This window comes from Oncorhynchus gorbuscha, linkage group LG06 (assembly GCF_021184085.1).
Source record: "Oncorhynchus gorbuscha isolate QuinsamMale2020 ecotype Even-year linkage group LG06, OgorEven_v1.0, whole genome shotgun sequence".
NCBI classification, from domain to species: domain Eukaryota; kingdom Metazoa; phylum Chordata; class Actinopteri; order Salmoniformes; family Salmonidae; genus Oncorhynchus; species Oncorhynchus gorbuscha.
Window position 1 is genome coordinate 39,891,072 of NC_060178.1, and position 72,089 is coordinate 39,963,160.

Sequence of the window (72,089 nt, forward strand, 5' to 3'; positions counted from 1 at the left end):
AACTGTTAGTTGGGAGCTTCATGAAATGGGTTTCCAGGACCGAGCAGCCTCACCCAAGATCACCCTGTGCAATGCCATGCATCGGATGAAGTGGTGTAAAGCTCGCCGCCATTGGACTCTGGGGCAGTGGAAATGTGTTCTCGAGTGATGAATCACGTATCACCATCTGGAAGTAAGACAGACGAATCTGGGTTTGGCGAGTTCCAGGAGAACGCTACCTGCCCCAATGCATAGTGCCAACAGTAAAGTTTGGTGGAGGAATAATGATGGTCTGGGGACGTTTTTCATGGTTCGGGCATTCCGGTGAATGGAAATCTTAACGCTCAGCATGTAATGGCATTCTAGATTATTCTGTGCTTCCAACTTTATTTGGGGAAGGCTTTTCCTGTTTTAGCATGACAATGCCCCCATGCACAAAGCGAGGTCCATACAGAAATGGTTTGTCAAACACCTTTTGGATGAATTGGAGCGCCGACTGCAAGCCAGTGCCTGACCTCACTAATGCTCGTGGCTGAATGGAAGCAAGTCAGCGCAGCAATGTTCCAACATCTAGTCAAAAGCCTTCCTTGAAGAATGGAGGCTGTTATAGCAACAAAGGGGGACCAACTCCATAATCAATGCCTATGATTTTGGAATAGGATGTTGGACAAGTTGTCCATATACTTTTGATCATGCAGTGTATGTGTCAAGTTTCCACCAATGACAATAGGTTTCTACGGCTCTGACCAGAGCGTCAGCAGTAGAAAATGAACCCATTAATTTTTTTCAGCTCAACATTGGGGGGGGGGGGAAACGCAACGCCAGGAATGTGACTGCTTCCATTTATTACAAGATCAGTTATCCCCCCTCTCAAGCGGCAACGCAACGCTGAGCGCTTGACGCACCAATGTTGCTCCATCTTTACAGTCACGCGTGCTTACGTTTATTGTCTGGTGGGCTCAGTGGGAATCGACCCACACAATACTAGTGTTGCAAGCGCCATGCTCTATCAGGACCAAGATATCTGTTGAAAGCAACCTATCTAATGAATATCCTAATTACGTTTCACTTTTCTATCTTGACCCATTTTCACCTCAATATGCTATGCTTTCTTTCCGTTCTATCCATAACTCCAGAATGTTGATTTTATCTTAGAAACAAAACTATGACCAATCTTTCCTTGTTGGTTAACTTTGTTTGATGTACTTCCCATATTGGTTGCTCTTCCGACATAAATTCCCTCATCCCACGATCAAAAAAACAGTTCCCTTTTTGGGCCCAATGATCTAAACCTTTTATATCTTGTTTTTCCCCCTCCCTTTAAGCCTCTTTTAACCCACCAAATATCAAAGAGTTTTGTCATTTACCACCAAACTTATTGAATCCTCCATGATCGCCCATTCTGAGGAGGCGAGAAAGGCGACCCTCATTGAAGGCTGGTGTGGACAGAGCCAAATCTCTCTCTAGGGGGTTTCCACCCTCTTTTAACCACATGCCCCCCCACCTTCACTTCCCTCTTACTTTGTTCACCCCCTCTCTTCTTTGGAAGCACCCTAGGATTTGTCCCTTCTCCTTGACAACTTGAGGAGTCGGAGGTCAATTTTGATGACCTTGTCTGTTTGGTACGCTAGTCCTCAGACCTTCACATCTTGTTTGCAAGTGGGTTTTAACCCAAAGATCAAAATTGTCCAGTCACTTCTCCTTGCATTGTACAAGAGATCAACAACAGACCAACTCAGACCAAATGGTCTTGTTTCCTAGAACTGCCGTGTCGTGTTGTACACTGTTTTCTAAACACTTCAAGAACAGCTGTAGAATCCAAGTAAACATAAATTAAGCGACTAGAGTTTCATGAAATGTTTCTTGATATTTTCTACAAAAGGTGACCATCTTGAGACTTTGACGTCGTCTTAAGAGCACACTTCCTAGGTAGGTCTATGACACCATTTCTAACTGATCAGTCAGTGTGTCCATGTTTCACTTGCAACTCTTATTCTTTAACCCCTGCCTAGTCTTCTCAGTGAATTTCTCCTGCCTTATTTCTATCATTCCCCCTTTCCTCAGGAGAAAAAAACTAAATGAAAAACAGAAGCCCAACCTCGAGAGGTGAGAGCCTGGGACCAGATTCAGATATTTATTAAAGCATCATATCACACAGTAAAGGGTGGGTGGGAAAGTGGTGTTATAGAGGGGAAGAGGGTGGAGTGGGGGGATAGCAAGGTCATGTGGTTTGTTTGTGCGTGGACAGTGCCTGTGAGCATATAAAGGTTCGCCAGTAAGACTCTTCAACTAGTTCACCAACATAAATAAATCGTCACACGGCTGCCAATGTGTGGAGTGGCAGGTAACCTAGTGGTTAGAGCGTTGGGCCAGTAACCGAAAGGTTGCTAGATCGTAATCCCCGAGCTGACTAGGTAAAAAATCTGTCGTTCTGCCCCTGAACAAGGCAGTTAACCCACTGTTCCTAGCCCGTCATTGTAACTAAGAATGTGTTCTTGACTGACTTGTCTAGTTAAATAAAACAAAACAAAAATGTAAGCAGAGGATTAATCATGATGAAATAACGATAATGACCACAATGCTTTAGCTAAGCAAAACAGGGGTGGATGAGTGCCAGAAACATGTGCTACCTTTGGATTCTGGATCTTTCAAAGTCACTCAAGGCACCTCAGAGATTTCATTTGTGCCATGGCAAAATGAGCATAAAACAAAAAAAGCCTGCTATATGGCATAATACATTTAGTAGATGGGAAGCAAACAAAACATCCTGTGGCGGACTGCAATAGCATCGAATAGTCCCCGCGATATGCAACTGTTCAGGGAAGTCAGGAACCAATACACGCAGTCAGTCAGGGAAGCAAAGGCTAGCTTTTTCAAGCAGAAATTCACATCCTGTAGCTCTAACTCCAAAAAGTTTTGGGACACTGTAAAGTCCATGGAGAACAAGAGCACCTCCTCCCAGCTGCCCACTGCACTGAGGCTAGGTAACACGGTCACCGCTGATAAATCCATGATAATCTAAAATTTCAATAAGCATTTCTCAATGGCTGGCCATGCCTTCCTCCTGGCTACTCCAACCCCGGCCAACACCCAAATACAGACAGCAGATGTTCTGAAAGAACTGCAAAACCTGGACCTGTACAAATCTGTGGTCCTTCTGTAGCTCAGTTGGTAGAGCATGGCGCTTGTAACGCCAGGTTCGATCCCCGGGACCACCCATACGTAGAATGTATGCACACATGACTGTAAGTCGCTTTGGATAAAAGCGTCTGCTAAATGGCATATAAATCAGCTGGGCTAGACAATCTGGACCCTCTCTTTCTAAAACCATCCGCCGCCATAGTTGCAAACCTCTATTACCAGCCTGTTCAACATCTCGTATCGTCGAGATCCCAAAATATTGGAAAGCTGCCGTGGTCATCCCCCTCTTCAAAGGGGGTGTCACCTTTAGACCCAAACTGTTACAGACCTATATCCATCCTGCCCTGCCTATCTAAAGTCTTCGAAAGCCAAGCCAATACACAGATCACTGACCATTTCGAATCCCACTTTACCTTCTCCGCTGTGCAATCCGGCTTCTGAGCCGGTCACGGCTGCACCTCAGCCACACTGAAGGTACTAAACAATATCATAACCGCCGTTATTGACTTGTTAATTGTTTACTCCACGTGTAACTCTGTGTTGTTGTCAGTGTCACACTGCTTTGCTTTATCTTGGCCAGGTCACAGTTGCAAATGAGAACTTGTTCTCAACTAGCCTACCTGGTTAAATAAAGGTGAAATAAAAAGAAAAAAAGAAAAAGTTCAAGGCTACCAGGTCTGATTAGTGAGCATTAGACAAGGGAGTTTGAATAGACACTCACAACAGAGACCTGTAAGGATTTGGTTTCACATAGTCACAACCACTCTAATCTGAATCTCTTGCTTATGGTAAAACTTCAGCAACGTAGCATGTTTAAAAGTTAAGATTGATGACATTTAGCTTTTAAAAGAACCACACAACTGTTACTAGGTCAGTTGCACAGCTAGGTAGTCAATGCTAGGATTCGGCTCATCACAGTTGCTTTGGTGATGCTGTATTTGCACACAAGCAACCACAAACACAAATGTGCACTTTACATAGATTTTTTTCTATAGCCATGGGTTGCGTTAACTTGGTGTGAGTGAGCATGGGCAGTTTTGTCAGTGTGAACATGCACAGCGCTAGTATGACACTTAATTCAGGTCACATAGATAACAGGCAGTGAGGAGAACATGGAGACTGAAGTAATTATTTAATAACCAAATAATTGGGAGAACCTAAGGCTAATGTCTTTATCAGATTCACAAACAACCCCTATAACGATGTTACTTTGTCATGTCTCTAAAGGTTTTAGAACACCTACTCATTCAAGGGTTTTTCTTTATTTTTACTATTTGCTACATTGTAGAATAATAGTGAAGACATCAAAACTGTGAAATAACACATGAAATCATGTAACCAAAAAAAGTGTTAAACAAATCAAAATATATTTTATATTTGAGTTTCTTCAAATAGCCACCCTTTGCCTTGATGACAGCTTTGCACACTCTTGGCATTATGATTTCAATCAATTATTCGCATTAACTAGTAGTCAAGATCTAATTAAAACCAAATATAACTACACTATAATATATACACACACAAAAGTATGTAGACACCCCTTAGAAATAGTGGATTCGGCTATTTCAGCCACATCCATTGCTGACAGGTATAAAAATCGAGCACACAGCAATGCAATCTCCATAGACAAACTTCAGCAATAGAATGGCCTTACTGAAGAGCTCAGTGACTTTCAACGTGGCACCGTCATAGGATGCCACCTTTTCAACAAGTCAGTTTGTCAAATTTCTGCTCAGCTAGAGCTGCCCCGGTCAACTTGTTATTGTGAAGTTGAAACATCTAGGAGCAACAACGGCTCAGCTGCGAAGTGGTAAGCCACATATGCTCACAGAACGGCACCACCGAGGGCTGAAGCGCGTAAAAATAATCTTTGGTTGCAACACTCACTACTGAGTTCCAAACTGCCTCTGGAAGCAACAAATACTAATCAGCAACTATTCGCCAGGAGCTTCATGAAATGGGTTTCCATGGCCGAGCAGCCACACACAAGCCTAAGATCACCATGCGCATTGGACTCTAGAGCAGTAGAAATGCGTTCTCTGGAATAATGAATCATGTTTCACCATCTGGCAGTCCGACGGACGAATCTGTGTTTGGCGGATGCCAGGAGAACGCTAGTGAAGGGAATACTACAATTACATTCTAGACAATTATGTGCTTCCAACTTTGTGGGGAAACAAAGCGAGGTCCATACAGAAATGGTTTGCCGAGATCGGTGTGGAAGAACTTGACTGGCCTGCACAGAGCCCTGACCTCAACCCTATCGAACACCTTTGGGATTAATTGGAACGCAGACTGCGAGCAAAACCTAAATCGCCCAGCATCCATGCCCAACCTTACTAATGCACGTAGCTGAATCGAAGCAAGTTGAGGGGCAAATATTATTGCCCAAGAATTTGAAATGAGATGGTTGATGAGCAGGTGTCCACTGGCCCCCCATCTGAATGTCCACCTGCCATGGCCATTCTCCTTCTCGAGCTGCGCTTCCTCCCACAATGCGATTCCCCAGGGGAGGCTGTCCACATGCTGAAGGGGACAGAACTTTGGTACAAGGAGTAGGTGGGGTAGGTTGGGATTAGGGGTAACATACCTCTCCCTGCTTGCCCCCCTTTTGTCACACACAAACACCAATATTCCCTCAACACAGTTTACACAAATGCTAAGAGGAGCATATCATTTACAAACAGATCAGGGCTGGCTTCACAACACACCAGTTTCAGTCATGGCACATTCTGCATACTTTATTCAACAGTAATAACAAAGCAAAGCCCAGACAGCATTAAGCATAGGGTAACCGGTTTCACCTTACGTTGAGCTTTACCTGTCCTCAAACCTGTGGAAGAGAAGTGAAACTTCCTGATGATCACCTCTGTAGTAAAGGGTTTCTTTACCAAGAGACATTGAAAAAGTAGATCCTTCTTTAATCTTTTTTATGTGGTTTTAGAGTTGAAGGTGAGGGGATATATAGTGGCTCAACCTTGCTATTGCACATTAAATTAATGTGTTACAAAAGGTATTAGCCTAGCGTTTATCACTTTTTTTTATATCAAAATGGGTTCGCAAGAAAAGTTTGGGAACCCCTGTAAAAGCCTACTGTAATAGTCTATCAGCATCAACAAGCTTAAAAGGCAGTGAAAAAGAATAGGCTTACTGGCGGGTGACAAAACAATCAAGAACTGGTTGCCTGCATTCACCATCCCGTTTCAAAATAATTTCATTGTCAGGAAAAAACGTTAAGAAAATAGAATTGAGAAAACGCCTCTTCAAATTCCTAACTCTGTGTCGTTCACATCAAGTCATTGTTCTTCAAAGCGAGCGGAACGGAAGCATTGATCTTTTGCTGGGTGAATGTAGTATCCAGTGTATAAAAGGAAAAATCTGCTGACAAACAACATATTGGGATAACAAAAAATATGTTTTAGCTTCTTATAACTAATGCATTACAGTCATAACCGGCACCAACTGAGAAGAGCTGTTGAAGGAATGCGTTGATACCAACAAACATGAATTATTTCAGAATAACGGAGCACTATCCATGCCTGCTGGTTGAGTCCGTTTCAGGGTGAATCTCAGAAGAATGTGGTTGAACCAGTACAGGAGGCAGGAAAGGAAGGGACAAGGGGGAGCATGTGTAATTTCCTGCATATTCTGAGCCGAGTTAGCCAATCAGAACATGCTGCTCACACTCCTCTTAGCTAAGAGCAGATGTTATCGATAAAACTTGGCCAAAATACAGGCCTAAGGATAACGAAACATGAAATTTAACTAGTCCCCCTATGTCACCTTCACTTTGCTTCTGTGCTAGAGGTTCCTAAATGATGTGCTTTTCCTTTAGGCTGGGAGAGTTGTGTGCAGGCCACACCCGGTTAAAGGGATACTTCGGATAGCGTAATGACTGGTCTATGGGTAATACTGCCTTCAGAAAGTACTCACACCCCTTAACTTTTTTTCCACATTGTTTGTTACAGCCTGAAAAGAAAAGTGATTCATTGAGATTGTGTCCCTGGCCTACATACAATACTCCATAATGTCAAATTAATTTTTAAAAATCTAAAAGTCAATATTTTTAGTCAATATTTCTTCAACCGTGTCTTATGGCAAGCCTAAAGTTAAGGAGTAAACATGGACTCACTGTGTGCAATAAAAGGGGTTAACATTATTTTTCAATGACTACATCATCTCTGTACCCCACACAATGGAGATAATTGTAAGATCCTGCAGTTGAGCAGTGAATTTCAAACACAGATTCAACCACATAGATCAGGGAGGTTTGCCAATGCCTCGTAAAGAAGAGCACCTATTGGTAGATAGGGAAAAAAGCAGTCACATCCCTTTGAGCATGGTGAAGTTATTCATTACACTTTATCAATACACACAGTCACTACAAAAGATACAGGTGTCCTTCCTAACTTAAGTTGCCGGAGAGGAAGGAAACCACTCAGAGATTTCACCATGACTTTAAAACAGTTAGAATTTAATGTCTCTGATATGAGAGCATCTCAACATTGTAGTTACTCCACAATACTAACCTTAAATGACTGAGTGAAAACAAGGAAGCCTGTATGTAATATAAATAATCCAAAACATGCATCTTGTTTGCAATAAGGCACTAAAGTAAAGCTGCAAAAAATGAGGCAAAGAAATTAACTTCATGTTCTGAATACAAAGCGTTGTTTGGGGCAAATCCAACAACACCACCACTTGGTACCACTCTTCATATTTTCAAGGATGGTGGCGGTTGCATCATGTGGTTTGCTTGTCATCAGAGAGGACTACAGAGGTTTTTTTTAGGGATAAAAAGAAACGGAAGAGCTAAGCACAGGCAAAATCCTAGAGGAACACCTAGTGTAGTCTGCTTTCCAATAGACACTGGGAGACAAATTCACCTTTCAGCAAGACAATAACCTAAAACACAAAGCCAAAAATACCCTGGAGATGCTAACCAAGATAACATTGAATGTTCGAGTGGTTTAGTTACAGTTCGACTTAAATCAGCGTGAATATATAGCAAGACTTGAAAATAGCTGTCTAGCAATGATCAACAGCCAACATGACAGAGCTTGAAGAATAAAACATCATAATAAAATGTGCAAATATTGTACGGTCCTGAAACAGTGCAGCTCAGCTGACTAGTAAGTGTTTGCCTGACGACTCAACCGGACTTTAATTCGGATGTTCTATAGATCGCTACATACATTCAGTCAATCTGAAACGGACTTCAAAATGGAGGGGCGGTGTAGAAGATATCCCTCTAGTGGTGTGGGGGCTGTGCTTTGGCAAAGTGGGTGGGGTTATATCCTTCCCGTTTGGCCCTGTCTGGGGGTATCATCGGATGGGGCCACAGTGTCTCCTGACCCCTCCCGTCTCAGCCTCCAGTATTTATGCTGCAGTAGTTTATGTGTTTGGGGGCTAGGGTGAGTTGGGTCATATCTGGAGTACTTCTCCGGTGTCCTGTGTGAATTTAATCTTTCTCAGAACTCCTTGCTGTCCCCAGTCCACCTGGCCGTGCTGCTGCTCCAGTTTCAACTGTTCTGCCTGCGGCTATGGAATCCTGACCTGTTCACTGGACGTGCTACCTGTCCCAAACCTGCTGTTTTCAACTCTCTAGAGACAACAGGATGGTAGAGATACTCTTAATGATCGGCTATGAAAAGCCAACTGACATTTACTCCTGAGGTGCTGACTTGCTGCACCCTCGACAACTACTGTGATTATGATTTGACCATGCTGGTCATTTCTGACCATCTTGGCCATGTTCTGTTATAATCTCCACCCGGCACAGCCAGAAGAGGACTGGCCACCCCTCATAGCCTTGTTCCTCGCTAGGTTTTGGCCTTTCTAGGGGGTTTTCCTAGCCACCGTGCTTCTACACCTCCATTGCTTGCTGTTTGGGGTTTTAGGCGGGGTTTCATATACAGCACTTTGAGATATCAGCTGATGTACGAAGGGCTATATAAATCAATTTGATTTTAACAAAAAAAAATTCATCAGCTATTGTATCGTATAACAAATCTAACCAATAAGAGTATCAAAAGTTGAAAACATCACGTAGGCCAGCTTTGACCAAACCCATCGGTTTCTGGGACAGAATGTGAATCAGAATGCGCTCGCATTCTAGAAATCGTCGTGGAGGCAAATCCAGACTCATCGTAGAGAAGAAGTGTCAGTTGGCCGGAGCGATGTGGATGAGTAGCCAGACAAAGTAAGTCTACCGGTATTCTGGTAGGTTTGCAGGCTTTTGCTCTAACACAACACTCTAGGAGGAGTACACCCCTGCCTTCCCATTCAATTCCTTTAAAACATCTTATTATCACCATGACAATATAGACAAAGTTGTCAAGGCAAGAGCCTTATGGAAATTTGTTGAGAAAATACCTAAAGCCCCCATGTGAAATCTAATACCAACTGCCTTCTCTCACTTCATGTCACATCACTTTACACAATTGAGTAACAACTGTGTGCCAAATAATACCATTGTCATTTTAAAAAGAAATCAATAATAATACTGACCTTTTTTTTATTGCATCGCTGATTGTTATTACCAGTATTTTCAAAGCATATTAGAGTAGTATTCACTCAGTCTTCATAGTAGTTGTTTCAGGTGCCTTTGCACCCCACCAAGGGAAAAATATATCTAGGAGAAACACTGCTAGAGTCAAGTAGAAATTATTAGTACAAATCACAATGTTAAAGGAAAAAAAAGACCACCCAAGTGAATATCACTATTCTTGTTTATTTAAAAAAACAGAAAAAAAGACACTTCACAACAAATAGTTTAAACTGGGGACAAAGAACAAGTGGAGTGAAGAAGCGAATTGGAGAACAAATACCATGCGTGGGTGGGTTGGTTGGGTGGTCTGGCATGATGTCACGAGCACCTTCCCTCACTTCTTGGAAAACTTGGCTTGCTTATGTTTGGGTGGGGCCCACTTCAGACACACAGTGTCAACTGAGGAGATAGAGAATGAGAATGTTGACAATGTTTCTATTACATCCTCAAGAGACAACTGTATACTAGTGCTGAGCGATTACTGCTTTGAGGTCGGTTGGTTTCGGTACTAGTACAACAACAAAAAAATACCTTTTTACATTTTTTTAAACTTTAAATGCATTATGTGGTTGGACAGAATGCTGTAACAGAATAAAACAATTAATAAAAAGTCCCATGATGGTAGTGATGGCCCATTACTGCTTATCACACACATCATTTATTCACATTACTTCACTTCAATAAAATATTTCAGCTGTGTATATTACATTTGTTTTACGACTTCATCATTTGATTCCAAGGCATCATCTTATATCTAAAGAGCTGCTGCCTATGCGGTCTGACAAAAAAAAAAACTATTTTAGCTGTTCTTCAAAGTACAGTGCATTCAGAAAATTCTCAGACCCCTCGACTTTTCCCCCATTTTGTTACGTTACATTCTTCTCTGCAGATCCTCTCAAGCTCTGTCAGGTTGGATGGGGAGTGTTGCTGCACAACTATTTTCAGGTTTCTCCAGAGATGTTAGATCGGGTTCAAGTTCAGGCTCTGGCTGGGCCATTCAACAATCAGAGACTTGCCCCAAAGCCAGTCCTGTGTTGTCTTGGCTGTGTGCTTGGTGTTGTTATCCTGTTGGAAGGTGAACTTTCACCCCCAGTCTAAGGTTCTGAGGTCCTGAGCAGTTTTTCATCAAGTATCTGTCTGTACTTTTCTCCGTTCATCTTTACTTCGATCCTACTAGTCTCCCAGTCCCTGCTGCTCTGAAAATGCTGCCACAACCATGCTTCACCATAGGGATGGTGCAGGCTCCTCCAGGCATGACGCTTGGCATTTAGGCAAGAGTTCAATCTTGGTTCCGTCAGACCAGAGAATCTTGTTTCTCATGGTCAGAGTCTTTAGGTGCATTTTAGCAAACCCCAAGCGGGGTTGTTCCTTTTACTGAGGAGTGGCTTCCGTCTGGCCACTCTACCATAAAGTTCTGATTGTCAGAGTGCTGCAGAGATAGAACCTTCCAGAAGGACAACCATCTCCATTAAGGAACTTTGGAGCTCTGTCAGAGTGACCATTGGGTTCTTTGTCACCTCCCTGACCAAGGTCCTTCTCCCCTGACTGCTCAGTTTGGACGGGCGGCCAGCTCTAGGAGGAGTCTTGGTGGTTCCAAACTTCTTCCATTTCGTCCAAATACTTTTGTAAATAAGGTATCAGTTTTTATTTTGAATACATTTGCAAACATTTATTTTCACTTTATCATTATGGGGTATTGTGTGTAGATTGCTAAGGATTTTTATTTATTTAATTCACTTTCCAATGAGGCTATAACTTAACAGAATGTGGAAAAGGTCCAGGGGTCTGAATACTTTCCGAAGGCATTGTATAACCATAGTCGCATGATTTATGGCCAAGGGATATAGGAGATCAACTTTGTTCAGTCAGTTCGACACCCTTTAAAAACTAGTCAACACTTCCTCTTCAATAGTAAATCAATGCAAAGTCAATGCACCACGATGTTGATTGACTCAACATTACATGGGACGTGCAAATTCACGAGCATCACGCCTTCTCCCTTCTCTGTGTAAAGAAATTTGACTGCAATGACGGATCTGTAAATAATGACGAGATGCTCAAGTCCTCGCCCCCTAACAATGGGAGTCATTGTCCCAAAGGCGGGAAGGCATGCGACAAGCTTAGCTCCAAAATAAGCCCATAGAAACGCATTGAGCATATTTTGGAGAGAGAACTCTCTCGCTTCCCCTCTTCCGCGTTTCCCTGTCATTGCTTGATTTATTCCTGGTCAGGCACCTATCCTATCAACAGATCACTAGAATATGCATATTGTTCATTCTAGCGGGAGAAGGCTCGATGGACTAGCGACTTGAAACTAAATGAAAAGTAGTCTAGCTAATATGAAGTGGAAAATACAGTCTGTCTCTTCCCTTCCTCTCCGTGTCTGCCCCACATAGACCGGACAAGTAGGCGCGCAATGGATCATGGTCATTGTAATTACCACATTTTCTGAGCTCAACTATGTAGAATATTGGCCTGTTGAAAACTATAACCCCCTACTACATCACACAGTTCAGGTTTGATAGACAAACTGCGCATTCAGCACACATACAAAAACCCAACTAAATGGAATTCAAATAATTGAACCGACATCCGTCAATTAGCTCCGCACTACTTCATACACATTAATGCGAACACAGACCCTCCCCCAGCTGTGCCAAGTCAAAGAGAACAGTGAGAAACAGGAGTGTGTGTGACTGGGAGAAAGAAGGAGAGAGATGTGGCTGTGGTGGGACCCCCAAGTCTTCAAAATCTGTTTTGGGGCTCTGGTCAAAAGTAGTGCACTAATACACCACCGTTCAAAAGTTTGGGGTCACTTAGAAATGTCCTTGTTTTTGTAAGAAAAGCAATTTTTTTGTCCATTAAAATAACATCAAATTGATCAGAAATACAGTGTAGACGTTAAAGTCTACACTGTATTTCTGATAAATGTGATGTTATTTTATTGGACACATTTTTTGCTTTTCATTCAGAAACAAGGACATTTCTAAGTGACTGCAAACTAGTGAACAGTAGTGTAGGTGTCATTTGGGATGGAGCCTATGAGACGTCAAAAGGAAACATGTCTACCTGTGATTGGCGGCTTCTTGTACTGGGCACTCTTGAGGTGTTCCTCAACCAGTTTGGGCGTGACACAGATGACGTGCTGGCCTTTCCAGTATTTCACCATGTTGAGGGACTGCAGCGTACTGATGATGTCACCCTGGGTAATACTGGTCATCTGACTGTGGAGTGGGGAGAGCAATGAGAATCTGGGGCTGAGTGTGTGTGAGCTCATATGTGTACAGTTATGATGTAGGAGTACCTGACATATGTACAAGTGAATGCAGGTGTACCTATGTTGTGGATGTGCAAGTAGATGGATTTTCACATACAGTACCAGTCAAAAGTTTGGACACCTACTCATTGAAGTTTAAAAAAAAACATTATTTTTCTACATTGTAGAATAATGGTGAAGACATCAAAACTAATGAAATAACACATGAAATCAGGTAGTAACCAAAAAAAAGAATTAAAGAACTCAAAATATATTTTATACTTGAGCCACCCTTTTCCTTGACGGCTTTACACACTCTCAACCAGCTTCATGAGGTAGTCTCCTGGAATGCTTTTCCAACAGTCTTAAAGAATTCCCACAGAAATGTCCTTTAAAAGTTGCACAGCACAGCATGTTATTTAAGTGCCAACCACGGGTACTTTACCAAAGTCTTTGACAGCATTTGATTGCCTTCAGTAGTGGCTGCAGCATAAGAACATAGCATTAGCAGCATCTAACGTCAAACTAGCATTAATGGTACCAGTGGTTGGCACTTAAATAACAGGACTGATTTTAATAAATGTTGCTTAATATTATGGTGTTTTTATTCCAAGAAAAACCCTCTGGGTTTCCATTTGGATGGAACGGAAAATATGGCGATGTACAACGTGACGGTCGGGAGTAGAGACTACAGTAATTGGCTATTTGGCTTCCGTGTCATGCGGGCACGCGGAAGACTGGGATTCAATTCCCCGACGGGGAGGAAGGAATAGGCTGTCCTTTTAAATAAGAATTTGTTCTTAACTGACTTGCCTAGTTAAATAAAGGTTACACTAAGAGCATAACATTTCTACACCATAATTGTAGTCTAACCAATACCCAAATAGAGATGCAGTCAAAATAAAAATCGCATTGATTTATCAAGACCTGTCCCCATGCTTGTCTCAGAGCAGCGTGAAACAAGCTAAAACAGTTGTAGGCTATTGCTTCAAATCCTATTGCTTCTAACTTCAATATGCTCTTTAAATAAATAAGACCTACACCACTTTTAACAGTACTTTACTCAACACTAGTGAGACTCATATCGCCTACGGTAGGCCGACAATATATCGAAAAATATGACCGGACTCTAATATGGCCAAAATAATATTTGTAAAGGCCAAAATATTTATTTCTGTTTTAAGAGGGAGAGAAACACAGAGCCAATTGTGAGCCATGACCAATATATATTGTCCTACTAATAACAGGGTTAATAATATATCTGTGAGAATATCCAAGGGGCTTTAAAATAATTATAAAATATATTTCGGAGATGATTTAGTTTTCAAATACTGTAAAATGAGCGAGAAAAAGGCCATTCTTGATCATGGGATAAGACAATGTTACTAATTTGGAAATAAAGTTAATTATTAGCCATTTTGTTAGCCAGTTTGTTATTTATAATTATTTATTTCTGTTTTTAAAGGGAGAGAAACCAAAAACCTAGAGTCATTTCACGGGTCTCCCAGTCGAGGCCGGCACGGGCATTGAACCAACATCTGTAGCAACACAGCTTGACCTACTATGCAGTGTCTTAGTCCGTTGCGCCACTCAGACGCTGTACAACATGACCGGTCAGGAGTGGGCTACACTACTACAGTAAGAGCAAAATAATCCTAACAAAATAAAACCCTTAGTGTGAAGTCGAGCACAATTAACAGTTTCTATTTAGGTTTATGTCACCCATTCACTGTCAGAGACACAGTGCTCTAACTCCCCCTTGCGCTGGTCTGGAGCAATGAAGTGATGATGTAGGGTACTGTACTAAACCACAAATGACAGCATAATCGCAAAACGTTTAGTGGAGCAACCACTGTATGCTGAGCACTTGTTGGCTGCTTTTCCTTCACTATGTGGTCCTACTCATCCCAAACCATCTCAATTGAGTTGAGGTCGAGTGATTGTGGAGGCCAGGTCATCTGATGCAGCACTCCATCCCTCTCCTTCTTGGTCAAATAGCCCTTACCCAGCCTGGAGGTGTGATTTCGGTCATTGTCCTGTTGAAAAACAAATGATAGCGGAACTAAGTGCAAACCAGGTGGGATGGCGTATCACTGCAGAATGCGGTTGTAGCCATGCTGGTTCAGTGTGCCTTAAATTCAAAATAAATCACTGACAGTGTCACCAGCAAAGCACCCCCACACATCCTCCAAGCTTCACGGTTGGAACCACATGCTGAGATCATCGGTTCACCTACTCTGCGTCTCACAAAGAAACGGTGGATAGAACCAAAAATCTCAAATTTGGACTCATCAGACCAAAGGATAGATTTATACCGGTCTAATGTCCATTGCTCGTGTTTATTGGCCCAAGCAAGTCTCTTCTTTCTATTGGTCTCCTTTAGTAGTGGTTTCTTTGCAAAAATTTGACCATGAAGGCCAGATTCACACAGTCTCCTTTGAACAGTTAATGTTGAGATGTGTCTGTTACTTGATCTCTGTGAAGCATTTATTTGGGCTGCAATTTATGAGGCTGATAACTCTCATGAACTTATCCTCTGCAGCAGAGGTAACTCTGGATCTTCCTTTCCTGTGACAGTCCTCGTGAGAGCCAATTTCATCAAAGCGCTTGATGGCTTTTTAGACTGACCGTCATGTCTTAAAGTAATGATGGACTGTCATTTCTCTTTGCTTATTTTAGTATACCATCTCTACCTTGTCACAACACAAGTGATTGGCTCAAACGCATAAAGAATGAAAATAATTCCACAAAATAACTTAACAAGGCACATGATTCATTATGTGTTATTTCATAGTTTTGATGTCTTCACTGCTATTCTACAATTTAGAAAGTAGTAAAAACAAAAAACACTGGAATGAGTAGGTGTGTCCAAACTTTTGACTGGTACTGTACATGAGAATGTATTTATGGTGAGGTGAAAATAGTTGCTTGTTTGTGTGTACCTGAGGTCCTTGATGGAGAGCGTGCCCCTGAAGTCCCTGAGAATCTCCAGCAGCACCCAGGACCAGTAGCTCCTGTAGCTCAGCTTGCCCAGGTCTGACAGGGGCTTCTCCGGAGAACCCACCGTACTCTCCAATTTAGACAGTTCATAACCTGGGGGGGAGAGAAAGAGAGAGAGCACGTGTGATAGTGTGTGTTAGAGCTGGGACGATAAACCAAAAATGATCATCACCAACCAAACCGGACATTTATAAACAACATTTTACTGATATTGACAATAATGATCAGTAGCCTTTACTAGAAATGTGAAGTTTGAAATGGAATAGGCCTAAGCCGGAAGCCCTTCATGAGCTATACTTACAGGAAAATTGTTAACATTTAACGTAGTAGGTTAAGGGGTATAATAAAATAAATGGTGCTTAATAATTATATTAACTTAACGCACAATTTATTGTTAACCTGATAACTGTCAATTTATCATAATATTTTGTCCATATTGCCCAGCTCTAGTGTGTGTGTGTGTGTGTGTGTGTGTGTGTGTGTGTGTGTGTGTGTGTGTGTGTGTGTGTGTGTGTGTGTGTGTGTATCCCACTCACTGAAGGCTATGAGGAACTTTCCGTATCCTCTGCGCTGGTAGGGTGGGAGGGTGAGGATACACGCCACGTTATTCCCATCTGGAGACTCTTTCTCCTGTGGAACACACAACAAGCTCAGCTTTTATAGGCCTACTCTATACCAGTTATCCGTTCATATTAAACAATGAACAATTTCCTTCGGATTTGGGACTTTCCTCAAGACATGAGACATCTTTAGGTCCAAAAGGATTCTTAACAGCTTCTACCCTCAAGCCATAAGACTTCTGAACAGATAACCAAATGCCTACCTGGACTATTTGAATTACATGTACACATTACCTCAATTACCTCGACTAAACTGTGCCCCAGCACATTGATTCTGTACCGGTACCCCCTGTATATAGTTTTGTTACTGTTATTTTATTGTTGCTTTTAAATTGTTATTTTCAAATGATTTTTCAAAATTGTTTACTTAATAAATATTTTCTTTACATGCATTTTTTTCTTAAAACTGCATTGTTTTAAGGGCTTGTAAGTAAGCATTTCACTGTAAGGTCTACACCGGTTGTATTCGGTGCATGTGACAAATAACATTCGATTTGAATTACAACCATTTATGAAATCTGTTTCTAACCCCCCCATTTTTTTTTTTTTACAGCTACATTACAGATAAACTCAGCAAGAAAAGAAACGTCCTCTCACTGTAAATAAACTGTGTTAATTTTCAGCAAACTTAACAGGTGTAAATATTTGTATGAACATAACAAGATTCAACAACTGAGACAAACTGAACAAGTTCCACAGACATGTGACTAACAGAAATGGAATAATTTGTCCCTGAACAAAGAGGGGTCAAAATCAAAAGTAACAGTCAGTATCTGGTGTGGCCACCAGCTGCATTAAGTAGTGCAGTGTATCTCCACCTCATGGACTGCACCAGATTTGCCAGTTACCCCACTCTTCCACCAAGGCACCTGCAAGTTCCCGGACATTTGTGGGGAATGGCCCTAGCCCTCACCCTCCGATCCAACAAGTCCCAGACGTGCTCAATAGAATTGAGATCCGGGCTCTTCGCTGGCCATGGCAGATAACTGATATTCCTGTCTTGCACGAAATCACACACAGTATGGCTGGTGGCATTATCATGCTGGAGGGTCATGTCAGGATGAGCCTGCAGGAAGGGTACCACGAGGGAGGGGGATGTCTTCCCTGTAACGCACAGTGTTGAGATGGCAACAAGCTCAGTCCGTTGATGCAGTGACACACTGCCCCAGACCATGACGGACCCTCCACCTCGATCCCGCTCCAGAGTACAGGCCCCGGTGTAACGCTCATTCCTTCGACGATAAACGCGAATCAGTCCATTACCGCTGGTGAGACAAAACCGCAATTCGTCAGTGGAGAGCACTTTTTGCCAGTCCTGTCTTGTCCAGCAACGGTGGGTTTGTGCCCGTTGTTGCCAGTGATGTCTGGTGAGGACCTGCCTTACAACAGGCCTACAAACCCTCAGTCCAGCCTATTGCAGACAGCCTGAGCACTGATGGAGGGATTGTGCATTCCTGGTGTTGTTGCCATCCTGTACCTGTCCCGCAGGTGTGATGTTCGGATGTACCGATCCTGTGCAGGTGTTTTACAATTGGTCTGCCACTGCTGTCCGTCCTGTCTCCCTGTAGCGCTGTCTTAGGCGTCTCACAGTACAGACATTGCAATGTATTGCCCTGGCCACATCTGCAGTCCTCATGCCTCCTTGCAGCATGCCTAAGGCACGTTCACGTGGATGAACAGGGACCCTGAGCATCTTTCTTTTGGTGTTATTCAGAGCCAGTAGAAATGCCTCTTTAGTGTTCTAAGTTTTCATAACTGTGACCTTAATTGTCTAATGTCTGTAAGCTGCTAGTGTCTTAACGACGATTCCACAGGTGCATGTTCATTAATTGTTTATGTTTCATTGAACAAGCATGGTAAACAGTGTTTAAACTCTTTACAATAAAGATTGTGAAGTTATTTGGATTTTTACAAATTATCTTTGAAAGACAGAGTCCTGAAAAAGGGACGTTTATTTTTTTGCTGAGTTTATACATTTTTACTTTGGACAAGCAGCCACAGATATCCCCATCCCTGTACTAGGACCAGTACTTACTTTGGAGAAGTATCCCACTATGTGTGCTCCCTGCCTGTTGACTTCAGTCAGAATGTAAAAGACAAAAGGCTCCACGTCAAAGTACAGTGTCTTGTGGTCCAGGAAGAGCTTGGCCAGTAGACACAGGTTCTGGCAGTAGATCTACAGAAAGAGACAAGGGTCAGTATTACCGTCAGTGGGTTTGTTCATTTTAATACACCTTGCTCAATGAAGAGGAGTCAGTTATGTTAGTGCTGGAACAAACATATGCAAATTAGGGGTACCGCCAAGACTTAAGTTGAAAGGTCTAGGTTGTACTTGTTCCCATTTAACTAAGACCTGTTTAAATTGCTTTCAGGGCAGTTTGAGGTAATTCTCTGTAGTTTTTGTCCTGCCTCCTGTGTTCTTACCTTATGGTCGCGTCCGTCCACTTCGTACACAGAGATGTTGCTCCGCCTGTAGATTTCTTTCCCAAGAGGCTGCCTCCACTGACATTGGGACTGGAGGAACAGATAGTGAGGAGGAAAGGAAAGGTAGAGAGGAAATAGAGGTGGAGAAGGATGAAACATAAGTATATGGTTCAAAGCTTTTCAACTGTATATTGGTAAAATAGAAGTGCTAGTCACCAATGGTAGATGGTAATGAAAGACAACAGCAATGCTGAAGCGAACAGTGCTTTTAAAATGTTGAAGCTGACAGTCACTGACCAGGTGGTATCTGAAGGTCTTCTCGTACTTCATGTACTTGAGGCAGTACTCGCAGATCCACAGCTTGGGCTGCTTGCCGTAGTCCTCTGGGAATGGGGAGAAGTACCAGGCGTCAATCTCAAAGTTTCCAATCTGGATCTTGTCCACGTACTTCACTTTAGTGATCTAGAAGAGAGAGGCAAGGACACATTTTTACTTTCACCCCCCTTCTCTAGGAATTATATTGTCTTACAACTCCATACAGTACGAGTCAAAAGGCACACCTACTTATTCAAGGGTTTTTCTTTATTTGTACTATTTCCTACATTGTAGAATAATAGTGAAGACATTACTATTATTTTCAATTATCCTGTTGAAAAACAAATGATGTCCCACTAAAAACAAACCAGATGGGATGGCATATTGACTGACCAGATTGACTGACCTTCATGCCTTAAGGTAATGATGGACTGTTTGATTCTGTTTGCTTATTTTAGCTGTTCTTGACATAATATGGACTTGGTCTTTTACCAAATAGGGCTAGATTCTGTATACCACCCCTACCTTGTTACAACACAACTGATTGGCTCAAACGCATTAAGGAGGAAAGGAATTACACAAAATGAACTTTTAACAAGGCACAACTGTTCATTGAAATGGATTCTAGGTGACTACCTCATGAAGATGGTTGAGAGAATGCCAAGAGGGAGCAAAACGGTCATCAAGGCATAGGGTGGCTACTTCTCAAATACATTTTCATTTGTTTAAAACGCTTTTTTGGTTACTACATGATTCCATGAGTGTCATTTAGTTTTGATGTCTTCACTATTATTGCATAATGTAGAAAATAATACAAATAAAGAAAAACCCTGGAATGAATGTGTGAATATGTGAATATGTGCTGTATATCAAAAAGTGTAAAACAGAATAGCTACACACGCTTACCGCCTCATGCTCCTTCTCCAGGGCAGCTGTGGTGGGGTCCATCTCTGCGTACGTCTGGCGGGAAAGAGGAGTTCCATTAGAAAACAGAACAGAGGGAGCCCATTTAATATCGGAATCTAACAAATCTGACTGACAGAAGAACAGTTTAGAAATTGACAATGGGGATCTGATCCACCACTGTTGGGGTATGTAGTCTAGAACCTCCGGCACTAGCCTACCTTCTGCACGTGGTTGATCTCATCATGTTTGCGTTTCTGGTTGCGGGTGATCTTCCTCTCGGGCTGCTCCCCCAGCTCGCCCCCTCCACCACCCTCTGCGATTTTTGTAACTGCGTCCTTCGCCGTCTTGGTCAGCGCCAGGCGAGCCTTGCCCACCCACTCATCCAGACGTCTGTTAACTACAGGCCCAGGGGAGAGTTAAAGAGAGGGTTGGCGGCGAAGGAAGAAATGATAAAGGGAGGTGGAGGAAAGTAGAAGGAGAGGTGCATGAAAAGATAGAGGAGAATGGAAGTGCTGTGTGTGTGTCCCACCCACATCCAACATAGTGTACGTAGAACTCCTCTCTGCCCTCCTGTTCGTTGAGCCTGGACTGGATAACCTCAGCAGAATCTGAAAGAAGAAGAAGAAAAAAAATCAAGTTCAGTTTTACTGATTTAACTGTAGCCATCTCTGTAAAAAGCACATCTAGCTAGCTATAGTAGGGCAGGACACATTACATTTTTAACAACGCTTTTCTTCTGATAAAAACAAGTACAGTGCATCTGCCGCAGAGCCCAGTTTCATAATATGACCATATGTCCCAGCTGTAGTTTTGAAGTAATCACAAAAAAAGAGGCCTTATTTTAGGGTATTTTTCACCATGCCAGCGCCTATTAGTTCTATTGAGCACCGTGACACCAACTCGCTTTCCGAACGTTCTACTCCCAGCTTATTGTGCTTTGCTATTGTTGGCAATGAGACCTGCCCACGTTGCTGGTAGTTAAAATGTAAACAATTAAGAAATGAATAACCTCAACCAAATTCCAAAGACTGGTGACATCCAGTGGAAGCGATAGGAACTGAAAACAGGTTCCTAAGAAATATAATTTGCCAATGAGAACTCGGTGAACAGAGACCAAAAAAATAAACAATTCTGAACAGTTAATCCTCGGGGTTTTGCCTGCTACATAAATTATGTTATACTCACAGACATGATTCAAACAGTTTTAGAAACTTCAGAGTGTTTTCTATCCAAATCTACTAATAATATGCATATCTTATATTCCTGGCATGAGTAGCAGGAAGTTGAAATTGGGCACGCTATTTATCCAAAAGTGAAAATGCTGCCCCCTATACCTTAAGAAGTTAACAGGAAAACTCATGCGTGCACGTTCTGTCCCTTTCCACACTGCTAACGCAAGAGGAAGGGCTAAAAAGGCATTTAACAGATTGCTGTGAAGAAATATAATGAGGATTCATGTTTATTATTACTTATGTGCTCATGTTTTGAAATTATACTTCATTACCATAACAATTATCAATAAGCCTGAACATTAATTCAATCACCTTTGGTCGACAAAAACATATTTTCCTAGTACATTCATTGTCAAATTCGTCAAACATCATAGACCCGCTCTGCCTTCTCGTAAAAGTAGCCAACTCAACAAGCTCCTCCAAAAACGTGTGCTGCAAGCGTGAGGATTTTGGAAGTAAGTTTGCTAATCGGGAGGGTGCATGATGTAATTTGTTGGTGGGTTGGAAGAAGCACTCATCTTTTCTATTCGAGGCTGTGTACTCATAATATGATACGTTAACAGAGATGATTTATTATGCATGTCTACTAGGGTTGAGGTTAGCGCACCTGACTAGTGATTATTTGGCCGGGGTTCAATACCTGCTATAGTCACTATTTTTTTGCTCTCCCAAAAGCAACACAGGCCTAATACGAGATAAATAGTTACCTGTAAATGAGTCATGAGTGACCATTTTAGAAAATCATGGGACATATAGTCTTTGGTTGCATGCTATTTTATGTCAAGCTTATTACTGCAATAGCCTATAATTGATGCTTTGTGGTTTTATGCTGCTATAAAGTGTATTTTTCTTATTAATTCCTGAGATCAGTCTCAAACCTGCCCCACCTATCCCATCCAATTGTTGGACTTTCATATATAGGTCACACACAGTTCAAACCACATTTGAAAAATAAAATGTGGCTTGTTTATCAAGTGTTATAATAATAAATATCATAAAAGAACAAAAAAAACAGCTAAATACTTGCATAGGTTTTGATTTTTTTCTTAAGAACAATCAACATGCTATTTAGTACTATAATGGTATTTACTAACAATATTATAACACAAATAGTTTTTAAAACTATTCTAGGGTACCCTACCCAAGGTATAGGCTTAAGAGCTAAAATAGGTTATACCTAGGGTTAGAGTTTAAGGCAAAACAGTATGGGTTCATAGCTCTCTTGTTCCTCCATGTGGCCTTCTGTGGGTACTAAATAACTCATTCGTGACACTTGCTCGGCTCATAATCTGAGGTAGTAGATCTACATTCGCAATGGTTATTTCTTAATTAAAAAATGTCCTCTGGCTGTTTAAATCGGCCACATCTTCAAAAAGATGACAGACACGTGCGTTTTTTTTAGGTTTACATCCTCCATGAGCAGAAAATGTTTAACGTTTGATGGCTATGCGCCAGCCATAGTTAGCTCTGCGTGTCACAACAACGTGTGCCCAGGCGAACAGCGAGTTTGCTCACTAAGTAGCCCCAACCTTGTTAATTATAATAAATTACTCGGGTAAGCTTACGAATGTAATATGGGCAGGTCTCATTGCCAACAATAGCCTGGCAGGAATTGTGACCTAGAATAGAACGTAAAGGAAGCGAATTGGTGCCACTGTGCTCAATAGAACTAATAGGAGTTGGTAGGGTGAAAAATGCTCTAAAAAGAATTCGCGATTAATTCAACACTACGCCAAGCAGTTTGGACAGATGGTAATATTAAGAAACTGGGCTCCACCGCGGATGCAATGAACTAGTCTTAGTTTTGAAAAAAAGCGTTGTTATAAATGTCACGTGTCCAGCCTACTATCAGTCTGAAGATATATGCAGAACCAGTCGGGACGCACTGATGATAAAATAGTGTTCTGCCTCACAGCCTTTCAAACGTAGCTAACCATTATTGGCTTATAAACAAATACTTACGCCATGTCTTGTCGGCTCGCTGACATAAATACGTCTCTCCGATTTCGACTGACACCTCTTGCTCCCTGCCCAACAACACTCCTTCCCCGTTGCGCTGAGGAATCGAGCCCCCGGCTTCTCTTTCCCGATCAATGGACTCCGACTCATCCTCCTCCCCGCCACTGCCGTTAGATGAACAAGTGGCTTGTATTCCAGTGTCCAAGTCTTCCCGGTCCGTTACGTTGTGTCCTGTGTCAAGTTCAACGTCCATTCGGTCCTCTGGAAGATTGTTGTTGTAGTTATTGTCTCGAATATGACGCTCGTTCGTCGTTAGCGCTGTTCCGGCAGACATCTTGTGTTATTTCAAAACACTGCCTGCCCCCGGACAATGTGAGTTTGCGCAGTGCAGAGGGCGGCGTTCTCGACTCTTCGAAACAAGTTGTTCTTCTAACAGATCTATGATCAGATTATATACCCCCTGGGTTGGGTAGGTTACTTTTGTTATCCGTTACAGTTACTAGTTACCTGTCCGAAATTGTAACTCTGGGACTACCCAAACTCAGTAACGTAATCAGATTACATTCCGTTACTAATGCCTCTTACTTTCCCCATAAGAGGCATTAGAAGACAAACATGTATGTTACCAATTGAAGGACATCTATTGCAGGATAAATCAATGTTAAAGTTTACACAGCTGGCCATTTATGGATGTTCAATTTTACTTTGAGTTGGTTATGTAGGCTTCTTCCAACCCATCGCTTTCTACTGCATATAATACGATTTAATTATATCTTTACCTTAAAAAACAAAGTCTATCAGAATTCCAGTCATTTAATTCAAAGTTATACCCCTTGATCTTCAAGAATAGGACTTGGAAATATGGAAGTATTGATTTGCCATATTGTTTTACCTGAGCATGACCCCAAAACTAAGGACTTAATTAGCCACCCCTCCTTGTCATTTATGCTTTTGTTGTCATAGAGGACTGATTGGGCTCATTGATTCCAGTTGAAAAATAAATGCTGTGCTCATGGAATGCAATTCTTTGAGCACTACTGAAAAGTGTTATTTACATGTGGGGAAAAAATAATTCCATATGCTGCATTTGCTATAGGCCTATTGTTTACCTTTTTGTTGGTGGCACTTTGATAATATGCAGCTTTTTAAAGGGCAAATCCACAGATGAAACAATGACAAAACGGACGCCCCACCTCTGTTTTGTTAAAAAGCTGAGGGATGGGCCTTGAGAAATTTAACCACCAACCGCAACCATTAATATGGAGTTGATCCATGTTGGAACATTGCTGCTTTCATTCAGCCATGTGCATTAGTGAGGTCAGGCACTGATGACATTGACTGTGTGATGAAAATGTTCTTGTGTGTATGAACGTATGTTTAGCACAATGGTGCTTTTCTAATAACCAACTTGGTTGGGTTCATGCGAGTGACTGATTGATTGTACAAAGTAGGAATCCACACAATCACTGAATCAATTTGGCACTATGCCCAGAACATTGCTCTGGGAACCAGGAGTGATGATACAATAGCTCAGTTACAAGGTAAGAAGCCTGGCGTGGTATCAGTCAGGCTCATGCAGGAACCAACCATGCTTTAATGGCTTGTTTGTGTAGCAGTATGAAGTTTCATCAGGCTTGTATTGAGTTTGTAAACCTCTCTGGCCGTGATAATAAAAATAGCTTCATTTGCTTTGTATTTCAGTCCTAAGTGGTGAATATCCACGACAACTGTATGGCCTAAGGAATTTGTTTCACTTAATTCTAAGTAGTAACTATACATTGAATTTTATACAGTCTAACTGAAATTTATTGGCATGTGTTTGACATTTTGAATGCTCATGCCAGCCTGTAGTTGTCACAAACGCTTCATACTTGATTTCTTAAATGGCAACATATAGAAATAATAATGAATTTCCTTCTGACTTGCTCCTGAACGATGGTGTTTAATAGACTGTTGAAATGATCACCACAATCACACAATAGTGTACTTCCCAAGCAAAATAAAAAAAGTATCCTCGGCTATAGAAGTTTGTAGCAAAGCCTCTGAACATCATGGACACAAACCAAAGCTATCCTGTATGTAGAGTCACGTCTTTCCCCTGCATTGTACAGCTTGTTTCTAGCATAAAGCATTGTGGACTAAAGCGTTGTTAAAGAATCCGGTCCATTTGAATTAAAAACATCTTAACCTAACAAGGAGTAGGGCCTACAATTTTACCCATTTATCCTCAAATAAACCGAGCCCTGGTTTCGACTTAACTCACCGAGCCCTTCACTGACACTGAGCTATTTAAGGAGTGTATGGTAAGTGAAGGAATTGGCTGACAAAATCTATAGATGGTAGACTATAATTTAATCTGTCAAACAGGTAGGCATACCTCTTTCTTGAATAGAAAGAAATTGGCTCCAACACAAATCCCCCTTCCTGCTAGTAGCCAAGGCAAATTAAAATGAAGACTGCTTAAAATAATTAGGCCTACTTTCAGCACTGACAGGCTGTCCATCTCCATGCCTGCTGCTTCATAGTTATGTAAATTACTTGAATATGACTTATTGTGAGGTTAATAACTCTGACAAATAGCTTCATTATGGGCAATGAAATATTATTTGTATTAATAAATAGAGCAGTAGCAAGCATACCTCCGGTCCTCATCTTCGCGCTCTTTCTCTATTGAATTTTTGGGACAAATAGTTTTTTTGCCGAAGAAGCCTTTCACTTGCTTCCTGAAGTGCCACCGTATTCAGCACAGCCATTGGTTAGGCAGAACAAAAGGATTTACATCAGCAAGAGCAGGGCAGGCCAGAGCTCATGATTGTGGTAGCCTAGTTTTATATACACACTCCCAGTGCGGCCGTGTAGCCATGAGAGAGTCCCCCTCCTCTCACCTCCATCAGGCCCTCCTCTAACACAGAGCTCACTGGGTGGATGAACATAAGTTGTGGTATTACCGTAGTATAAGTTAATATGTTCTGGGCATAGTGCCAAATTGATTCAGTGATTGTGTGGATTCCTACTTTGTACAATCAATCAGTCACTCGCATGAACCCAACCAAGTTGGTTATTAGAAAAGCACCATTGTGCTAAACATACGTTCATACACACAAGAACATTTTCATCACACAGTCAATGTCATCAGTGCCTGACCTCACTAATGCACATGGCTGAATGAAAGCAGCAATGTTCCAACATGGACCAACTCCATATTAATGCCCATGATTTTGGAATGAGATGTTCGACAAGCAGGTGTCCACATACTTTTGGTCATGTAGTGTATATTTCACAGGGGTTTAGACAGTATTCATTCTCTACATTGCTTGTTTCGTTACTGAAATCAGGTGACTATTAGCATTTTTGCAACCAGGAAACCGCGGAGTGATTTCTGCATAATGCACCTTTTTATTTATTATTTGGGGTATAAGGGAGGGTCACTTTTTTTCAAGCGTTCAGGGAGGGTCAGGTAAAAATATATTTTACTGAAGGGAGGGCCATACATTTTTATTTCAGAGGTCCGATTTTCTCCAGGTATCCCTCATAAATAATGTGCAGTGCCTAAGCTTATCCTTTCATACTCCTGTCCCACTCTCAGGTGGAGCTGTTTTCCTAAAACCCTGAAGTACAGAAACATCTCCAGGCCAGTGCAACGCTTCCCCGGGTTGTCAGTGTCCCCACTGGGCCACATTTGCAGCGGCCAGACTTCCAGCAGGAGGGCTCTTGTCCGGCCTACAACTACTACTACTGGGCTGGGGGTGAGGCTGGACGCCCAGGGGGAGGGGTTGGTATGCAGAAATAAGGGGTGGAGCGAAAGCAGGAGGGGCAAAAAGGAAGAGGGTGGGGGAAAATAAGTTGAAGTGTGTGATGTTCAAGGCAGGTCAATTTCAGCTGATTTCTGTCAATAATAAATATGCTGTATGTTCCCTCAGACAAATGTGGCCCGTCGTTTCTTTATCTTATGCAGTAAAAAGAATGCTTCAGCATAAACTAAACTGCCCACGGACAACAATTCAAACAGCAATAGGAAAGAAGGCAGGACACACTGGTGAATCTAGGTACCAGAGTGCAAAGCTTTATTTTAGGTGTGTCGAGAATGTAAATTGAGGTACAGACATAGTTGTTCTTAGTTCCATTTTTGTCCCTTTGTCATAGAGCATCTCTCCCCACATCTCCCCCTACCACACTCTGATGGAAGCCCCTCCCACCAGCCATGTGAGCTCTGCCTTCTCTGCTACGGGATGCTCCCCTGCGTCGCAGACCGCGCCCATCCCAGTAGCAATGTTACCCGCTCCCCCGAGCATCCCATTGGTCTGTTCCTCTGAATTGCCTCTCTTGCCATTGATCAGGCTGTTGCACTGAACCGTGAGGGCCCCTCCTCCTTCCGCTCTCCCTATGGCCTCGGCCAGGCTCCATTTCCATGCCGTTGCTGGATGGGATGTCTATTTTAGAAGTGTCCAGGCTTGATTTGCTTATTGGCTGACCGTCTTTAGGAGCATCTTGTAGGCCTAGCTCTGTGCGTCCCTCCCCTTCTTCAATTGGCTTAACTGTGCTTGTCCCAGGTCTGGGTGGCTAGAGTTCTCCTGAAGTCTGGCCTTGATTGGTGCGTTGCGAAAGTTGGCAGGAGGAGCACTGTAGAGGTTGTCATGTTTCTCTGAGGACAGAGAGAGTTTGTCCAGATGGTCGGTGGGGGGGACCGGTGTCCCTGGGTGGGTGTGTGGCCTGCCTCTCCCCTGCCTCTCCCTCCCGGGACCCCTGAAGTGGCCCTACGGCACTTGGTGACGGTACTGATGACCTAGCCCTCCCCTGCGACGTGAGTGGCCAGCGTGCTGCAGCTTTGGTGCTGTGATCTGATTGGTGGAGGCAGGGGGAAGGGAGAGCAGTGATCGGCTGGGAGAGGCATTCCCATCAGCGCTGACATTGTCTGAGTCAGGAGGCGGCTATGAAAAACAAGTCTCAACGTTGTTTAATTAAGATACATTATCAGGAAAGTACGTGCTCACACACAGACACTTCAGCAAATATTTTTCCTAAGCCCCTCCTTGCTTCCTTACCTCATTAATATGTATGAGGAAGCAGTTAGACTCTGCCTCTGTGTCGATAATCCCGCCTTTAGCTTTCTAATGCTCCAAAAGGTTCTGGAGCTCAGCCCACTTCTGACAAAACTCCACCCCCATCACCTCTCCCTCCAGCTGAGTGAAGTACAGGTCAGCACAAATGCATGGATGTATTTGCAATAGTAGCCACTATAATTTAAGGGGTTGTGTGTCACTCAAGGGGTTTAGTTAAAATTGCAAGCCCTTAATTTTTTAAAATATATATTACAGTGCTGTAGAGAAAAAAGAACATCCCCTCTCCCCAAAAAATTCAGTTTCACTTCAGGAACTCCCAGGCGCTCCCCCTCAATTCCACCGCTGCATATGGACACTTGATCTCACCTCATCGGTCCTCTCCCGTGTCTTGTCCTGCTCCAGCTCCTTACCCCTCTCCTGGAGCTCAGTCTCAGAGTGGGTGATGTAGTGGCCTAGGCAGTGGGAGTTGAAATAATGGTTGCATCTGGTCTTGGTGAACGCCTCCCCATCCTGGGACATACCAGAAAGACACAGGGGAGGACAAGGTTGTGTCCCATTTTGTGTCCACTTGCTCACTCCCTCTCATAGATTTCAAAAGCATTGGATTGGTGTAAACATCGTCTAGAGTTTCAAACAGGAAGACTAGTTTAAACTTACATCTTGTGTGGACTAATGGAAATACAAATTAAACAGCTCACCTTAAACCCGTAAAGGCAGATGACGCAGTTCCCATGGGGAATATTGCTCTCTGTCAGAATGTCTTTGGCTTTCTGAGAGAGACTGAAAAGAGGGACTGAGTCAGGTACTTGATATTCATCTCTATTTATACATTTCTAAATAAAATAAAATCAGGTCAAAGGGCATCCTCGAGCCACAGTTCTAATTTTAATATCACAAATACAGTACTTAAATTACTGCGGCCTCCAACTAAGAACAGAGGGAGTGAGAGAAAGAGAAAATGAGGGAAACGGAGCGAGAGAGGGGGAAATAAAGCGAGAGAAAGAGAACTGGCCTCAATGAGCTGGTACAACACAGCAGAACCCAGGCAGGACACCGCTTCTTTCTGCAGACATTTCTGCACACTTGGAGAGAGAGAGAAATCTGGGAGCAATACAAGCAGCAGAGGAAACCATTTTTTTTAACAACCCTTCATCAGAGCAGTGGATAAGACTACAATGAACTTAAGATGGAGGACAACAGATTTCCTCTAGTTACCTGCACAGCTTGTCATCAGAAAGACCCCGAGGGTTGTGGATGGAAATGGAGGGAGGAGAGGAGGGATACTTAGGAAGAGAGAGAGATCAGTGTATAACATTGGAAGTGGCATGTCCTGAGAACGAAAGGGACAGGGTAGGATTCTGAAATTCTGAAACATTCATATGATTCAGAAACAATATTACAGGAAGTGTTGTTGCTACATGGAGGGTTGTCTCAAAACTCACATAGGGAACCCTCAACTCCGGTGCTACTGGGTAAGCAGACTTCTGTTACATACCTGCACCAATACACAAAAGTGTACACACCCTGTAGGTAGCTCTCCAGTAGCAGGGAAGGCCAGTATATTCCGGTGGGTACACAAATTATTTATTTTATTTTTTACACAAGTAACCTAAATACATGCCCTAAACCAGGGGATGGGGAATATATTTGGAGGATTGCAAAGGACAAGGAAGAAGGGAATATGAGCATACCTGCAAGTCGAGAGTCAAAGTCAGGGTGAGTCGCACAAACTGAGAGAGGGAATCTTCACCCGTGGAGGGATATAGAACCAGACTCACCTCCCATACCCTATAAGAGAGAGCAACAGAGAATTTCAATTAAACACACACACACACTTCAAAGCCTGAAGTCTATTCATCTAGTCTTATCTATTGTCCGGGGGAGGCTAATCAGTCATGTGCTATAGTAAAACACCCAGGGATAGAAAAGAGAGCAGAAAGAGATGTCTGTTTAAGTGTGAAGGCTGATAGTCCTCTTCAAAGAGCAGTTGGCAGGACAGGATGTTGAATACAGAGGGAACGCAACAATCAGCTGAGTATGATGCAACAGACCTGCAATATTCCTCTATTTGGCCCATCCTCGTGATGCAACATAACACATAGCTAACTAGCATACTGCACCTCTGATACAATGGTGTGTGTGTGTGTGTATGGTGTTTGTGTGCCTATAGTATTATAGTCTGGTCACAGATCTGTATGTGCTTAAGGTGAAACAAGTTGTTTTGTCATTTGTTGCTATGCCACACCAGCACAAACAGATCTGCAATCAGGCTACAGCTGGTATTTATATAGATTAATGAGTCAGCAAAATCCTGCTACCATCGAAGTGAGGTCTTAGCCCAAGGCCCCAGAACACCACTATCATCAAATAGAGTGGCTCGCCCATCATCTCTTCTGTTAATCTGCAGCTCATCCAGATAGATGGACTGGAGAACCTCAATCTCGGACAGCACACCATAGAGAGGAGATGTAGCCAATGTCAATGAATGATTCACCAATCTGGATGTTACAGCAGAAATGGCTTAAACTGTAACTTATTAACTTACTGCAGAGCAGGATCATTAGCTAGCTAAACCAGATGTAAAATGTAGAGCTTACATAGCTCAGTTAATCATGTGTGGCAAATTATCAAGCCAGCTATGACAGCGGGGTCGTTCAACCTCAAAAAGCAAGAGAAAGGATTGACACCCACCATCTTAGATTATTCTTAATCTCTTTGAAACTAAACTAATTGATTGCACCCATATTGTCTATTTTCATTTATAGGATTCATATAATATTCAATAAATATAGTACCGAGCACCTGATTTGGACCCAACTTTTTTTCCAACAATGAGTTGGAGGAATACAAAGAAGTGGTCAAAAGCCCCCCCCTTATTTGCATTTTCATGCTTCATGTCCAAGTCATCCTTAAGTATCTAAAAATATATTACTCAATGATGTTTACTTATAGATGATTTGGATATGAAGTGCGACAATGACGATATAGATACAGTGCCTATAGAAAGTCTACACCCCTTGAACTTTTTTCACATTTGGTTGCCTTAAAGTGGGATTGAAATAGTTACAATAAATCTTTGTCATTGCTCTACTCCATAAAGTCAAAGTGAAAAGACAATTCTACAAATTAATAAAAAGGTAATAACTCAAATAGTTGTTGCATAAGTATTCACCCAATTTGTTCATACAAGCCAAAATGAGTTCAGAAGTAATATTTTGCTTAACAAATCACATAAGTTATATGGACTCACTGTGTGTGAAATAATAGGGGTTGACATAATCAAAAATCAACTACCCCTTTCTCTGTCCCCCATACATACATACATACATACATACATACATACATACATACATACATACATACATACATACATACATACATACATACATACATACATACATACATACATACATACATACATACATACATACATACATACATACATACATACATACATACATACATACATACATACATACATACATACATACATACATACATACATACATACATACATACATACATACATACATACATACATACATACATACATACATACATACATACATACATACATACATACATACATACATACATACATACATACATACATACATACATACATACATACATACATACATACATACATACATACATACATACATACATACATACATACATACATACATACATACATACATACATACATACATACATACATACATACATACATACATACATACATACATACATACATACATACATACATACATACATACATACATACATACATACATACATACATACATACATACATACATACATACATACATACATACATACATACATACATACATACATACATACATACATACATACATACATACATACATACATACATACATACATACATACATACATTAGGGCCGATTTCAAGTTGTTTTCATAACAATCGGAAATTGTAATTTTGGACGCCGATTTTGCAGATTTTAAATTTATTTAACTAGGCAAGTCAGTTAAGAACACATTCTTATTTTCAATGACGGCCTAGGAACGGTGGGTTAACTGCCTTGTTCAGGGGCAGAACGACAGATTTTTACCTTGTCAACTCAGGGATTCAATCTTGCAACCTCACGCTTAACTAGTCCAACGCTCTAACCACCTGCCTCACGAGGAGCCAGCCTGTTACGCGAATGCCGTAAGAAGCCAAAGTAAGTTGCTAGCTAGCATTAAACTTAATCAATCATAATCACTAGTTATAACTACACATGGTTGATGATATTACTAGTGTATCTAGCGTGTCCTGCGTTGCATATAATCAATGCAGTGTGCATTCGCGAAAAAGGACTGTCGTTGCTCCAACGTGTACCTAACCATAAACACCAATGCCTTTCTTAAAATCAATACACAGAAGTATATATTTTTAAACCTGCATGTTTAGCTAAAAGAAATCCAGGTTAGCAGGCAATATTAAATTGTCACTTCTCTTGTGTTCATTGCACGCAGAGTCAGGGGTATATGCAACAGTTTGTGCCGCCTGGCTCATTGCGAACTATTTTGCCAGAATTTTACGTAATTATGACATAACATTGAAGGTTGTGCAATGTAACAGGAATATTTAGACTGATCGATGCCACCCGTTAGATAAAATACAGAACGGTTCTGTATTTCACTGAAAGAAAAAATGTCTTGTTTTCGAGATGATCATTTTCGGATTCGACCATATTAATGACCTACGGCTTACATTTCTGTGTGTTATTATGTTATAATTAATAATTTTGTGCATTTTGCCAGCAGCTCTGCTGTTTATGACTTCAAGCCTATCAACTCCCAAGATTAGGATGGTGTAACGATGTGATGTGAAATGGCTAGCTAGTTAGCGGGGTGCGCGCAAATAGCGTTTCAAACGTCACTCACTCAGAGACATGGAGTAGTTGTTCCCCTTGCTCTCCATGGGTAACGCTGCTTCGAGGGTGGCTGTTGTCGTTGTGTTCCTGGTTTGAGCCCAGGTAGGAGCGAGGAGAGGTACGGAAGTTATACTGTTACACTGGCAATACTAAAGTGCCTATAAGAACATCCAATAGGTATATGAAATACAAATGGTATAGAGAGAAATAGTCATATAATTCCTATAATAACTACAATCTAAAACTTCTTACCTGGGAATATTGAAGACTCATGTTAAAAGGAACCACCAGCTTTCATATGTTCTCATGTTCTGAGCAAGGAACTTAAACGTTAGCTTTCTTACATGGCACATATTGCACTTTTACTTTCTTCTGCATTATTGAAACATTATTGAAACCAAATTGAACATGTTTCATTATTTATTTGAGGCTAAATTGATTTTATTGATGTATTATATTAAGTTAAAATAAGTGTTCATTCAGTATTGTTGTAATTGTCATTATTACAAATAAATTGTTGTGGATGATGTATTAAACCACCCAGATACAAAGATGCAGTCGTACTTCTGAACTGAGCTGCAGGTCAGGAAGGAAACTGCTTAGGGATGTCATCATGAAGCCATTGGGGATTTTAAAACAGCTAACAGAGTTCAATGGTCGTGATGGGCGAAAACTGAAAATGGATCAACAACATTGTAGTGACTCCACTAGGGCTGTCCCCGACAAAAACAAATATTGGTCGATCAAGAGTCACCTGTTCTTTCGACCAATTGATTGGTCAAAATGTTTAAAATGTGTATTTTTTCCATATATAGACACATCCTATGTGTTTTAGTCAAATCAACTATATTCACTGAGCTTGTCTGATGCTTTAAGCGAACCTTTTGATTAAATAATTAAGACACACAAATGACTAGAGGGAGTCCGACCGCAATTGATTTGATTGTGCCGCCAGGCTCAGACTTGCGTGTGTTAAAAAGAAAGACAGCGAGTGACTGTGCCTAGCACCTGTTATCAAATCAAATCAAATCAAATTTTATTTGTCACATACACATGGTTAGCAGATGTTAATGCGAGTGTAGCGAAATGCTTGTGCTTCTAGTTCCGACAATGCAGTGATAACCAACAAGTAATCTAACTAACAATTCCAAAACTACTGTCTTATACACAGTGTAAGGGGATAAGGAACATGTACATAAGGATATATGAATGAGTGATGGTACAGAGCAGCATACAGTAGATGGTATCGAGTACAGTATATACATATGAGATGAGTGTGTAGACAAAGTAAACAAAGTGGCATAGTTAAAGTGGCTAGTGATACATGTGTTACATAAGGATGCAGTCGATGATGTAGAGTACAGTATATACATATGCATATGAGATGAATAATGTAGGGTAAGTAACATTATATAAGGTAGCATTGTTTAAAGTGGCTAGTGATATATTTACATCATTTCCCATCAATTCCCATTATTAAAATGGCTGGAGTTGGGTCAGTGTCAATGACAGTGTGTTGGCAGCAGCCACTCAATGTTAGTGGTGGCTATTTAACAGTCTGATGGCCTTGAGATAGAAGCTGTTTTTCAGTCTCTCGGTCCCAGCTTTGATGCACCTGTACTGACCTCGCCTTCTGGATGATAGCGGGGTGAACAGGCAGTGGTTCGGGTGGTTGATGTCCTTGATGATCTTTATGGCCTTCCTGTAACAACGGGTGGTGTAGGTGTCCTGGAGGGCAGGTAGTTTGCCCCCGGTGATGCGTTGTGCAGTCCTCACTACCCTCTGGAGAGCCTTACGGTTGAGGGCGGAGCAGTTGCCGTACCAGGCGGTGATACAGCCCGCCAGGATGCTCTCGATTGTGCATCTGTAGAAGTTTGTGAGTGCTTTTGGTGACAAGCCGAATTTCTTCAGCCTCCTGAGGTTGAATAGGCGCTGCTGCGCCTTCTTCACGACGCTGTCAGTGTGAGTGGACCAATTCAGTTTGTCTGTGATGTGTATGCCGAGGAACTTAAAACTAGCTACCCTCTCCACTACTGTTCCATCGATGTGGATAGGGGGTGTTCCCTCTGCTGTTTCCTGAAGTCCACAATCATCTCCTTAGTTTTGTTGACGTTGAGTGTGAGGTTATTTTCCTGACACCACACTCCAAGGGCCCTCACCTCCTCCCTGTAGGCCGTCTCGTCGTTGTTGGTAATCAAGCCTACCACTGTTGTGTCGTCCGCAAACTTGATGATTGAGTTGGAGGCGTGCGTGGCCACGCAGTCGTGGGTGAACAGGGAGTACAGGAGAGGGCTCAGAACGCACCCTTGTGGGGCCCCGTGTTGAGGATCAGCGGGGAGGAGATGTTGTTGCCTACCCTCACCACCTGGGGGCGGCCCGTCAGGAAGTCCAGTACCCAGTTGCACAGGGCGGGGTCGAGACCCAGGGTCTCGAGCTTGATGACGAGCTTGGAGGGTACTATGGTGTTGAATGCCGAGCTGTAGTCGATGAACAGCATTCTCACATAGGTATTCCTCTTGTCCAGGTGGGTTAGGGCAGTGTGCAGTGTGGTTGAGATTGCATCGTCTGTGGACCTATTTGGGCGGTAAGCAAATTGGAGTGGGTCTAGGGTGTCAGGTAGGGTGGAGGTGATATGGTCCTTGACTAGTCTCTCAAAGCACTTCATGATGACGGAAGTGAGTGCTACGGGGCGGTAGTCGTTTAGCTCAGTTACCTTAGCTTTCTTGGGAACAGGAACAATGGTGGCCCTCTTGAAGCATGTGGGAACAGCAGACTGGTATAGGGATTGATTGAATATCTCCCCCCTCCTCCCTGCTGCAGCGACCACCACACTGTCCGTGTTGCCAAAGCTGCAACATAATTACAGCCATTTCTGACTGAAAAGTTGTTACCAAAATCCCTCATCTGTTTAGGAAAAACATTCCATATTCCCTCAAACCTTGCTCTCTTTACGTGACAATAGTGTCGCATTGATAGAGGAATTCTAAATTCCTTTATGTTTTATTGCCAAAACCAATTCAATTCGCACTCATTTCTAATTCATGATAAGTTGTAAGTTTATCATTTGCATGAATTAGCAAGAGACCAGTCTTAAAAACAAGTTCAGCATTTATTCTTGATGAGTACTGACCCAAAATACAAAGAACATTACATTTTAAAGAAAGGGAACATAAAATGACGTCATCAGTTTCACACCCTCTCCCATCCTTACAATAGCGTAGTATTCAGTCCTAGAGATGTTTTACTCCCCTCATAAAACTACATTCCAACCTGTCTAAAAGATATACTTCTCTCCACTAATGGAATCCAACCAAAACATTCTTATCCTTATGAAAAGCCATAGCATCGCTCCCCCTTTAACACCCCCCCAAGAGACACAGACAATTAATTTGTTCTGCTTATATTTTCAGTAACAGCTTAACCAATAACTTTTACTTTTCATACCATAACATAATAGTATTAGAATAAATGGTTCTAATCAATAATGTATACATAATTAATCATCTCAACTATAATTTCCTCTAACACGCATACAGGTGACAATAGGGCCTGATCTATAGCATATCATAATCACATCAATAAATTGGTTATAACAAACTCTGAACACCGTAACACGTGACAGCAAAATTGGTGGAAAGAGCGCATGACAAATAAACTCAAAATGGTGGAATGTTTATGATTGGTTGCACAGGAGGTAAAGAGGAAGTCAGATGTGAGGAATAAATTTGACTAGTCATGGAAAATACTGGAGATGAAGATAAATAATGTATGGAGCAAGCACTGCGTGCATTTTAGACCTACAGTTGAAGTCGGAAGTATACATACACCTTAGCCAAATGCATTTAAACTCGGTTTTTCACAATTCCTGACATTTAATCCTTGCAAAAATTCCGTTTTAGGTCAGTTAGGATCACCACTTTACTGTAAGAATGTGAAATGTCAGAATAATAGTATAGAGAATGATTTATTTCAGCTTTTATTTCTTTCATCACATTCCCAGTGGGTCAGAAGTTTAAGGACTTTTTAAATACACTCAATTAGTATTTGGTAGCATTGCCTTTTAAATTGTTTACCTTGGGTCAAATGTTTCGGGTAGCCTTCCACAAGCTTCCAACAGTAAGTTAAGTTAATTTTGGCCCATTCATCCTGACAGAACTGGTGTAACTGAGTCAGGTTTGTAGGCCTCCTTGCTCGTACACGGTTTTTCAATTCTGCCCACAAATGTTCTATAGGATTGAGGTCAGGGCTTTGTGATGGCCACTCCAATAACCTGACTCTGTTGTCCTTTTTGCCACAACTTTGGAAGTATGCTCGGGGTCAATGTCCATTTGGAAGACCCATTGCAACCCAGCTTTAACTTGCTGACTGATGTCTTGAGATGTTGCTTCAATATATCCACATAATTTTCATTCCTCATGAAGCCATCTATTTTGTGAAGTGCACAAGTACCTTCTGCAGCAAAGCACCGCCACAACATGATGCTACCACCCACGTGCTTCACTGGTGTGATGGTGTTCTTCGGCTTGCAAGCCTCCCCCTTTTTCCTCCAAACATAACGATGGTCATTATGGCCAAACAGTTCTATTTTTGTTTTATCAGACCAGAGGACATTTCTCCAAAAAGTACAATCTTTGTCCCCATGTGCAGTTGCAAACTGTAGTCTGGCTTTTTTTATGGCGGTTTTGGTGCAGTGGCTTTTTCCTTGCAGAGTGGCCTTTCAGGTTATGTCGATATAGGACTCGTTTTACTAAATACTTTTGTATCTGTTTCCTCCAGCATACTCACAATGTCCTTTGCTGTTGTTCTGGGATTGATTTGCACTTTTCGCACTTAAGTACGTTCATCTCTGGGAGACAGAACTCGTCTCCTTCCTGAGTGGTATAACGGCTATGTGGTCTCATGGTGTTTATACTTGTGTGCTATTGTTTGTACAGATGAATGTGGTACCTTCAGGCATTTGGAAATTGCTCCAAAGGATGAACCAGACTTGTGGAGGTCTACAAATTTTATCTGAGGTCTTGGCTGATTTCTTTTGATTTTCCCATGATGTCAAGCAAAGAGGCACTGAGTTTGAAGGTAGTCCTTGAAGTACATCCACAGATACACCTCTAATCGACTCAAATGATGTCAATTAGCATATCAGAAGCTTCTAAAGTCATGACATAATTTTCTGGAATTTTCCAAGCTTTTTAAAGGCACAGTCAACTTAATGTATGTAAAACTTCTGACCCACTGGAATTGTGATATAGTGAATTATAAGTTAAATAATCTCTCTGTAAACAATTGTTGGAAAAATGACTTGTGTCATGCACAAAGTAGATGTCCTAAACGACTTGCCAAAACTATAGTTAGTTAACAAGAAATTTGTGGAGTGGTTGAAAAACGAGTTTTAATGACTCCAGCCTAAGTGTATGTAAACTTCCGACCAAACTGGTGCTGTTAGACTACAATATACATTTTTCTGACCGTTTGGAACAATGTAAACACCAAATAAATTATAAGCGTACCAGAGAGTCTGTTGTAATGCCTTTATTACAGTAAAGACTAAAAACTAGGGATGCACAATATATAGGTGAACATATCGGAAAAAGACGATGTTAGCTAAAAATGCCAACATCTGTATCGGCCCGATGTCTAGTTTAACGGCGATGTTAAAAAACTATGTCAAAGCTATCATGCAATCCAATAAAACGTAGGTACATGACGTAAGGACGCCACGTAAAATGTTGCACTACACATGCAACACAGCATTCCCAACCCACACAATGTCTGCTGTGTGGATTGAGCAGTTAACAATTCTAGCAGTCATTTGAGAGAGTAAGAACATTTTAGCAAGAAAACTCAAAGATAATGCCAAGATATTGGAATTCATTGCCCTTGACAATCAACCGTTCTCTGTCGTGGGTGATGTTGGCTTTCGCTGACTGGTCGAGCACCGGTCCCCACTACCAAGTGGCCTATTTTTCAGATGTTGCCCTACTGGAGTTACACAGTAATAGTGTCACTGCTACTAGCTTCATGACATTACTATGGAACGCCATTTGGGTCTTTGCGTGTCCAAAAAATACAGTAACACTGTCAAAGCCCTACAAAGTAAATGTGCAAACAAGCAATAACTGGCCACAAATTATGTGTTAACAATACCGTGTTGGTAATAAAGCATCATTTGTTCGACGGCAAATTCTAGGGTAGCTATTTTTAACTTGGTACCTAGCTAGCACCAATAAAATCAACCTGAAAACAATGACCAGTAAAAAGTGCTGTCATTTTCATTATTCCTAGCAATGATTCAAGAATCCTTGTGAGTAAGTATTAGCTAGGTAGCCACTTGTTGTTCGCATATTGAAATTGATCTTCAGTTCATGAAAATAAATAGCTAGCCAGCTATTTAAACTTGTTGCCCAAAGCTAACGTTATAAGCAGCCAGCTAGCTTCATCTGCCTAGTGAGGTTAAACCGGACCGGGTTATGAAGTTAGCCACAATAAGGATTAGGCACAATAGTGGAATTTGCGGTTTGCCTTCAAAATAAAAGTACGTTATTGACACAAATAGTAGAATTATGCCATACTTTTATTCTGAAGGCTAACCGCAAAGTCCACTATTGTGGCTAATCCTTATTGTGCCTAGCTTCACATAGATGGGTCTGACCACCATTAATCAACTAAGAACTGTCTTAAAAAATGAAGATTATTTTACATGACACCTAGCTAACTATAGCTACTGAAACAGATTGCAGTGTTATTTGACATGTATCTTTTTTGACGCACAAAGACCCAAACGGCGTTCCATAGAAATCCTGGTTGAGAATGAGACGACTGAACAAATTAACAATGAAACAGAACAGCAAGTCAGTGAAATAAATAGGTTTTGATGATGTTTTACTGGTAATAGGGACATAGGTAAATGCTAACAAAATAACTTTTTGGTCAGTGTGTGTGTTTATTTAACTAGGCAAGTCAGTTAAGAACAAATTCTTATTTACAATTAAGGCCTACCCAGGACGACGCTGGGCCAATTGTGCGCCGCCCTATGGAACTCCTAATCACAGCCGGATGTGATACAGCCTGGATTCGAACCAGGGACTGTAGTGACGCCTCTTGCACTGAGATGCAGTGCCTTAGATCGCTGCTTCTGTGTGTGTGTTAACTATTTAACTGTACTAGAATGCTTAAAAGGCCGCAAAAATGTTAAATATCAGTTATCGGTATCTGGGTTTTTTTGGCAAGGAAAATATCAGATATCGAAGCATCACTACTAAAAGCTGTCACATTCGTAAAAGCAATTTCCGAAATAAAACAGTTTAGGCCTATTTAATGCTTACGCTAACTATTCAATGGTCGCTTTTTTATTTTTAAACTAAAATGCTGGATTGCATTTCACATTGTGAATTTATTAATGAATTAATTACATTTATTTCACCTTTATTTAACCAGGTAGGCTAGTTGAGAACAAGTTCTCATTTGCAACTGTGACCTGGCCAAGATAAAGAGTAGCAACAACAACACAGAGTTACACATAGAATAAACAAAACATACATATTGGGGTGCAAAGGAGCAAAGTAAATAAATAAATACCAGTATTGGGTTGAGGTAGGTAGATAGATGGGATGTTTACATATAGGCTAAGTACAGGTGCAGTGATCTGTAAACTGCTCTGACAGCTGGTGCTTAAAGCTAGTGAGGGAGATGTGAGTCTCCAGCTTCAGAGATTTTTGCAATTCGTTCCAGTCATGGGCAGCAGAGAACTGGAAGGAAAGACGACCAAAGGAGGAATTGACTTTGGGGGTGACCAGAATGACCATGAATGACTCGTATGTTGTCTGATGGCATGAACGAATAAATGACTGATTGATACAGTAGCCTAGATAAGTATTGAAATATAGGCCTAAGTAAGTTATGGTATGAAGACTAAACAGGATGCGCTTTTAGGCCTACAGCTCGATGGTGGTAATACAAGGCTATACTAAGCCTACTCATGATAATGACATTCATTATTATGATGATAATAACAATAAGGAAATTAAGGAAAAAGGAGGGTTATTATTCTAAATAATTTCTGACAATTTAGAACAGTGTAAACACTAAATAAATTACAAATAATACCAGAGGCTGGTCTAATGAAAAAAAAGGTGTAAAGCCTTTATTACAGCGTAGCAAAAAATTAAAACAGCCACATTTGTGAAATTGTTGAGTGAGACTTGGTGCTCATGGAATCAGTAGGCTATCAACCAAACAGGCAACAGATGTAATATGTCATATTTCTGTAGATATATGATTGATTTATAAAGCCAGGCACATTTAATAGTTAGGCTATTGATTATTGGGCTCCCGAGTGGCGCAGCGATCTAAGGCACTGCATGTCAGTGCTACAGGCGTCACTAGACGCTACGACGCACAATTGGCCCAGCATCATCCGGGTTTGGCCGGTGTAGGCCATCATTGTAAATAAACATTTGTTCTTCCCTGACCTGCCTTGTAAAAAAATAAAGACAAAATACCTAGTTAGGTTGTGGTTTCCTTTCCCCTAACCTTTTTTAGACAATTGAGGCAAGGTCTGTTTTCTAATCTCCCAACTCTGTTGCCTCCGCCACATTGTTCTCAACACCAATATACTGGTTAACATTGCTAGCGCTCACCTAATGAAATATTGGTTGACGAACAGCCTATCAACCAAACAATCAACCAGTTGATTAAATGAGGTCAGCCCTAGACTACACAATAATAAACTAAATGACTGTGAAAATAATAAAAATACAAAGAATATTCCAAAACATGCATTGTATGCAATAAAGTAATAGTGCAAAATAATATTTTTGCCTAAATGCAAAGCCTTATGTTTGGGGCAAATCCAACACAACATCACTGAGTAACTGCCTCCTTATTTTCAAGCATGGTGGTGGCTGCATCATGGTAAGGGTATGCTTAACATCAGCAGAGACTGGTGAGTTTTTCAGGATGAAAAGAAATGGAGCTAAGCAAGGGCAAAATTATAGAGGTAAACATGATTCAGTCTGCTTTGACGCCAGACACTAGGACAGGAATTCACCTTTCAGCGGGACAACACCCTACACACAAAGCCAAATGAATGTTCCTGAATGGACAAGTTACAGTTTTGAGTTATTCAGTAATTGCTTGAAAATCTATGGCAATACTTGAAAATTGTGGTCAAGCCATGATCCAACACCTTGACAGAGCATGAACAATTTTGAAAAGAATAACAGGCAAATATTGCACAATAGAGGTGTGCAAAGCTCTTATGAGACTAAACAAGGAAGACTCACAGCTGTAACTGCTGCCGAAGTTGCATTGACTCATGGTGGTGAATACCTATCTAATCAAGGTGAAGAAAAAAAAACATTTAAAAAATGTAACTCTTATTTAACTAGGCAAGTAAGTTAAGAACAAATTCTTATTTACAATGACGGCCTACCGGGGAACAGTGTGTAGAACAACAGATTTTTACCTTGTCAGCTCAGGGATTCAATACAGCAACTTTTCGGTGACTGGCCCAACGCTCTAACCACTAGGCTACCTGCCGCAAGTTTTATTTTTCATTCATCTTTAAAAAATATATTATTATTTTTCTTCCGCTTTGACAGAGTATGACAATTAAACCATTTTAATTCTACTTTGTAACAAAATAAAATATGAAGAAATCAAAGGGGGTGTAGACCTTCTATTAGGCACTGTACCATTGACTTGCATTGGATTTGTGTCACAAATGCTAAAACGTTAGCATTTGAAACAGTGGCCAGGTAAACAAATCCAAAGCATGGGATACTGGCATATCTTGTCCATAAACCACTTACAGGGTAAGGAAACAAATTGTGATTTTGGTTAACTATCCCTGTAGTATTGAGGGGCTGTTCTTTTTTGATCACCTTCTAGCAGGAACAACACCGTCTAATGGTCAGAACCTTGTAATTTCAGAATGTAGGATAGGATTTAAACCTAACAACTTCAATGACTAATTTCTCTGAACAGAATCCATTATGTAAGACAAAGAAACAATAATCAGAGCTGCCGCTCCATACTACTTGTCACACTCCTTGTTGTGGTGGGTTTGGTGCTGAGGGTTCCATGGCTGGCATTTGACCATTTCCTTGTATTCTTCATGCCTTACTCGATGTTAGAAAAAAAGTTTGGTCAAAATCGGAAGTTAGTGTAACCGATGTGAAATGGCTAGCTGGTTAGCGGTGGTGCGCGCTAATAGCGTTTCAATCGGTGACATCACTCGCTTTGAGCCCTTGAAGTAGTGGTTCCCATTGCACTGCGAGAGCTGCGGCTTTTGTGTAGCGATGGGTAACGCTGCTTCATGGGTGTCAGTTGTTGATGTGTGCCGAGGGTCCCTGGTTCGGGCCGGACTAAAGTTATACTGTTACATTAGGTACTACATTTATTGGGTATTATGAATTCTATAAATTTACATGGCCAATTTGGGTGTAATCAGTTAGCTTATTAATTTATCAGAGATCAAATTACATTTAAATCAAAATAATGTGTCAAGAATGCTAATGTTATAGGTTTCTAACTACGGAAATTATTTCAGAAAAGTCTGAGATGGTTGGTGTCATGACTTGCTGAAATGACATGACCAAGCACTGAACCATAATCTGGTTTTACAGGAGACGTTGTACATGGAAATTATCCTGTCACGTTCAACGTCGCGGATTTTAGGTACGGGCGACATGGGCAGCGGCACCGGGCGCCATCGGATGCGGGCGCTATACAAGCTAGAACCGCCACATACACTTGAAACAAATACCCAAACCGAAAACTGAGTGAAGAGCAGAAATCTCAACTGGCAAGCAAGTCGCAGCAATGAAGAACGCGAAGGGAAGGAGAATTCTAGCAGGGGGGAGATTTTCAGCACAACTCCTGTTCTACTTCGTCTATGGTATATTGGCGATCGCACAATTTAATGTGCATCCCGCCAATTACTATGCGGGATGGAAAAAGGATGACCAAAAATGTAACTAAATACCCCTGCAAAAAAACTGCAAAATGACCAATAAATAAATGAAATAAAATAAATCAAACAACTTTTCAGTTAAAAATCAATAAAACACATCTCATCACTACACAGGCTCAAGGGGAACCTGGGAGGGCGGGTCTTCCGGCGCAAAAACGTTTTTGCTGCAGCCACAAAAATGTCCAGTTTCTTAGACTTCTTTGAGACTCGTGCCGTACAGTTTATAACTGTGGCAATGAACGCCACAAAATCCACTTTTTCAACACAAGGGGGGAGGCTTTTGACTGGCAGCAAACATTTACTACATTTACATTACCATGCATCCATGACCTTATCTTCACTAGCATCACTTGTTTTCTCAATTATTTTAATCCAGTCACATAGGAGATTCGATTGACTGCTCTAACTTTTGCCACCTCAATCTCCTTCACCCTTACAGGGCACTCCAGGAACTCGGATCCTGATTCCCACCACAATTGCAACACCATCGTCCTTCTACACACCGTTCAAATATACTCTGTCCATCTGCGCACACTTGAAACATGGCTAAATACTTTAAAATTCTTACACTGCAGTGGTTTGGGGACGAAAGCTCTTACAGTATACCTTTTATATCCAAGCTTCACATGCGTAGGTATTTGCTCTTTGTCAAAAAAACAGAAGGACCTACAGACTCTTCTTTTTCCACAATTACCTAACGGGTCAGACGCCGGGCACCAACCACACCAGGAATTCTCTTCAGGTATTCAACCTGAACATCAGTCAGTCATCACCCCTGAGATGACTCCTTTGATGGGAGGGACTACTTTCTACTATTAACGAACAATGTAAAGTATTGGCCCCATGTTTCATGAGCTGAAATAAAACAATGTTCCATACGCACAAAAAGCTTATTCCTCTAGAATTTTGGGCACAAATTTGTTTACATCTTTGTTAGTGAGCATTGCTCCTTTGCCAAGATACAGGTACACCTTGTGCTGGGGACAATGAAAGGTCACTTTAAAATGTGCAGTCTTTTACAGAATTTGGCAGTACGTCCAACTGGCCTCACAACTAAAGACCATGTGTAACTGCACCAGCCCAGGACCTCCACATCCGACTTCCTCACGTGCGGGATCGTTTGAGACCAGCGATCCAGACAGCTGATGAAACTGGGTTTGCACAACCAAAGATACAAACTTTTAGGAAACCGTTCAAGGGAAGCCCATCTGTGTGCTCATCGTGTGCTCATCGTCCTCACCAGGGTCTTGACCTGACTGGAGTTCCGCGTCGTAACGGACTACTTGTGGGCAAATGCTCACCTTTGATGGCCACTAGCACGCTGGAGAAGTGTGCTCTTCACCGATTAATTCCAGTTTCAACTGTACCGGGCAGATTCATGACATTGTGTGGGCAAGCCGTTTGCTGATGTCAACTTTGTGAACAGAGTGCCCCATTGTGGCAGTGGGGCTATGGTATGGGCAGGCATAAGCTACGGACAACAAACACAAATGCATTTTATCGATGGTAATTTGAATGCACAGAGATACCATGACGCCATCACCTCATGTTTCAGCATGAAAATGAACAGCCCCATTGAGCACGTTTGGGATGCTCTGGATCAACGTGTTACAGAGGCACAAAATGCATAGTTGTGTAAAAAAAGAAACCAATTACCATAGTCTTGCATTACAATAGATCTGTCTATTTTGTATCACCCATGGCTTTGCAAATAAACTACTGGTAAGGTAGCCCAAAGGCCTGCAGATGGTGATATTGAGTCGTTTCATCTTACCGTCCATAGGGAATGTATTCAGGCTGCAAAAGTGTCAACTACCCTCCATAACTCAATTTAATGGTGATAAGTCGGGGGAAAAAAACAGGGAAAATATGCTTACTTTCTTCATGAAACAGAATTTTCCACCTCCATTCAAGGGTGGCTAATGCTACTTCCTGACATTGTGTACAGCATTCAGACCAAGAGTAAATAACAGACTGCTGCAACTTGATTGGCGGAACGTGATACGCAACATCCGGGACTAGCATTTAACCACTCTAATATGGTGGTGGGAAACGGTGTTTCATAAAGTATGCATATTTCCTGTGTTGCCATTAAATTGAGTTAAGGAAGAAATCAACGCTTTTGCAGCCTGAAATGCAGAATGTTTTATATATGAACCGATTCACGGGGGAGACAAGTGTAGAGCCGGCTGCATACATACCCTTTGGACAGTGAGATGAAACGACTCAATATCTCCATCTGCCGGCCTGGTATAGTGAATGTTGATGTCTTAAATACATTAAGTTTGGAGGTACCAAAGTAATAATACATGTATCTTTCTGGAGCTAAGCCTCTCCCATGGAATTTTCAATATATGGGCCTTTTAAAAACAAATTCAAAGTGTTGTGATATTGGACATAACCCAAGTTTGTCTTCACATGGTTTTATGCCTTTTACTTTTTTCCCGTAAGTAGGCAAGTGCCCTAATTGTCAACATTGAAGCACTGGCACAAACTGACTTTAAGGGATGGATATACTAGACAATGTGTATCATACACACTTGGGAATCTTGTGTTAATTTACCAGACAAAAAAAAAAAAGGTAAACAAGAGTGTAATGGGGTTCAGCATTGAAATACTGAATAGGTTTTAGGAATGGTATATTGCATATAAAAAGCACACAGATTGACTTTATTGCTCACTGTTTATTTAGACGTTATATTTATCACATGACAGTCTTTTTCATTACAAATAAGACAGATGCATCACTCTAGTCACTTGAAGTCATTAGTGTATTTCCTAAATTAGGGGTTTTAATAACAGTTTGACACTTTGGGGATCCAGTTTCCTTTTTAATGATAAAATGACATTAATATACATTCATAAAAAATAACTGCTAGGGTAAAAATTCGGCACGTAACAGTGGTTCTCTGTCCTTAACCTCTTGTAATCTTGACTCAGTGCAATGTCAACATGTAATGTCCTGGCTCTTTCCACATGAGCGCAGACAGACTTTGGATGCTCAACTCTCCATTGGTCTGTCCTGTTCTTAGAAAATCTCCTCCCTTTCTCCCTCAGCAACACTTCTTCCCCCTCTTCCTCCGCTCTCTGTGTCTGTGAGAGTTGATGTCAACCGTTTCCTTCTCTCGTTCCCGCTCTCTCTCTGCACGACTCTGACTCTGCTTCTTTGTCCGAAGGACCATGTGAGTGAAAGCCATAAACATCTGAGAGAGGGAAGGAGAGGGGGAGAAAGAGGGGAGGAGCAGGAGAGGTAGAAGGCAAAGGAGCAAAACAGAGCAATGACTGTAAAATACATACACACTATGATACATACAGTTGGAGTCTTTAAAACTAGTTTTTGAACCACTCCAAATGTCTTGTTAACAAACTAGTTTTTGCAAGATGGTTAGGACGTCTACTTTGTGCATGACAAGTAATTTTCCCAACAATTGTTTACAGACAGATTATTTCACTTATAATTCACTGTATCACAATTCCAGTGGGTCAGAAGTTTACATACTGTTTAAAGGCAGAATCAACTTAGTGTATGAAAAAGTCCAGAAAATGATGTCATGGCTTCTGATAGCAGTGTACTTTTTTTTCCATAAAAAAAAGTTAAATAAACTGATAATTCCCTGTGAAAGACATCAGGTCTCAAGCTCAGCTTTCCCAAAGACATCCTGGATATTTGAGGCTTAGTTTTATTTTGACGGAGCTGACTAATTTTATTTTATTATTATTACTAGGAGGAAGTGAATGTGGTACACCCTGGGTTTGGAACATGGCTGCCTGGCTCACCTCTTCAACGTTGATATTTTCTTTGGCACTCGTCTCAAATACCCGGACGCCCACCGACTCCCCGAAATGCATTGCATCCTGAGAGTCCACCTGCTTCTTGGAGGGGTCGTCATTCTTGTTCCCCACTGAGAGAGGGCGAGAGAGAGAAGTGGGGATGAATGAAAGATGTTGTTTTGGACAGCACAGTACACTACATGACCAAAAGTATGTGGACACTTGCACGTCAAACATCTCATTACAAAATCATGCCAAATCTGCTATAACAGCCTCCACTCTTCTGGGAAGTCTTTCCACTAGATGATGGAACATTGTTGCGGGGACTTGCTTCCATTCAGCCACAATAGCATTAGTGAGGTCGGGCACTGATGTTGGGCAATTAGGCCTGGCTCGCAGTTGGTGTTCCAATTCATCCCAAAGGTGTTCTATGGGGTCGAGGTCAGGGCTCTGTGCAGGCCAATCAAGTTCTTCCACACCAATCTCGACAAACCATTTCTGTATGTACCTCGCTTTGTGCACGGGGTAATTGTCATGATGAAACAGGAAAGGGCCTACCCCAAACTGTTGCCACAAAGTTGGAAGCATAGAATCGTCTAGAATGTCATTGTATGAGGTAGCATTAAGATTTCATTTCACTGGAGCTAAGGGGCCTAGCCCAAACCATGAGAAACAGTCACAGACCATTATTCCTCCTCCACCTAACTTTACAGTTGGCACTATGTATTGGGGCAGGTAGCGTTATCCTGACATCCCCCAAACCCAGATTTGTCTGTCGGACTGCCAGATGTTGAAGCGGGATTCAGAACTCCAGAGAACGAGTTTCAACTGCTCCAGAGTCCAATGGTGGCGAGCTTTACACCACTTGGCATTGCGCATTGTGTGTGGCTGCTCGGCCATGGAAACCCATTTCATGAAGCTCCCGACAAACAGTTACTCTGCTGACGTTGTTTCCAAAGGCAATTTGGAACTCGGTAGTGAGTGTTGCAACCGAGGACAGATTATTTTTACAGGGTCCAGAACTAGGCGGTCCCATTCTGTGAGCTTGTGTGGCCTACCACTTCGCGGCTGAGCCATTGTTGCTCCTAGACGTTTCCACTTCACAATAACAGCACTTTGAGTTGACTGGGGAAGCTCTAGCAGGGCAGAAATTTGACGAACTGACTTGTTGGATAGGTGGCATCCTATGACGGTGCCACATTGAAAGTCACAGAGCACTTCAGTAAGGCCATTCTACTGGAGATTGCATGACTGTGTGCTCGATTTTATACACCTGTCAGCAACGGTGTGGCTGAAATAGCCGAATCCACTCATTTGAAAGGGTGTCCATATACTTTTGGGATATATGATGTGTGTCTATCAGTTCACAAATCAGCCATAACATTAACACATTGGACTGGAAGTCAAAAGTCATTTTTAGTGAATATCCATTCATCCAATCTACTCTATCTTGCCCATCTACTTTAATCTTCCTCCATCACATCACCTCAGCACACCAAACTCACCTAGGATCTTACAGACGTTGTCACAGTTCTGAGTGATCTCATTAAGCCACCTCTTCACGTTCACAAACGACTCTGGGTTGGTGACATCATAAACAATAATCACACCGTGGGTATTTCTGTAATACCTGGTAGGGGAACAGGGAGAAAGACTACTGTATAAAAGAGGAAATCATTACATTGTTTTCAGGGGATAGTTATTGTTGGCTGGCACTCTGCCCAGGCTGGTATCAATTAGAGGTCGACCGAATATGATTTTTCAACGACGATACCGATTATTGGAGGACCAAAAAAAGCCGATAACAATTAAATCATCAGTTTTTAAAATATATATATATTTGTAATAATGACAATTACAACAATACTGAACGAACAATGAACACGTATTTTAACTTAATACATCAAATCTATTTAATCTCAAATATAATGAAACATGCTCAATTTGGTATAAATAATGCAAAAACAGTGTTGGAGAAGAAAGTAAAAGTGCAGTATGTGCCATGTTAAAAAGCTAACGTTTGAGTTCCTTACTCAGAACATGAAAATATATGAAAGTTGGTGGTTCCTTTTAACATGAGACTTTAATATTCCAAGGTAAGAGGTTTTAGGTTGTAGTTAATATAGTATTTATAGGACTATTTCTCTATATACCATTTGTATTTCATGTACCTCTGACTATTGGATGTTCTTATAGGCACTATAGTATTGCCAAAGTAACAGTATATAGTTCTTTCAGTGAAATACGGAACCGTCCTGTATTTTATCTAACGGGTGGCATCCCTAAGTCTAAATATTCTTGTTGCATTGCACAACCTTCAATGTTATTTCATAATTACGTACAATTATGGTAAATTAGTTCGCAATGAGCCTGGCTGCCCAAACTGTTGCATATACCTTGACTCTGCGTACAATGAACGCAAAAAAAGTGACACAATTTCACCTGGTTTATATTGCCTGCTAACCTGGATTTATTTTAGCTAAATATGCAGGTTTAAAAATATATACTTCTGTGTATTGATATTAAGAAAGACATTGATGTTTATGGTTAGGTACAGTCGTCCAAAGATTGTGCCTTTTTTGCAAAAAAGGCACATTGTTAAATCATCCCCCAGCGTTGCAGAGATTATATGCAAAGCAGGACACGCTAGATAAACTAGTAATATCATTAACCATGTGTTGATAACTAGTGATTATTATTGATTGATTGTTTATTATAAGGTAAGTTTAATGCTAGCTAGCAACTTACCTCGGCTTCTACTGCATCTGCGTAACAGGCAGTCTCCTTGTGGAGTGCAACGAGAGGCAGGTGGTTATAGCGTTGGACTAGTTTACTGTAAGGTTGCAAGATTGGATCCCAAGGTGAAAAGGTGAATATCTGTCGTTCTACCCCTGAACAAGGCAGTTAACCCACCGTTCCTAGGCCGTCATTGAAAATAAGAATGTGTTCTTAACTGACTTGCCTAGTTAAATAAAAGGTATAAATATCTATTTTTTAAATCTGCAAATTCGGCGCCCCAAAAATACAGATTTCCGATTGTTATGAAAACTTGAAATCGGCCCTAATTAACCGGCCATTCCGATTAGTCGGTCGACCTCTAATCTGCACGCACAGTGAGGAGAAGACTTGGAGGATGGCCTGGTGTCAAGAAGGGCAGCAAAGAAGCCACTTCTCTCCAGGAAAAACGTCAGGGACAGACTGATATTCTGCCAAATTACAGGGATAGGACTGCGGAGGACTGGGGTAAAGTCATTTTCTGTGATGAATCCCCTTTCCGATTGTTTGGGGCATCCGGAAAAAAGCTTGTACGGAGAAGACCTAGTGAGCGCTACCATCAGTCCTGTGTCATGCCAACAATAAAGCATCCGGAGACCATTCATGTGTGGGGTTGCTTCTCGGCCAAGGGAGTGGGCTCACTCACAATTTTGCCTAAGAACACAGCCATGAATAAAGAATGGTACCAACACATCCTTCGAGAGCAACTTCTCCCAGCCATCCAGGAACAGTTTGGTGACGAACAATGCCTTTTCCAGCATGATGGAGCACCTTTCCAGAATGCAAAAGTGATAACTAAGTGGCTCAGGGAACAAAACGTCGATATTTTGGGTCCATGGCCAGGAAACTCCCCAGACCTTAATCCCATTGAGAACTTGTGGTCAATCCTCAAGAGGCAGGTGGACAAACAAAACCCCACAAATTCTGACAAACTCCAAGCAGCGATTATGCAAGAATGGGCTGCTATCAGTCAGGATGTGGCCCAGAAGTTAATTGACAGCATACCAGGGCAGATTGCAGAAGTCTTGAAAAAGAAGGGTCAACACTGCAAATATTGACTCTTTGCATCAACTTCATGCAATTGTCAATAAAAGCTTTTGACACTTACAAAATGCTTGTAATTATACTTCAGTACTCCATAGTAAACATTGACAAAAATAGACAACGAAGCAGCAAACTTTGTGGAAATTGATATTTGTGTCATTCTCAAAACTTTTGCCCACGACTGTATAGCTTCTATATGTGTAGATAGATCATTGATATAGATGATAGATTACGTTGAAGTGATGGTCCTGAAGCGTTCCTGGCCCGCCGTGTCCCAGATCTGCAGTTTGACTCGCTCCCCGTCTATGTCTACCGTACGGATCTTAAAGTCCACACCAATTGTAGTGATGTAGCTGCCTGCAGGCCAAAGCAGAGAGGTTAGAGAAACACACACCACATGCTATGCACACAGTCACAATCTTGAAGAAAATATAGAAAACACAGTTCCTAACCACTCACACATTCACATTGTTTAATAGTATATACACTGACCAGATAGAGAACAGCAACTCACCAGAGAAGGAGTTATCCGCAAATCGTAGTAGTAGACTGCTTTTCCCTACATCTTGAGCAGAGAGGTTAGACCGGTATGAGAGGTTAGGTGATTAGGCCTTTCTTCATTCACTTCTGAGTACACAGTATCAGGCTACTTATTGTCCTATTACAAGTAGCCAACATACAGCAAGCCATATCACTACATCATGGGTAAATGTTTTAAAATCTATCATATTGTCTGAAGAGTTGGCGACAAATAAGTCTACTTCGTCAATCATCAGAGCTGTAAGCTTGGTGAGTAAGTGAGGCATGTTCATCATAATCACCCAATGATTAAGCAGACTGACTGATATTTTCTGTGTTACTAAGGAGATTAAACAGTAACCTAATCATTAAATCACAACTCACAAAATATGACCTGCCCGCTAAACATCCGTGTCACAGCACAGCTACACTTGAATTACACTACTATTTTAACACAGACAGAGTAAGCACTAAGGGACCACATGAACTTTGTATGAAGATGGAAGTTAAGATGCACTGACTGGAGTCTCCAATGATGAGCAGTTTGAAGAGATGGTTGTAGTCCTTTCCCGGGCCCGCCATTTCTGCAGACAGTGCTGTTGGTTTCAGTAATCCTCTCCCAATAAATGCCGTTCCACAGGAACAGTTTCCAGTCTTCCCAAATGCTACCAGTTCAGAATGGAAGATGTACAGCAAACATCCTCAAAACACTTCCATTGCAATTTCATTTCCTGCTGATTTCCCAGATCAGTTCCAATATTACAAACTAGTTCTGTTACCTCCAAAGTGCAATAATTACCAGTTAAATCAAGCGCATTTCCAGTTTAGTACATGGCATTCCGTTGTCGTGCTAAGGCCTCGGTTAGTTCTGGGTTTCACCTCAGTTCCAGTTCCTCCCACTAACTCCAGTAGGGGATTCCTAGTTCATTGCAGCACCATATTCCGACTCGCAGGTTCACCTATGTTTTCTTTCTACCAGTCCAGTGCAGAAATGTGTTTTTCCCCCTTAGTTGGGCTGTAGTGACAGATGTTGAAGGACTTCTGACACTTTAAACTCTACACAAGGGCAAAGAGACTATCCTCGTCAAATTGCGGTCTGGCAGAGTCAGTCACTTCCTCCATGAGCGTCTGAAAGTGCTCATAGTTGTTAGTCTGTGTCCAAGGTAGATGGATTGTTGTTGCTTGATTAGCTAATACTTAGATATTCCAGTGGGTAGCATACGGATGTAAGAATTCACGTCACTGCTCTTCTCAGTTACCACTCTTGCTTATTCCACAGTCTTGCTGTCATCTCTGTGTCAAGTTATCACACACCTCTTACAAGAAACAAAATAACAGGCAGAGGGGCCTGAAGGGCTGGACAAGCAGAGACTGAAAGCAAAAATCTGAGAGGGTGAAGTACTTCCTCTTTCAATCTACAGTCCATGCAACATTTTCATCCATTGAACTGCTTCGGTCTCAATCCCTTGGTTACACTTCCTCTCTGAGCTATGGGAAAATAAATGTTGGGCACATTCACAGTATTTGGTTTGTTTCAGGCTTTCCTCAGCTCCCTTGTTTGGCCCATACCCTGAAAAAGAACATCTGTATGGCAAATTTATCAATGACAATATACAGGGACAGAGTGATGAGACAACCTGTAGTCTGTCAATTCCCTGTAACCACATGCCAACCCAGTCCCTGTATGCACCCTCCCTTCCCTGTTCACTAACACAGCTGTGTCTCTAACTAACGTTTCCAACCGTTTTCCCTCTCTCCACACATTAAAAATAGACCTATATGAACCACACCTATATGAAACAGCCTGCATATATGGTTGAAGGCGTAATGGATTGGGAAGAGGTTAAAACAAAATGTTTGGGGAAAGGTTATACGGTTAATAAATAGTAGAAAGTGTGTATCATAGAAACATACTTTTTCTTTGATATTCACTAAGTGACCAAAGTATTTTTAGGGACAGCAAAAGAATCCCTCATGTCTGTCCGCGTCGCCGATTTTAGGGCGAAAGAATGGCAAGAACTGAGGACAGTTTTCCCCATAATAAACACATTTTTTTTAAAGAGTACATGGGGCGAAAGTTAGTTCTTGAAAATAAATCCTGACACATTCGTACAAAGTTTTCTATTTTCTATGGCTTCTTCATCGTGATTATCAATGAAAACATTACTGAAAACTCTGGGAAAGTGTCCCTCCCTAGTCCCCTACCCAAACCCACAATCGTCTGCTGTCTGAGGAAAAACAAGCTGGCTAGGTCGCAACAATAACACACTTCGTAAATTAGCTACAATCGCAAACTACTCAACAACAGTTGATGACAAACCACAATGTTTGATTTAATTTAAACCATCGACATGTGGGTTTAACACACTTACCTACCATGTAACCAGAGGACATTATCAACCGCTAGGATCAGCAGTGACTGCCTGAGCTGAGGCTAGATTCGTTTGTATCCGGGATCTTTGGGAATTGCTATTTGCTAGCCGCTCACCCACAGACGAAGTTAAACATTACTTTGTCATAAAAATGTAATGAGCGCAAAACACAACTCGGCTAGATAACGGTATAGGAATAATTGTTCGAGAGTAGCTAAGTTTCTATGCGCATTACAAACGCGTCGTGCTACAAAATGATCAATAGCGATGACTTGTGCAGATCAGTCGGAAGGAGAAATACGAGGATCTGTTGACCGTTCCGGGGGGGATGACTCAGGAAAGGTCGGAGCCTTAGACTAGTCAACGGCCCGACGTCTTCAGGCCACACATGAGTGTTGTTGAGTCACTCACATCCAAATCATGCGCTTCTCCCTCCTCTCTGTTCATCCCATCTTGCTCAGTGTGCTTTATCTTGTCTCATCAATACATACAAAAAATAGGTCTGTTTGTACTATACTTGTTTAATGTGGTTATAGTAGCAGGCTGGGTTACTTACACGATCTCTACAAATATGAAATATAAACACTGGGGAGGGAAACCAATATTCTAGAAATCTAAATGGAATAATCCAAGGCTTTATGTAGACAAGATATAGAGATTTTTCAAACAATGTATTCCTTCAGAGCATAAGGCCGAGGTTAATTTTTCATCAAGACTGATGCACAGATATGGAAAAGTGATCAAAATGTTTTATCATAAAACACATCGGGAGGAATCCTGGAATGGAAGTCCTTTGGACAAGAGAGGCATGAGTTATGAACACAATAGTATAGTACAATTAATCAAGGAATAGCACATTATGAGCTCAAATCGGGTTATGTGTGTGGCCTCAGAAAGACAGCTAGAAGGTTCTGTGTGACAGGTTGGTGAATATGTCCATCTGGTGACTGCTTCCACCTACTGTCAGCACCTGGAAAAGCAAAGACATCACAACCACTTCCTTCATACACCAAAAACCACCACAGTCCCTGCTCAACAAAACTAAACCATATCAACACTGAGACCATAACAAAACTGAAACCATATCTAAACTGAATATCAATAATATCATAAAGGCTGTATCACATCCGGCCGGGATTAGGAGTCCCATAGGGCGGCGATTGGCCCAGCGTCGTCCGGGTTTGGCCAGGGTAGGGTGTCATTGTAAATAAGAATTTGTTCTTAACTGACTTGACTAATTAAATAAAGGTTTAATACAACAACAAAAATATATACTGAAGCTTTGATGTGGACAAAAATGTAATCATTAGTAATGCTCTTATCCACAGCGACTTACAGTAGTGAGTGCATAATTACTTAACTTTTTTTTCCGTACTGGTACCCCATGAGAATCGAACCTACAACCATGGCGTTGCAAGCGACATGCTCTACCAACTGAGGCACACAAGACTTATGAACAAGAACAGGAAGAAAACAAGCGGGACGAGCGAAGAAGGAAATTTAACCTGAGGGGTTGGATGAGTAATGTGTTGAGTGTTCAGATGGTCTGTCTAATGACAGTGCTGTTGAGGTTCAGTGCCAGCGTGTTGAGGGGGTGGGGGGTGCAGGGGATCTGAGCCTTTACCTCTCCCCCGAGGAGACAATGGGACACACACTGGCCCTCACCCACCGACAAGATCAACAGACGGGGGAGAGGTCACACACACAGTTAGAGAAAGACAAACACAAACTTTATTTCTCCCTTCCCACACACAGTCTGACCCACACACACGTCTCACCATGTCCTGGTAAAAGTTGGCTTCTTGCTGGCATCCTTAGAGAGAGAAGATGGAGGTGGGTGACATGGAGCTAACTGCATTGCAAAAAACATTTCAGGCATCTCGACTTTTCATCCTGAAGGACTAAAAGATAACCTTTGCGACTGTTCTAATGTATCGCCATGGCAACCACACTGATAACAACATAAGTGCCGCATTTCAGACTGAGATACTGAACAAGTCAGGACAATTTCTAGAAAGACAGGGCTCATCCTATGGGGGAAGGGACCGTTGACTTATGGGAAAAAACTAAATTGCAAGGGCTACCCTTCCTCACCATCCAATCAGAGTCGGTCATCAGGCAGCTGATCCACTTGCCATATTGAGGGCGGGCACATTCCTAGAAAGAGAGGGAGTGAGAGAAGAGAGAAAGAGTAGAAGCATTATGATTGTTTGAATTATGATGTGTATTTTGTTACGAAATCTGCAGAAAGTAGGGGCGGACTATGTATTTTCATAAATAACAGCTGGTGCACAACATCTAAGGAGGTCTCGAGCTATTGCTCGCCCGAGGTAGAGTATCTAATGATAAACTGTAGACCACACTACCTACCTAGAGAGTTTTCATATGTATTATTCATAGCTGTTTACATACCACCACAGTCAGAGGCTGGCACTAAGATAGCATTGAATGAGCTGTATTCCGCCATAAGCAAACAGGAAAACGCTCACCCAGAGGCGGCGCTCCTAGTAGCCGGGGAATTTTACTCAGGGCAACTTAAATCCGTTTTACCAAATTTCTATCAGCATGTTAAATGTGTAACCAGAGGAAAGAAAACTCTGGACCACGTTTACTCCATACACAGAGATGCATACAAAGCTCTCCCTCGCCCTCCATTTGTCAAATCTGACCATAATTCGATCCTCCTAATTCCTGCTTACAAGCAAAAATAAAAGCAGGAAGCACAAGTGACTAGATCAATAAGAAAGTGGTCCGATGAAGCAGATGCTAAGCTACAGGACTGTTTTACTAGCACAGACTGGAATATGTTCCAAGATTCCTCCGATGGCATTGAGGAAAACACCACATCATCCATTGGCTTCATCAATAAGTGCATCGATGACGTCGTCCCCGCAGTGACTGAATGTACATACCCCAACCAGAAGCCATTGATTATAGGCAACATCCCCACTGAGCTAAAGGCTAGAGCTGCCATCTTCAAGGAGCGGGACTCTAACCCGGAAGCTTATAGGAAATCCCGCTATGCACTCCAACAAACCGGCTATGCTCCCCCTTACAAAGGGAAGCATAGCCGAGAGCTGCCCAGTGACACGAGCCTACCAGACGACCTAAACTACTTCTATGCTCGCTTCGAGGCAAATAACATTGAAACATGCATGAGAGCACCAGCTGTTCTGGAAGACTGATCACGCTCTCTGCAGCTGATGTGAGTAAGACCTTTAAATAGGTCAACATTCACAAGGCTGCAGGGCCAGATGGATTACCAGGACGTGTACTGCGAGCATGCGCTGACCAACTGGCAAGTGTCTTCACTGACATTTTCAACCTCTCCCTGTCCAAGTCTGTAATACCAACATGTTTAAGCAGACCACGAAAGTGCCTGTGCCCAAGAACACTAAGGTAACCTGCCTAAACAACTACCGTAGCACTAACATCTGTAGCCATAAAGTGCTTTGAAAGGCTGGTCATGGATCACATCAACACCGTTAGCCCAGAAACCCTAGACCCAATCCAATTTGCATACCACCCCAACAGATCCACAGATGATGCAATCTCTATTGCACGCAACACTGCCCTTTCCCACCTAAAGGAACACCTATGTGAGAATGCTATTAATTGACTACAGCTCAGCGTTCAACACCATAGTGCCCTCAAAGCTCATCAATAAGCTCATCAATAAGCTACCCTGGGACTAAACACCTCCCTCTGCAACTGGATCCTGGACTTCCTGACGGGCCGCCCCCAGGTGGTAAGGGTAGGTAATAACACATCCACCACGCTGATCCTCAACACAGGGGCCCCTCAGGGGTGCGTGCTTAGTCCCCTCCTGCACTCCCTGTTCACTCATCACTGCACGGCCAGGCACGGCTCCGACACCATCATTAAGTTCGCCGATGACACCGATGGTCACCAACAACGAGACAGCCTATAGGGAGGAGGTCAGAGACCTGGCTGTGTGGTGCCAGGACAACAACCTCTCCCTCAACATGATCAAGACAAACGAGAGGATTGTGGACTACAGGAAAAAGAGGACAGAGCAGGCCTCCATTCTCATCGACGAGGCTGCAGTGGAGCAGGTTCAGAGCTTCAAGTTCCTTAGTGTCCACATCAACAACAAACTATCATGGTCCAAACATACTAAGTTGTGAAGAGGGCACAACAAAGCCTATTCGGGGAATAGGAGACTGAAAAGATTTGGCATGGGTCCTCAGATTCTCAAAAGGTTCTACAGCTGCACCATTGAGTGCATCCTGACTGGTTGCATCACTGCATGGTATGGCAATTGCTCGGCCTCCGACTGCAAGGCACTACAGAGAGTAGTGCGAACGGTCCAGTACATCACCGGGGCCAAGCTTCCTGCCATCCACGACCTCTATAGCAGGCGGTGTCAGAGAAAGGCCCTAAAAATTGTCAAAGACTCCTGAACATCTAATCAAATGGCTACCCAGACTATTTGCATTGTCCCCCCCCTCTTTTACACAGCTGCTACTCTCTGTTGTTATCATCTATGCATAGTCACTTAAATAACTTAAATAACTCTACCTACATGTACATATTACCTCAACTAACCCATGCCTCCTGCACATTGACTCTGCACCGGTACCCACCCTGTACATAGGTCTCGCTATTGTTATTTTACTGCTGCTCTTTAAATACTTGTTACTTTTATTTCTTATTCTTATCTGTATTTTGTTTTAAACTCAATTGTTGGTTAGGGGCTCGTAAGTAAGCATTTCACGGTATGGTCTACACATTTTGTATTTGGCGCATGTGACTAATACAATTTGATTTGACAGGGATGTCAAACATTCAGCCCGCTGCACAGGCCCTATGCACAGGCCCTATGCAGGTTCTAGTGTAGACCGCCTTTCAGGTTAAATTATGTTAAGGAGTGTTTTGTCAACACAAAATGATTAAACTAGTGAGAAATCTGTGATAGTTGAAAAAAATACTTTTGGTTGCTTGATTTACTATCATCCTAAATTAAGATAATTATTTTGCCATATCTAATTAAAATGTATATTACCCAACTATACAAGCTAATGTTTTGACCACATCGAATTGGGGGGATTACATATTGTTTTACCTCAGGTTGGTGACGTTAGTATAAAAGTTTATAGTCAATTAAGTAACTTAATAAGTAACTTAATACTCAACACTAGAAATAGCAGAATTATAAAGCTGTTTGATCAACACTGACAAGTACAAAACTGCTTTGTCAAAGTCAGAATTTCTTATTTCAAGCATCTTATCCTTTTCATCTCTTGACATATTAAGAACAGATAATGACCAAATGGAACTGTTTTATTGTCAATCTTACACACAGCAATCGTGTAGACAAAATACAGTACTGGGGAACACACTATGAGGCATTTGAACTGTTGTACAATTCTATTACATCGCCAAGATGGTATTTGACTTGTACATACGTTTGGCTCTTGTTGCTAACTGTGTAATAAGACGTAAAAATCAACCAGATTTTCAGCATCCACTAACTCAGTGGCCTGTGCACAGTGTGGGACCTCAACTTGATAAGCCATGACGTTTCTATCAAAGCATATAGTTTGAAATGGTTGATATTCCAAACAATAAAGCCTAGAATCAAGAAGAAATATATGTTTTTGACCAGTCCAAATTCTGGCATATTACCATTCAGTACATTGGCAAAGATCATGGATTTCTGAGTTATGTATTTATTAGAATTTATTACAAGCCATTTGCCTGATACAGCATGGTTTACTTCATTGAAACCTAGGAAGTCCCTCAATTTTCCACGTAAATATTGTAGATCTTTAACCTCTGATACAGGTCCCATCTCCCTTTCATTCTCCAATGTCTTTTTAGTATATACATCCTCATTGCAGAGTGACTGCATGCCCTCAAAAGAACACTCACAGTGTCTGCAATTACTGTAGGCAAAGCCCACACCCTCTTTGAACCCTGTTGTGCCAGGGTGTCTCCACAGAGAAACCATGGCACCATATATAATTTTCTCTCCGTTAATAGTTAGCATTTTAACCCCACTGTACAATGCATCCATGTCTTCCTTGATTCTATTCAATATTACATCTACACCAGATTGACAGAGGTCTGCTGATCTAGCCATGGCAAGTAGCCTGATAGCAGCCAGTTTAGACCTGTATTTTGGATTTATATTTCCTAGGGTGTAGTACACAATTAACTTGTTTTTTGATGCAAAGGACCTAGTGGATTACAGATTTCTATTTCATCCGTGTACAGAACAATCTGAAATGCCTTTGGGATGTGATTTTAGAAGAGCACCATCAACCATGTCATGAAAAAACTTTTCCTGCACATTTTGGGGTCCCTTTTTAACCATAGACAAAATCCTTGGGTGTGATAAGAACTGTTCTAGACTTTTGACTAATGGTACATAATAAAATAATTTATCTTTGATGAAAATGTCTTTTGATCCTCCACATTTCATCCTGCATATGGTTCGAGCAATTGGAATTTCCTCTGTGTCCAAACAGCTTCTTAATACCACTGTCCTGTCTAAATGTTGTTGCAACGCCAGCAAAAGGGTCAATGAAATTGTCAAATATATCCATTGCATCTTTTTCAAGTTGACCTGATGTGCTTCCTGAATGCTTCTTTAGCACTGCTTCCATCTGCTTCCTGAGGTTGTCCAATAGTGGTGATTGATACTGCTGCACCCCAGCAACAATGTCATTCACACCTTTCTCAAAATGGGAGAGAGAGAGAGAGAGAGAGAGAGAGAGAGAGAGAGAGCAGAGTCTGCTGCTCGCCATGAGAACCTGAGGTTTCCGAGGACAGTTCCAGAGTCTCGTCTCGTGCCACCTGTTACTTCCTGAGAGAGAGAGAGAGAGAGAGAGAGAGAGAGAGAGAGAGAGAGGGAGAGATTGAACGTATTCCAGAACTTTAAAGAGAGATGATTCGAGTTCAGTTTTTGGTGGGGAGAGAGAGAGAGGATTATTCCATTGAGTTTCGCAGAGAGTGGAGAGAGGGACTCCACGAGAGAGAGTTCTCTCCCGGGAGAGAGTGGACTCTTTGATTGCTGGGGATGTCATCAATCATGGAGGTTGGAACACACCATGTATACACACCATCATGTAGGCAATATTAACCAGGTGAAATTGTGTCAGGGTATACGCCACAGTTTGGGCAGCCTGGCTCATTGCGAACTAATTTGCCAGAATTGTACGTAATTATGACATAACATTGAAGGTTGTGCAATACAACAATAATATTTAGACTTAGGGATGCCACCCGTTAGATAAAATACCGAACAATTCCGTATTTCACTGAAATAATCAACTTTTTGTTTTCGAGATGATAGTATCATGCCCTGACCTTAGTTATAATTGGTCTATTCTCGTGAAGCAGGATCTCAGTCGGTCCCGAGCCAACTCCCTTCCTCCTCACCGGTCGTATGATTGTAGTATTGATCTCCTTCCGGGGACCACTCCTCCTCGATTTGTATTCTTTATTATTTTGGTTAGGTCAGGGTGTGACAGGGTGGTATGTGCGTTTTTCCTTGTCTAGGGTTTTTTGTATATCTATGGGGTTTTGGTATTGTCTTGGTAAATGTAGGTCTATGGTGGCCTGAATTTAGTTCTCAATCAGAGACGGCTGTTTATCGTTGTCTCTGATTGGGGATCCTATTTAGGTTGCCATTTTCCATTTTGGTTTGGTGGGTTATTGTCAGCACTCGTTATTATTAGAGTCACGTTCGTTTTGTTAGTGGTATTCGTAAATAAAGAAGAATGTATTCAAATCACACTGCGCCATGGTCTCATCGTTACGACGAACGTGACAGAGTTTCCGGATTCGACCATATTAATCACCAAAGGCTTGTATTTCTGTGTGTTATGTTATAATTAAGTCTATGATTTGATAGAGCAGTCTGACTGAGCGATGGTATGCAGCTGGCTCGTAAGCATTCATTCAAACAGCACTTTTGTGTGTTTTGCCACAGACCGCTCCCATTCCTTCTCGCTCATTGCCTTAGACTTCATTACCGGTCTGCCTTTGTCTGCGGGGAAGACTGTGATTCTGACGGTCGCAAGCACAGCTCTGTTTATGACTTCAAGCCTATCAGCATAATGGCTGGTGTAACCGATGTGAAATGGCTAGCTAGTTAGTGGGGTGCACGCTATTAGTGTTTCAAATGTCACTCGCTCTGAGACTTGGAGTAGTTATTCCCCTAGGGCTGTGGCATTTCTGGAGCGATGGGTAACGCTGCTTCGAGTGTGGCTGTTGTCGATGTGTTGCTGGTTCGAGCCCAGGTAGGGACGAGGAGTGGGACGGAAGCTATACTTGTTATGCAGGTGAAGTGAGGACCCAAAAGCGACTTAACAGAAACAGAGTTTATTCAAGTCCACAACAGAAAACGACAAATCCCGAATCCATAACAGAAATCCTCTCATCTGTAGAGGGGAAGGACAGGAGAATGAGGAACAGCTGGGAGCAGGAACGGAACGATAGAGAGAGAGAGAGAGAGAGAGAGAGGGAGGGGGAGAGAGAGGGATAGAGAGAGGGAAAGAACCTAATTGTATACACCATCATGTAGGCAATATTAACAAGACCAGCAGGGGGAAACTAATAGAAGAGGAAGCACAGGGACAAGACATGACAATCTATGACAAAACATGACAGTACCCCCCCACTCACCGAGCGCTTCCTGGCGCACTCGAGGAGGAACCCTGGCGGCAACGGAGGAAATCATCAATCAACAAATGGTCCAGCACGTCCCGAGATGGGACCCAACTCCTCTCCTCAGGACCGTACCCCTCCCAATCCACTAAGTACTGGTGACCACGTCCCCGAGAACGCATGTCCATGATCTTCCGTACCCTGTAAATAGGTGCGCCCTCGACAAGGACGGGGGGAGACGAACGGGGGCGCGAAGAAAAGGCTTGACACAGGAGACATGGAAGACTGGGTGGACGCGACGAAGATGTCGCGGAAGAAGAAGTCGCACTGCGACAGGATTAACGACCTGAGAAATACGGAACGGACCAATGAACCGCGGAGTCAACTTGCGAGAAGCTGTCGTAAGGGGAAGGTTACGAGTGGAAAGCCACACTCTCTGACCGCGAAAATACCTAGGACTCTTAATCCTACGTTTATTGGCGGCTCTCACAGTCTGCGCCCTATAACGGCAAAGTGCAGACCTGACCCTCCTCCAGGTGCGCTCACAACGTTGGACAAAAGCCTGAGCGGAGGGAACGCTGGACTCGGCGAGCTGGGACGAGAACAGAGGAGGCTGGTACCCAAGACTACTCTGAAAAGGAGATAGCCCGGTAGCAGATGAAGGAAGAGAAGAGAGAAGAGAGAAGAGAGACTGACGGAAGCACCAATCAAACGACAGAACTCCCTCCAAAACTGTGACGTGAATTGCGGACCTCTGTCCGAAACGGCGTCTAACGGGAGGCCATGAATTCTGAACACATTCTCAATGATGATTTGTGCCGTCTCCTTAGCGGAAGGAAGCTTAGCGAGGGAAATGAAATGAGCCGCCTTAGAGAACCTATCGACAACCGTTAGAATCACAGTCTTCCCCGCTGACGAAGGCAGACCGGTAATAAAGTCTAAGGCGATGTGAGACCATGGTCGAGAAGGAATGGGAAGCGGTCTGAGACGACCGGCAGGAGGAGAGTTACCTGACTTAGTCTGCGCGCAGTCCGAACAAGCAGCCACGAAACGGCGCGTGTCACGCTCCTGAGTAGGCCACCAAAACCGCTGGCGAATAGAAGCAAGCGTACCCCGAACGCCGGGGTGGCCAGCTAACTTGGCAGAGTGAGCCCACTGAAGAACAGCCAGACGAGTAGAGACAGGAACGAAAAGAAGGTTACTAGGACAAGCGCGCAGCGACGCAGTGTGAGTGAGTGCTTGCTTTACCTGTCTCTCAATTCCCCAGACAGTCAACCCGACAACACGCCCTTCAGGGAGAATCCCCTCGGGGTCGGTAGAAGCTACAGAAGAACTGAAGAGATGGGATAAGGCATCAGGCTTGGTGTTCTTAGTACCCGGGCGATAAGAAATCACGAACTCGAAACGAGCGAAAAACAACGCCCAACGAGGTTGACGCGCATTGAGTCGTTTGGCAGAACGGATGTACTCAAGGTTCTTATGGTCAGTCCAAACGACAAAAGGAACGGTCGCCCCCTCCAACCACTGTCGCCATTCGCCTAGGGCTAAGCGGATGGCGAGCAGTTCGCGGTTACCCACATCATAGTTGCGTTCTGACGGCGACAGGCGATGAGAAAAATACACGCAAGGATGGACCTTATCGTCAGAATGGGAGCGCTGGGACAGAATGGCTCCCACGCCCACCTCTGAAGCGTCAACCTCGACAATGAATTGTTTAGTGACGTCAGGAGTAACAAGGATAGGAGCGGATGTAAAACGCCTCTTGAGGAGATCAAAAGCTCCCTGGGCGGAACCGGACCACTTAAAGCACGTCTTGACAGAAGTAAGGGCTGTGAGAGGGGCTGCCACTTGACCGAAATTACGAATGAAACGCCAATAGAAATTTGCGAAACCGAGAAAGCGCTGCAACTCGACACGTGACTTAGGGACGGGCCAATCGCTGACAGCATGGACCTTAGCGGGATCCATCTGAATGCCTTCAGCGGAAATAACAGAACCGAGAAATGTGACGGAGGAGACATGAAAGGCGCACTTCTCAGCCTTCACATAGAGACAATTCTCTAAAAGACGCTGGAGGACACGTCGAACGTGCTGAACATGAATCTGGAGTGACGGTGAAAAAATAAGGATATCGTCAAGGTAAACGAAAACAAAGATGTTCAGCATGTCTCTCAGTACGTCATTCACTAATGCCTGAAAGACAGCTGGAGCATTAGCGAGACCGAACGGCAGAACCCGGTATTCAAAATGCCCTAACGGAGTGTTAAACGCCGTTTTCCACTCGTCCCCCTCCCTGATGCGCACGAGATGGTAAGCGTTACGAAGGTCCAACTTAGTAAAGAACCTGGCTCCCTGCAGAATCTCGAAGGCTGACGACATAAGGGGAAGCGGATAACGATTCTTAACCGTTATGTCGTTCAGCCCTCGATAATCCACGCAGGGGCGCAGAGTACCGTCCTTCTTCTTAACAAAAAAACCCCCCGCTCCGGCGGGAGAGGAAGAAGGCACAACGGTACCGGCGTCGAGAGAAACAGACAGATAATCTTCGAGAGCCTTACGTTCGGGAGCCGACAGAGAGTATAGTCTACCCCGGGGGGGAGTGGTCCCCGGAAGGAGATCAATACTACAATCATACGACCGGTGAGGAGGAAGGGAGGTGGCTCTGGACCAACTGAAGACCGTGCGCAGATCATGATATTCCTCCGGCACCCCTGTCAAATCACCAGGTTCCTCCTGTGAAGAGGGGACAGAAGAAACAGGAGGAATAGCAGACATTAAACATTTCACATGACAAGAAACGTTCCAGGATAGGATAGAATTACTAGACCAATTAATAGAAGGATTATGACACACTAGCCAGGTATGACCCAAAACAACAGGTGTAAAAGGTGAATGAAAAATCAAAAAAGAAATGGTCTCACTGTGGTTACCAGATACTGTGAGGGTTAAAGGTAGTGTTTCACATATTATACTGGGGAGGGGACTATCATCCAAGGCGAACATGGGTGTGGGCTCCCCTAACTGTCTGAGAGGAATGTCATGTTTCCGAGCCCATGCTTCGTCCATAAAACAGCCCTCAGCCCCAGAGTCTATCAAGGCACTGCAGGAAGCTGCCGAACCGGTCCAGCGTAGATGGACCGACATAGTAGTACAGGATCTTGATGGAGAGACCTGAGTAGTAGCGCTCACCAGTAGCCCTCCGCTTACTGATGAGCTCTGGCCTTTTACTGGACATGAAAAGACTAAATGTCCAGCAGAACCGCAATAGAGACAGAGGCGGTTGGTGATTCTCCGTTCCCTCTCCTTAGTCGAGATGCGAATACCTCCCAGCTGCATGGGCTCAACACCTGAGCCAGTGGGAAGAGATGGTTGTGATGCGGAGAGGGGAAACACCGTTAACGCGAGCTCTCTTCCACGAGCTTGGTGACGAAGATCTACCCGTCGTTCTATGCGGATGGCGAGTTCAATCAAAGAATCCACGCTGGAAGGAACCTCCCGGGAGAGAATCTCATCCTTAACCTCAGCGTGGAGTCCCTCCAGAAAACGAGCGAGCAACGCCGGCTCGTTCCAGTCACTGGAGGCAGCAAGAGTGCGAAACTCTATAGAGTAATCCGTTATGGATCGATCACCTTGACATAGGGAAGCCAGGGCCCTGGAAGCCTCCTTCCCAAAAACTGAACGATCAAAAACCCGTATCATCTCCTCTTTAAAGTTCTGATACTCGTTAGTACACTCAGCCCTTGCCTCCCAGATAACCGTGCCCCACTCACGGGCCCGTCCAGTAAGGAGAGATATGACGTAGGCGATATGAGCTCTATCCCTAGAGTATGTGTTGGGCTGGAGAGAGAACACAATATCACACTGGCTGAGAAAGGAGCGGCATTCAGTGGGCTGCCCAGAGTAACACGGTGGGTTATTAATTCTTGGTTCCGGAAACTCAGAAGACCAGGAAGTAGCTGGTGGCTCGAGACGGAGATTGTGAAACTGTCTTGAGAGATCGGAGACCTGAGCGGCCAGGGTCTCAACGGCATGATGAGCAGCAGACAATTCCTGCTCGTGTCTGCCGAGCATCGCTCCCTGGATCTCGACGGCTGAGTTGCGAGGATCCGTAGTCGCTGGGTCCATTCTTGGTCGGATCCTTCTGTTATGCAGGTGAAGTGAGGACCCAAAAGCGACTTAACAGAAACAGAGTTTATTCAAGTCCACAACAGAAAACGACAAATCCCGAATCCATAACAGAAATCCTCTCGTCTGTAGAGGGGAAGGACAGGAGAATGAGGAACAGCTGGGAGCAGGAACTGAACGATAGAGAGAGAGAGAGAGAGAGAGGGGGGGGAGAGAGAGGGATAGAGAGAGGGAAAGAACCTAATAAGACCAGCAGGGGGAAACGAATAGAAGAGGAAGCACAGGGACAAGACATGACAATCTATGACAAAACATGACAATACTGTTACACTGGCAATACTATAGTGCCTATAAGAACATCCAATAGTCAAAGGTATATGCAATACAAATGGTATGTATAGAAATAGTCCTATAAATACTATATTAACTACAACCTAAAACCTCTTACCTTGGAATATTGAAGTCTCATGTTAAAAGGAACCACCAACTTTCATATGTTCTGAGCAAGGATCTCAAACGTTAGCTTTTTTACATGGCACATATTGCACATCTACTTCAACAACACTTTGTTTTTGCATTATTTAAACCAAATTGAACATGTTCCATTATTTATTTGAGGCTCAATGGATTTTTATTGATGTACTATATTAAGTTAATAAGTGTTCATTCAGTATTGTTGTAATTTTCAATTTAAAAAATAAAAAAATTGTCCGATTTAATCGGTGTCAGATTTTTTTGGTCCTCCAATTATCTGGTATCTGCGTTGACAAATCATAATCGGTCAACCTCTACTACACATTCACACTCTAACTGAATTGAATGGGGGACACAACTACTTTTCACTAAAGGGAAGTGAGATGCAACTTTGATCCGAAGACCTAAAATCATGCCTGACAAAATCACAACGGTATCCTAATATAGTGAGGATACAGAAGTAGCCTATTCTACAACAGTGTAACTGTATGTGCTAGTATTATATCTCATTGATCAATTCAATAATAAATGTGGATGGGTAAGCTACTTCATTCAATGATTACAGTATTGTACAAGGTAGATACAAGAGTAGTCTATAGTCTACAATAATAATGTAATTGAATGTGCTCTAGTATCATTTTTTATCGTTGATGAATACAATTGTAAATGGGGATGGGTAGGCTACGTAATTCAGTGAATACTGAATTTATTGCAATCTCTGGGAGTGTGTTAATGACGGCTGTTGAACTATGGAAATGTTGAACTAATTTCTAAATCTCTTTCTAAATCTCCTACTTTTAGTAGCCAGAGCAACCAATCAGCTGCTAAACCCACCACCCTCACTGTTCTCCCTCCACAAGTAACCACATCCTCTTCTCCTGTTCAATTACTTTGCCACAACACTAAAAATGACTGTACATATACCACTGTGTCCATCTCAGTGCAACATGATCCATCCAAGGCCTCAGCTGGATGCCTAAAATGTGATATATGTAAGCAAGATGCTATAGTGTAGTTTGTGTACATGAGGAGATGGTGATGAGAGTGAGAGCATACAGTATGAAAATAAAGACTCCTTGGGATCTAAAATGAGTGTTAGGTGCCTCTTGTGTCTCATTTTTATCCGAGGATACTACAGTCACCCCTGGTGGAGGTTCTTGGAACACTGTGATTTAAGTCTGAGCAGATGTTGACGAAAACGTTCAAATGGTGGTGGTGCTTTGTTGCGTGTTATTTTAAACAGGCTGATGTTTGAGTACAGAATGAAATGGTGTAAACTCAACAGGCTAAACTTGTTGAGCACGCTGTTTGAGAAAGGGGTTCCAACAGGGGTTCTTTGGCTGTTAATAAAGGAGAAGTCTTTTTGGTTCCATGTAGAACCCTCTGTGGAATGGAGCCCAAAAGGGTTCTACCAAGACACAGAAGGGGTTCTATCTGGAACCAAAAAGTGTTCTTCTATGGGGATAGAAGAATCCTGTTAGTGTGCAGATAGCACCTTTTTTATCTGAGTGTAGGCCTATATTGCAGTGGTGGTTCAGTGGTTTTCTGTAAAAAAATAAAAAATAATTGGTGAGTTAAGATGATCAGAAATACTATGAAACATCCCCACTTTAAGCTGAGGCATGTGTGATCACTCAACATTGACAGGACCAACAAAAAAGACATGCTCACATGCAAACAAACGATAACATGTGTCTAACTTGCACCATTGTGCAATTATTAAGACACTAGACACAAATAGCTAATCCTGGCTACCAATGTTCTAGCATTCATTTATTGAGGCAAGCAGATCAGCGATGTTAAGGTGGTACCCAAACATATGCCATGTGTATATGTGACACAAACATATGCCATGTGTATATGTGACACAAACATATGCCATGTGTATATGTGACACAAACATATGCCATGTGTATATGTGACACAAACATATGCCATGTGTATATGTGACACAAACATATGCCATGTGTATATGTGACACAAACATATGCCATGTGTATATGTGACACAAACATATGTAAGGTCATTTTATTTTGTTATTTTATGGCGCCATTTCTAGGCCTCGCTGGTATTTGCATTTAATTGATTTATATAATTACTGCCGGTAGGGGAAGCTGGGACGTCAATGGAGTGCATTTGTGAGATCTTGGGCATTTCTTCTTCATTCTTGGAGAATGACTAGTTCTGAAAACTAACGTTTCCCCCGTCTCATCAATTAACCCTATAAATTCAGGTATGTAATGTGCAAAATTGCAATATGACTCAAATGATTGATGTAACATGGTTAATTACATAGTTCATGAGTTTGATGGTGTTCAAGGAATATGTGAAAAACTAGTTGGTATTTTCCCCATTGTAAGTAATGTAGTTAGGCTAGGTTGCTAATGGTTTACTTTTTAAAATACACATTCACATGATATAACTCACATACATATATATATATATATATATATATATATACATATATACATATATATAACATATATACATATATACATATATACATATACATATATATATATATATATATATATATATATATATATATATATATATATATAAATGTGAGTTATATCATGTGAATGTGTAGATGTATGGTGACTCCACGTTTGGATGAACGTGACTGCCATGTGCAAAGACGGGTACCGGGAATGATGGAAGGACAATCTGAAGGGAATTATCTTTGCACACAAAACAGCAGTGTCCAGGCCTCCAGAGTACTCACCCTATCGCCTGCTGTATGGAGGGGACGTTTACGTAAACAATGCACGTGTATATGAAATGATTGCATATACTGTAGTATAAGAAAAGTGCGATTGACTTCGGGTTTTTCTATTGCTGTTTTTGTATAACGTACTTTGAGGTCACTGATACTCCACCTGATGTGGTGGAAGTGTTGAACCAGATCAGAACGCCTTCGAAGACCACCTTCAGGCGCGGACTTAAAAAACTTCCACATCCTTTTACCAGTTAAAAATGATTGTCCACTGTTAATTTATTTTCTGGCCTTCCAAGAGAGATATGAGTTATACATCTGTAGAAATATGAAATATTATTGCATTTCTATCAATCAAGGTGAGACTGAACATGGACAGAGTACATGAGAAAACGGAGAGCCACCGGAGGAGAATCAAGGGGACCAAGAGGTTCGACATCTGGGCAAATGACTTCGCTGGAAAGAAAGACGAGACCCGGGAAAGCTTAGTGCTTCTAGCTGGGGTCACCATCCGTTAAGGTGAATATACAAATCTCAGATAACTATTTTCATTTGCCATCTCGTGGTGTGCGGCATCGCCATGCTGTCAGCAGTACCAGGGGTTTCTCCAAATAGTCAATCTCAAGGCTAACTACTGGGTCGGGTCACGCTGAGTAACCGCCACTTCCAGTGTACGAAAGACTGATGAGAGTAAATATTAGTTCATTATAGGAGCGCTGTATCTCCGGCCACCGGTGATGTGGAGCAGAGCATGCTGGGCGATCTCTAACTGAGGAGTAGGAAGTAACGAGAGAGTACACAAGCCGTGATAAATTCCAGCCATCTCATGTGATTACCTCCAGTTAGCATTCTTTGTTTTAGCCAAGGCCAGTGGGTGTCCTTCAGAAATGTGAGTTCATGTTTCTTACAATTCATGTGTTGTGGACGCACTCCTTTGTTATGCTAATTAGCGATTTTACCGTGACTGTAAAAACTAAGTTTTTACTGTAAGCTTGCTAACCCTGTTGTTTTTGTCATCTCATTTCAGACATTTAGCATTTCAGTGTCTAGTCTTTTATGCCCTGTGGTTATATTGATGTATACTGTTTACTGATTATGTGGGTATTTGTTTTAGCAATGAGCCTTGTGGATGCATTATACATTCAAGTTGTGTGAGGATGATGGTGCTGATCAGTAGTGCTGTGTAGTTACACTCTTCTGATCATTCATTGGTGAAGTCACAGCCATGTTGTTAGCCAGCAGATAACCAATTGTAGCCATATTATTTATAGCTTATGTAATTGTAGGTTGTAATAAGCCTATAACCTGCCGTGTACTGTTGTATTTAATTTTCCC

The 72,089-nt window shown here is 42.2% G+C and overlaps 3 protein-coding genes and 1 long non-coding RNA gene across 10 annotated transcripts in view; 1 reads left to right on the top strand and 3 right to left on the bottom strand.

Annotated features, from left to right (window-relative positions):
- Positions 1-9,833: 9,833 nt before the first annotated feature.
- LOC124037944 (histone acetyltransferase KAT8-like) lies at positions 9,834-23,777 on the bottom strand. Of its 2 annotated transcripts, XM_046353233.1 has the most exons (11): positions 23,386-23,776; positions 20,725-20,799; positions 20,410-20,588; positions 20,192-20,245; positions 19,268-19,432; positions 18,971-19,060; positions 18,582-18,722; positions 16,463-16,556; positions 15,869-16,019; positions 12,740-12,894; positions 9,834-10,069 (listed from the first exon to the last, which is right to left on the bottom strand). In XM_046353233.1, the coding sequence occupies exons 1-11, from the start codon at positions 23,714-23,716 to the stop codon at positions 10,005-10,007; spliced, it is 1,500 nt and encodes a 499-aa protein (XP_046209189.1). In that variant the 5' UTR covers positions 23,717-23,776; the 3' UTR covers positions 9,834-10,004. The 2 variants fall into 2 exon arrangements, with proteins under 2 accessions (XP_046209189.1, XP_046209190.1); XM_046353234.1 differs by lacking the exons at positions 9,834-10,069; positions 12,740-12,894 and adding an exon at positions 14,900-14,962 and having other exon boundaries at positions 23,386-23,777.
- Positions 23,778-27,538: 3,761 nt separating this feature from the next.
- On the bottom strand, positions 27,539-30,391 carry LOC124037139 (E3 ubiquitin-protein ligase RNF25-like). Its single transcript, XM_046351800.1, is given in 5 exon segments — positions 27,539-28,310; positions 28,809-28,952; positions 29,141-29,223; positions 29,226-29,725; positions 30,134-30,391. Coding segments are annotated over 4 exon segments (435 nt in total). The 5' UTR covers positions 29,260-29,725; positions 30,134-30,391; the 3' UTR covers positions 27,539-28,136.
- A 16,594-nt stretch (positions 30,392-46,985) lies between these two features.
- On the bottom strand, positions 46,986-55,255 carry LOC124037945 (ras-related protein Rab-35-like). 6 transcript variants are annotated; one of them, XM_046353236.1, is made up of 8 exons: positions 54,807-55,254; positions 53,230-54,000; positions 52,952-53,095; positions 52,426-52,476; positions 52,145-52,268; positions 49,598-49,722; positions 48,099-48,223; positions 46,986-47,524 (listed from the first exon to the last, which is right to left on the bottom strand). In XM_046353236.1, the coding sequence occupies exons 3-8, from the start codon at positions 53,010-53,012 to the stop codon at positions 47,375-47,377; spliced, it is 636 nt and encodes a 211-aa protein (XP_046209192.1). In that variant the 5' UTR covers positions 53,013-53,095; positions 53,230-54,000; positions 54,807-55,254; the 3' UTR covers positions 46,986-47,374. The 6 variants fall into 6 exon arrangements, with proteins under 6 accessions (XP_046209192.1, XP_046209193.1, XP_046209196.1 ...); XM_046353237.1 differs by having other exon boundaries at positions 52,952-54,000; positions 54,807-55,253; XM_046353240.1 differs by having other exon boundaries at positions 52,952-54,014; positions 54,807-55,253.
- Positions 55,256-71,397: 16,142 nt separating this feature from the next.
- Positions 71,398-72,089, top strand: part of LOC124037946 — a 1,938-nt gene continuing 1,246 nt past the window's right edge. Inside the window, exon 1 of the long non-coding RNA XR_006839281.1 lies at positions 71,398-71,643. This is a non-coding gene — a long non-coding RNA (uncharacterized LOC124037946). The remainder of the gene's footprint in view (positions 71,644-72,089) is intronic.

What these genes read in the sequence shown, in the direction of transcription:
- LOC124037944 (XM_046353233.1), bottom strand. Translation starts at nt 23,716, where the DNA reads ATGTCTGCCGGAACAGCGCTAACGACGAACGAGCGTCATATTCGAGAC. An exon ending in CTCTCCATCAAGGACCTCAG is followed by an intron (nt 12,895 to 15,868) that starts GTACACACAAAC and finishes CCCACTCCACAG; the next exon opens with TCAGATGACCAGTATTACCC. An exon ending in CAAGAAGCCGCCAATCACAG is followed by an intron (nt 10,070 to 12,739) that starts GTAGACATGTTT and finishes CTATCTCCTCAG; the next exon opens with TTGACACTGTGTGTCTGAAG.
- LOC124037945 (XM_046353236.1), bottom strand. Translation starts at nt 53,012, where the DNA reads ATGGCGGGCCCGGGAAAGGACTACAACCATCTCTTCAAACTGCTCATC. An exon ending in TGCGGATAACTCCTTCTCTG is followed by an intron (nt 52,269 to 52,425) that starts GTGAGTTGCTGT and finishes TTTGGCCTGCAG; the next exon opens with GCAGCTACATCACTACAATT. An exon ending in TTCAGGACCATCACTTCAAC is followed by an intron (nt 49,723 to 52,144) that starts GTAATCTATCAT and finishes TTCCCCTACCAG; the next exon opens with GTATTACAGAAATACCCACG.